This window comes from Hyaena hyaena, unplaced genomic scaffold (genome assembly GCF_003009895.1).
Source record: "Hyaena hyaena isolate Hyena2069 unplaced genomic scaffold, ASM300989v1 scaffold_55, whole genome shotgun sequence".
NCBI lineage: Eukaryota > Metazoa > Chordata > Mammalia > Carnivora > Hyaenidae > Hyaena > Hyaena hyaena.
Window position 1 is genome coordinate 192,316 of NW_024080687.1, and position 72,089 is coordinate 264,404.

General features: G+C 42.3%; 2 protein-coding genes across 2 annotated transcripts in view; both read right to left on the bottom strand.

Annotated features, from left to right (window-relative positions):
* ADGRF4 (adhesion G protein-coupled receptor F4) overlaps window positions 1-3,308 on the bottom strand; it is a 12,097-nt gene extending 8,789 nt beyond the window's left edge. Inside the window, exons 1-2 of the mRNA XM_039231103.1 lie at window positions 3,222-3,308; window positions 2,028-2,082 (exon numbers count right to left, since the gene is read on the bottom strand). Coding sequence (XP_039087034.1) covers window positions 2,028-2,082; window positions 3,222-3,308 — 142 coding nt within the window. The remainder of the gene's footprint in view (window positions 1-2,027; window positions 2,083-3,221) is intronic.
* Window positions 3,309-9,899: 6,591 nt separating this feature from the next.
* ADGRF2 (adhesion G protein-coupled receptor F2) lies at window positions 9,900-56,729 on the bottom strand. Its single transcript, XM_039231122.1, has 15 exons — window positions 56,409-56,729; window positions 53,168-53,334; window positions 51,691-51,968; window positions 51,397-51,580; window positions 44,039-44,228; window positions 38,613-38,670; window positions 35,158-35,258; window positions 33,374-33,416; window positions 32,522-32,673; window positions 29,839-30,072; window positions 27,287-28,648; window positions 22,195-22,236; window positions 18,995-19,054; window positions 11,475-11,708; window positions 9,900-10,034 (listed from the first exon to the last, which is right to left on the bottom strand). The coding sequence occupies exons 1-15, from the start codon at window positions 56,727-56,729 to the stop codon at window positions 9,900-9,902; spliced, it is 3,561 nt and encodes a 1,186-aa protein (XP_039087053.1).
* Between the last annotated feature and the right edge of the window lie 15,360 nt (window positions 56,730-72,089).

The following is a 72,089-nucleotide window of genomic DNA, read 5'->3' on the forward strand; positions in this document are numbered from 1 at the left end:
TGAAAGATAATTAACGATAGCGTAGGCAGTCAAATTCTCTGTAAAGGACCAGATAGAGTTGCCAGATAAAGTACAGGAGGCCCAGTTATATATTAATCTTATTTTTCAGATACACTCTATTCTCATTATTTGCAGTAAAGTTATGTTCTGCTGTCACAAACACTAAATGAGGGGAAATCAAGACAGGTTCTTATGAGCTTCATCAACCAGTCAATATAGGAGCTCATTTTGTGTGTTTCCATTTAAAGATATCTTATTTATGTTGTTGATTCATTAGCATTAAACTCATAGCCAATAGCACCACAACTCATAGCAGCAAGTGAGCAAAGCTTATCTAACATGTGCATTTACTCCTTAAGGTACACAATAGCCTTTTTGGGAACACCAGAACTACCCTCAGGAGTCATTTTAAACAGCACCAATCACCAACAAAATCACCAACAAAGAGCACAAAAGGCAAAACCTAGGCCACTACATACATCACAAAAAGAACACTTGTTTATGATAGGAGAGCTGGAACAAGAAGGCAGAGAGCCACCTTGTTTGTTTCAGAACTGACACCTTAGCTAACTCAAATTCATTTTTCTTCTGTCTGTGAATGATCCAGAAAGCATTGTAAGTAGAGATTGGGGGGTTACAAATAAATTTCAAGGAGCAAGAGAATTTGCAAATACAGAATCCACAAATAACAAGGATCCACTGAAAACGTTCAGTTAAACAATGAATAAGTTTTTAATGTACATAGGACCCATGTAATATCATTCATTGTTTGATATTTAAGTTTAACGAGGCATTCCATATTTTTAATTGCTAAATGACAACTGTAGCCAGAGAGTAAATATTTTCAGCTTTGGAGGCTATGTGGTCTCTGTCAAAACTACTTAGCTCTGCCCTTGTGGCATGAAGGCAATCAAAGATAATATGTAAATAAATGGGCAAAGCTGTATTCCAATAAAACTTTATTTCTAAAACCTGGAGGCAGGCCTCATTTGGCCCCTGCGTAAAGTGGATTGACTTGAGGCAGGGAGCCCAGGAATGAAGATGTTGGAGTAGTCCTGGGAAGAATTGCCTTAGGACAGTGGTAGTGGAATAAAAAAAGGTAGATCATAATGGGAGCTTGGTAAGGTGTTGAAATCAGTAAGATATGGTGACTGATAGGTTGTGAGTCAAGGGATGTGTCTATATTTGTGGCTTGGACAGCTCTGTGGTTGACTCCATTCATGGAGAAAGGAAACAAGTAAGTTTGCATTTTTCTTTACCACCTACCCAACTGTATCTGGTTTTGCAAGCTATTTAAGCTGAGCATTTCTCAATTTCTTTATCCATACAATTTAGAGGCAATGCCATAGTCTTGTTGCAAACATCGAAGGAGATAGTATCCTGTCCAGCACTTAGATTGCTGTTGTCATAAATACTCAATGAAGGTTAGATATCTTTCTTCTCTTTTCTCAATTTTACATCTATTTAGAGATGTATTTGGGCTAAAAGTATAGTTGGTCATGTCTGTGGAGAATCCAGATATCTCTACTATTTGGGTGAGAATCGCGTGCTTTCACTATCATATCATGATTATCTCCATAGTTTATTTCTGACTTCTTTAGACAAACCAGGCTCACCAACACGATACCTATCTTACATCACTTCAATAGACTTCTCAGCGCCAGAGCGTTACCTACACTTAAGCATCCTGAAAATATCTTTGTACGAAGAAGGAATGAATTCTGCCCTGTTGCCTCTGCTGCCTTGTTAGCTCATTAGTTCAGATTTTCCTTAGGGGTTTTAAAGTGAACACATGCCTTCTACTCTAGAACACATGTGAATATTTGCTGAACTGCATCAGTGACTATGTCATGGATAATGGTACAATTGTAAGAAAGTCTATCAATACTGATAAACAATGAGAGCTTGTTAGAGACTGCTATTCTAGTTGAAAGCTTGTGGTCTGGTGACAAGCTTGGCAATCTCCATGCTCTTCCCTCGCTCTGCCCAGTCTCCAGATGGAAGAAGACTATTCTGTAGACACATACCTTGTATCCTTCCAGTCTTGAGTTTCCCTTCAGGATGTTGATGTTTATCTCCATCCTGTAAAACATAAATTCCCAAAGGTCCTCTTACTGGACTCTTCTCTCTCATCTCAACATAGAGGCTCCATGCCAATGTGAAGTGAAAACATGTTCAGGACAACAGGCCAGAAAACTGGACCAGGTCCATGTGTGATATTGTGGGAACTTGAGGAGGGAAGCATAGAGGTGAGCACAGACGAAGAGCAAACTATTTTCTATGAGGGCTAAACCTTGCCAGTGGTCTCTTGGTCTCTGAAGGTCAATCTCTTAGTGGATTGAATACATAGTTTGGAAAGTTTTTTCATTTTACACAATGAACATTACTCTTTATTTTTTTTAGCTTATTTATATTGAGAGAGAGAAAAAGTGCAAATGGGGGAGTGGTAGAGAGAGAGAGAGAGAGAATCTCAAGCAGGCTCAGCACTGTCAGCACAAGCCCAGTGCAGAGCTTGATCTCACAAACCATGAGATCATGACCTGAGCTGAAAGCAAGAGTCCAATGCTCAACCGACTGAGCCACCCAGGGGCCCTGGAGAAGTTTAAGTGCCCAGGGAGAACACAGATGTAACAATTATAACACTAAACTGGTCTCCATCTATATTAACTGTAACTATGAAATGGACCTAAGATGATCCACCAGATACCATAGATCCCCAAAAGAAAGACATATGTAGATGCTAGGAATAATTGTCAGGTGACAATAACAGAATCACAAACTCTTCTGTAGCTATAAAGGGCTGCAAAAATCATCTAAAAGAGAAAAAACACCCTTTATGTTATAGATAAGACAATTAAGACTCAGAACAAAGCAACTTGTGCAGCTAATGAGAAGGACAGTTAAGGTCTGGAGCTGAATCAGTAGCTGCCAAGCTAATACTTCCTCCTCCCACCGGCTGCTGTCTACATAGAATAGAAAACAGCCATTTTCTACTCTACTGTTGCTCTGTGTCACACCCTGCAAATATCCTGTTGCAAGGCCCAGCCACCTCGCCTCTCAACATTTCTTTGTTTCCTTTAAAAACAAACAAAACTATCGACAAGACTAAACTTGTAGTCATTTAAAAATTTATTTTAAATCATATTATTTATCATAAATTTAGCCATCTGGGAGAACTGACAGATTTCTCACGGGACCACAAAAGCACGGATCAAACTTACTTGGATGTGGATCTTGGATCTATAGTGAGAACATTCTGTGGCCAGAAATAACATTAAACAGCAAATCATCGTTTCCTGGGACTTCATTTTTCACGCATTAGAATCTTCACCTGTAGTAGAATGAAAGCGGATCCAGCTAATAGGGCCAAACAACACAAAACTTAGCCAACTAACAAAACACTGGGTGACCCTACTGGGTACTCTGAGATGTGCACACCAAAACATCCTGCTCTAGGAAAGAACACCAATATCTACTTTCAAGTCAGCTCACATGGAAAAAAGAAAAAAGAAAGACTTTTTCTCAAATGTTAACTTTTCTACAAATACACGGGAATGATGGAAGGATCAGGAAAGACGCATGTTCACCAAGACATCGTTTCTGATTATTTAATTTACAATTTTCTGCAATAGTAACATTTCTCAAGAACTTTTATTTGTTAATCACTCTTCTGAGCACTGTCTTTACTATCTTCATTGTATCCGGGGAGAAGCTAAGGTACAAAGCGTTGAGCAACTATGAGCTAAGTTCACTCAGATGAACAGTGCTGAAGCCAAGAGTTCAACCCAGAGGGCTTAGCCAGAAAGCCAAGCTCTAGAGCAGGGTCTCTTGGCAAGGGCACCATTGACATTTTCGGTGGGATAGTTCTTTGTTTTGGGGGCTGTGTTGTGAATTGTAGGATGTATAGTAGCATCACTGGCCTCTATCCACCATATGCTAGGAGCCGCCTCCTGCCCAGTTGTGACAGCCAAAAATGTCGCCAGATATCTCCAAATGTGCCCTGGGAGAGAAAATCACCCTCCATGAAGAACAACTGCTCTACAGTGTACAGTCTCTCTAGGCACTATGGAGTCAAATAACTTAAAATGAAATGAATATACACTATTGTCTGCTACTAGAGCAAGCACTGAAACACTCTCATAGATAGATCAACTATTACTCATAGAAACACTAGAAGATACCTCTCTGTTCTTGCCTTCTTTTTTTAAAAAAAAAATCATTGACATGTAACAATATATTAGTGCAAGCATATAACGTCATGATTTGATATTCGTATTTTTCCTAAATGATCAGTAGGTCTTGTTAACATCCATAACCACACATAGTTACAAATCTTTTTTTTGTGGTGAAGCCTTTTTCTTGATAATTCCACCTTTCAAAGACAAATCTCCAAGAAAGCATCTTTACAACAGTTGGAATTCATCAATATCATCATGATCATCACCACCATACTTCTAGGATCGTGGAATCTAAGACCATTTATTGGTAGCAAATTTCCCTAGAATGATTTTCCTGGTAGTACAAATGCAGCAAAGTGAAAATACCGTGGGTTTTAGAAACAGCATGAATTAAGTTGTTATCATATTTATGGTATTGAAGAACTATTTGACCCTCACGAAGCCTATTTTCTTTCTTATCTATTTCATAAAATGTAGGATGATTACTTATTCTACCAATGACCCTTTACCAAGTGCCTCCTATTTTCCAGGAACTGTACCAGTGTCGGGGTATGGAAAAAAAGGTGCTGTCATTTCCATTAAGGATGTCTGGTGAAAAATACAGACAAGTGAAACCAATAGTGAGAAGAGAGATCATCCACGTACTGCACATAGGGAACAAGGCCAGGCAGAAACTGAACCTCAGCAAACATAAATCCCTTTATGCTCTAATGGAGATGAACTAACTCTAATCCATCTAGGCTCACCAAGCAACCTGTGACCAGGGAGCAAACAAAACTTAGCGATCGGGAATCAAACTCTTCGTGGGTGGAGTCAAGATTGAGATGATCTTTCATGACTCTGGTGAACCTTCACATGAGATGATGAGCCACAGGCACTTACGGGAAGGCTTCCAAATTATCTTTATGTTTACAATTCTTTGAGTTCCTAAACAATGAACATATAGGGAAAGTATTTTGACTTGTACTATCATCTTGTAGAGCGAGTCTGAGCAAGGGAAAGGAAACATGGCAGAATGACCAAGTGTGGTAATGGATTTGCATAGTTGTTGGGATATGTGTGTGGAATTCATGATGTTACAAGAGTGGTTGAAAGAAGTTCTCATGCATACAGCCAATTGATGAATGAGTACACTAAGTAATTTGCAATATTAATATTGTTTGGGATAGATTTTTAACTGTCATCACCAAAGGAAATACCAGAAGAACCAGAATAAGTTGTCTTAGACGTATCCATATGTTTCTCATATACACCTGCGGATTTCAATTTTTTTTTATCCTGATACAATAAAAAAAAAGATCTTACATCATGACTCGTTATGTAAAGACATATATATGTAGATATACATACATAAAACTTAAAAATACATAATTTTTGTATTTCAAAAACTTTTTTGTAAAATTACTTATCCTTCCCACCTATGAGCAAGACACTCTGCTGTGTCCATGATTTTTATCTTGCATTCCACTCTACCTGACGTTCTTTCAGAAATTGGTTGCCACCCACTAAATTGAATCCAAAACTCTCTAATGGGTTGTAGCCTACAGTCTGAAAAACAGAAATGCAGACTGAAAGATTCATTTTCATTTTCAAATCAAACATCGTTCACTTCTCCCACTGAAGTGGTCCTTTTGGTCTTTTCTCTTTTCTTATTTTTCACAATTCTATTGAAATCTTCTTCCCAAGGTACATTCATCAGGGAAAAAAGATACCTACATTCAGGGTCAAATAATAGGACTGATGCTGAGAGTCAATGCAATTCTCTTCCACCCGGAGAGCATGGTTGGAAACGCACAGTGAAATGGGTTAAGGCAAGTCAACAGGGGGGCACTTAGAAATAAGAATGCCTGCTATCTAAGGCATCAGGAGGAAAGCTTTTACTGTCTACAGTTTTCAATATGAGAATTTCACTTTAAAGTTAATCTTGCTGGAAGAAAATCAGCCATTTGGCACAATGATGTGCTGTGATGTGATGTGATTTAGGAAGTCCAAAACTGTTTTCCCAATGAGTGCTAGGAGCTCTAAATCCACAGCTCCTGAAATGTTCAGGAAGGAAAGGAGCCAACAGTTGCAGCATTTTCTGTGGATCATTATGCTCTATGTGGAACATTATGAAATAATGACACATTCATTTTTCCTAAGAAAAAAATTACTAGCAGACAATCTATATGCAGTGTGAAGTCATAAGCATGTCCATGAGAAACACAAACTTTGAACTGAGCACAACTGCCTGTTTGGAGAGTTTGGGTTGATTTAACTTGCTATTCCACCACCAACCATGTTCTTATAGTCTGATGTATGTAACGCATCTACCATTTTGTCTGATAATTGTATGGTAAATTTCCTTCAATTATGAAAAATACAAAGGGGGTAGGGTATGTTTGATGATGTTACCCAAGAGGAGTCACAGCATTCTTATTTTCCTCAGTTTGATTGGCAGGGAAGGGTTGGACAGATAAATGTTTTCAAGATAGTCCCAGCTGAATTGTTTCTATTATCACCAGAAAGAGTAGAATGGATCCATCTCATTGCAATTTGGATATGCCCAAATCCAGAGCATTCTGCGGGGAACACTACGAGCCAGAGCTTAAGAGCTCTGAAAATGGAGAATTGAAAAGATTTTAGAAACATTTCCAGGATAATTCATAATCCAAGACTGATATTTTATAGAACGAATGGAAGAAACATACTTTCTGAGATCCACCATTGCTAAAGACTTCATTAAAGCAAACTGAGTTTTGCATAATGCCGAACTACAATTTTTCTGCAAATAGAAAGTACTTCTCTAAAAGCACACTCCAGCACAGTGTCTGCATGTAGTAAGTGACCTCTTGAGAGAATGAGGAAAAGAACAAGGATACACAATCTAAATATTCAAAGTGACAAGAGTGGACTGTCCAAAAGAACGTCAGCAAAAACATGGACTATACCGGAGGAAGCAGCTTTCCACTGTGAATCTAATCAAGGACGACTTGCCTGGCCCAAGGCTCTGCTAGTTACTAGTGAAGAGAGGCTGGATGCCAGGGTCCATCCCACCTGGAGAATCCAGAGTTATTCTATAGCCAGTATGCTTAAGTTACCTTCATACCATTTATTGACTTCTGGTTTTCCAGTGTGTTCAGTTTAACAAAAAAAAATCATATGTTTTCATAAAATCCCTACCTCTTGAAACCCCTTGGGTATGGTGGCAGAAAAACACTTTGTTGGGAAGATCTGTCACTGGCTATTTACATCAAGATTCTAGTCCCTGGTGGGGGAACATAAAAACAGTGAGCAGTAATTCGGACAGAATAGCTCTGTAACAACACATATTTATGTCCAGGGTTGACACACATTACCCGCCACTTGCTTGCCATGTTCGTCGCAGTCACCAAAGTTGAATTTTAAAAAAATGGAAGAACAACCTGACCGTGAAGGCATTTATATACACTGATTTAAGTGTTCTGTGACTTCAGGAAATCTGCCTGTTTTATTCCTACTAACAAACAATAAAGAGTTTGGTGTCAGTTGTGTTTGGCCAGGATATTGTGTCCTGAAGCAAGTTTCTGTGGAATACTGGTCTCATAAAAGACTAAGGGGTTCCATGGTCAGATGGGTTGGAGAATGTACCAGCACCGGCGCCCCCAGCCCCTCACACATACATATATGCATAACACAGTTTCTGGAAATCCTTGTAATAAAAAGACCCGTTTCATCATAATTTTACCAAATTTATTTTATCATCAAAAGTGCCCTAGGTGGGAGTGGGGAGGGTGCCTGGGTGACTCAGTCGGTTGAGCGTCTGACTTCGGCTCAGGTCATGATTTCATGGTTAGTGAGTTCGAGCCCTGCATCAGGCTTTGTGCTGACAGCTCAGAGCCTTGAGCCTGCTTCACATTTTATGTATACTTCCATTCTCTGCCCCTCCCTTGCTTATGCTGTGTCTATCTCTCTCTCTCTCTCTCAAAAATAAATAAACATTTAAAAGTTTTTATAAAAAGTGCTCTGGGGGAACTTAAGGCAGCTGTTCAAGGACCACATGGCATCTTGGAACATGTTAATGCACCCAGACTCAGGCTCCATGAGCATTTGTTGGGCACCTACCATATGCCAGTCCTTGTGCTGATACCTTCATAGAAAGTCACTGACTGTGACCCAAAGTAGCACAGCAGAGAGGAACAGACCTAGCCTTCAGTGAATCCTGAAAGAAGGAGGCAGCAGAGAGGTCGTCGTTAACAGTGAAAAGAGTCAGAAGTGTCCCGAGACATAATGCTCTGAGCGGAGAGGTAAGGAAAGGCAGGCATGGATGGGTGGCGATAAGATGTTTGGGGTGATCGCAGGAAGGGAAAGGCAGGCTCAGAAATGGACAATTAAAAAGAAGAGGAGAAAACTAAATGCAGAACTTATGCCTGAGGCCTCTGTGGCGTTTAGGTACACAAAGGGTCATCTGACGTTTAGGAAGAAACAAGGCCCACATCTTGTTCCCAGAGTGCCTGAAAGATGACCTATTTCAGAGATGGAAGCAACAAGCAGACTGCATTGGCAGCTTCTCGGGTTCTAGAAAAGTAACATACCAAATTCCTCCTCCCTGCCTCTACCACCTGCCTCTCTCTCTCTCTCTCTCTCTCTCTGTGCATCCTTATAAAAGTGAATTACCCACTACCATCCACCTCTGTCTTTCACTTGAGAATAAACAGCAATTCTAGGCCACTGAATGGAAGCCGGACTCTCTGCTGTAACAGAGCGATTACTTCAAAAACAGAGAGAGACACAGAGAGAAAATAGCCTTTCTTGGCCCCAGAGGCTGACGACAATGTAGCTAGTTAGACCCAACAATCCCAGTGGCTCAGTCACAGCAAGAGAGGCGTCCGGTACCACTGCACGAGCTCGAAGCCCTGATGACAAAGGGCTAGCAGAGCACAACACTTGGTCCTGCCAACGCCAGAGCCTGGGGGAAATTAGCCTGCACCTGGCAGATTAGGACCAAAAACTCAGGTTGCCATTAGTCAGGAGGTGAACACAGAAGGGTAATTTCTCTGTCCCCAGCGCCCCGCAGGCTGGGAGATGCATAATGATACCCAGTAAGCAGGTGTTGGATATATGGATGGATGGGCGAATGACCCCTGCAGAGAATGATGACAACTTCTGAAGCTTTTGTTTAAAAATCATAAGGCAGCTTCTCGATCTTACAGGGCAACATGAGCATATTTGCAACTCTAGATGCTTTGGGGAACCTGGTGATTTAAGTAGAAATGCTCCCAGGGGCGCCTGGGTGGCTGAGTTGGTTAATCATCTAACTTCGGCTCAGGTCACGATCTTGTGGTTCGTGGGTTCAGGCCCCACATCCTGCTCTGTGCTGACAGCTCAGAGCCTGAGCCTGCTTCGGATTCTGTGTCTCCCTCTCTGCCCCTCCCTTGCTGGTGCTCTGTCTCTCTCTCTCAAAAATAAATAAACATTAAAAAACTTCTTAATAAAAAAAAAGAAAGAAAGAACAACACTCCCAGCCCACCTCTCTGTTAGACTACCTGGAGCCTTATGTGACAAAGGATTGCAAGGTCCCATCCAGGTGCAGCAAGGAACAATGTCCTGCCAGGTTAGTGACATCTGCCACAGGCAAGGCAGGGCAGGTGTCCTTGCTGCCTGGTGTCCACAGTCAGAGTTCACAAAACACTTCCTGGGACAGACCCAGAGGACCCCAGCTGCTCTGAAACACCATCTCCTATCTGTCCCACCTCCCTTGTGCTAAGAGCGTTCTACGCGCCAGAACGGGCTGGGCTGTAGGGAATGAGTCATGAAGCCGAGGCACCCCGCACCTGCCTGGACACGCTGTGTGAGGGCTAGCATCAGGACTCTCAGAGCAGATGGAGAAGGTACAGCCTGGGAATGGCAACCACAGTCAGCCAGGAGGGAATGCACTGAAGGCCATGATCTCTCAAATACCTCCACGCAGAACACCCTAAGGTGAGCTAGAATGTTTGTAAACGAGGTGGACACTTTCCCAAAGGGTTCCCCTCCATGAACTTCACCCCAAGGTGAGAGGGAGGGCCTATTCACTTGTTGGCTAATCTGGCCAGCAACTCACTCACACTCCTTGGCCAATCCCTTTGATGGCAAGAACCAGTCCAGAAAGGTTAACTGAGGGTGAGGACTTAGAGTCTGCTGACCCACATGTTGGGGTGTGTGTGTTTTGTTCCCCTCAGCTGAATTTCATAACCGTACACCCCATCTACTCCTCTGGTATAATTAGAGCTCTGATTATATAGTCAGACGGCTAAACAAGTTGTTTGCGCGTTCTTGATCTCAGTAATCGGATGGATTCAGTCACTCTTACCAGCTGTCCCTTGCCATGGAGGAGATGTTTCATAAGGAGCCTTGGGGGAAAAGACAGATGTAAAAGACCTATTAGAATCAGAAGCATCTTATCCCCGGCTATTTTAGATGGCTTCCAGCCAATCTCTACGTAGCTCAGTATCTTTTCTGAGAGTTGCAGTCTGGATTCAAATAATGTTAAGTTTCAAGAATCACATGATTTCAGAGTCTGGAAGGTATCTAGCATCTGGCCAACTATCTTGAGATTTATATGATTTTAAAGTAATTGATAAAGGGGAATTGCTCTGTTTCATGAAGAAAGACACACACACACACACACACACACACACACACAAATAGCACCTTACGACATACACTTGAAAGGCCGCAATTGTCCTCAGAATATAAGAAAGATAGGCCATCAAAGGTACTATAGACCACTCAGAACAAGGGTATATATATGCCTTTGTAAAGAGGTTTCAGCAGTAACTGAAGGAAATGTTTTCTTTTAAGTTGGTATAAAGACAACTGTATCAGCCCCACTAAAAGAAGAAACTACTAAAGAATGCTTGATTTTATCTATATCTATATCTATATCTATATCTATATCTATATATGTACACACACACACACACACACACAACTTTACATTGAGCCTAAAGGAAGGCGATTGAAAGCTGGTTTGCTCATCCATTTTATCAAGCAAGGGGACAATCAGAGAACAGAGAGTCTAATTTCCTGACAAGGTGCTTTGCATTTTCACTCCTGGGAGTGAGCAACTGGACCCCGACAAACGACTTTTTAAAGAAAAACAAATGTAAAAGAGATCTAGGAAATACTTTAACCTTGAGCTAGCCGGTTTGTAAATAATGTTAGGAAAGTTTCCTGCAGAATCAAGTGTTCCAGAAAATGCCACCATCCATCACATGTTTTCCCCATTCCGGATTACATGTGAAAACAGTACGGTCTTCCGCAGGAGAAAGATTTTGTTGTGATTTGTGTACTCACCGCATCCAGCTGGAAAGTTGGCACTGAGCTCCACAACGCTGCGCTCCACCATCGCGCGTGCCTGCCTTTGAATCTGCCATGGTCCTTCTTCAGCGGCTGTGATCCCTCTTCTCCATTGTTGAAAGGGAAATCCAAGAGGCCCCAGTGCAAGCCAGCCACCTGTTGTGAGAAGCCTATCTGAGAAGTAAAACCGCCCAGGGTTTCAAGGCTTGTGTAAGTGTGTGATTCACTCCACTATGGGTGCATCAAGCACGCCTAAGAGAAATTACAGGTTTCTCCCGTCTGAAGCAAATCCATTAAAATGAGTCACTTGTTTGTGCTTTAATGCCTCATCTTTATCTCGGATGATCACCTGAGGCTGTGTTGCGTCTCCTGCACTGGTGTAACTAGAACACAGGAGACAAAAATGCGAAGTTGTGCCGCTCTTGTAGATGATTCTAGAAGGCTATCACATTTTGCCTGTATTGATGTTGAACTTGGGGGAAAACTGGCTAGGAAGTGGTTTGGTAAACCATAATCTAACATCTACCTTACGCCAAAGAAATTTTTGTTTTAATTTTTTAATAACTGGGCCAATAGTTGTCATTGGCCCTGGGCCACGGCCATGGGGAATTCAGACACAGAAGGCACAGTCTTCACTTGCAGGAAACTTCACAGGGTCTGACTTCCGACAGGGTAGCCAGTTGGCTTTTCTTCCTCACCACCAACATCCGTACATCCCAATTCTAGTGCCTTCTATTTACGTACTCTTTCAACCACAAAATCTAACACAAACCTCCATTTGCATAATGTTGACAATAAGGAGAAATAAGGGAAAAGACAGTTTTGTTACATCTCTTACCGTAGTGAAATTTAAGGAGGCCATGTTTGTGAAAATAGGTCATTTCTACTGAGGTTGCTAGTTAAGTACTGAGTCATTTGGGAATCAGAAAAGCGAGTATCAGCAAACCTTCGGTTGTGTAATCAAAGGCCTTTATTGAACACGTTCTATGTGTAAGACACTTTGCTCTGCACTTCGGGCATACAAAAGGGAGTAACATAGCGAGTAAATAAAATAAGTAACGCTGTCCCCCACGGCTTACAGTATGATCTGAGAAAGAAAATATATGTACACTGAAAGACTAAAACTAAACAAACAATAAAACACTATAAATACTAAATATAAAGTGAATGGCACAGATTACAAATATTATAGGAAGTCAGCTGGGGACAATCAGCACTTCTGGTGGGACTTGTCAAGGAAGACATCACAGAGAAGGCAAAAAAAAAAAAAAATCAGAGGGGCTCCTGGGTGGCTCAGTCGGTTAAGCTTCTGACTTTGGCTCAGTTCATGATCTCACTGTTCATGGGTTTGAGCCCCGCATCGGGCTCTGTGCTGACAGCCAGCTCAGAGCCTAGAGCCTGTTTCCGATTCTGTGTCTCCCTCTCTCTCTAACCCTCCCCTGCTCATGCTGTCTCTCTCTCTCTCTCTCTCTCAGAAATAAATAAAACATTTAAAAAATTTTTTAAAAAAGAAAGGAAATCAGAGCTCAGAAACTGTGCACCCTGAATAGAACCCCATGGTTTATACCCTTTCTCAGGCAGGAGACTCTATATTACAACCATGGTAACACTGAATGAAAGAACTGTCTAATGGTATGCTCAGCAGATTTTGTGGGCTGATACCCTTGATGTTGAACAGACTGAATCAAATGCTTAATTCTTTTATGTAGAAGTCAGTCAACTAACTTCCATGAGAGAGTCTATCTCCAGACTCATGCAAAAGGCCATACTTGTGTGTTTGCTTGTGTTTGCGTGTGTCTGTGTGTGTACATGAATTCACAGGTACTCTAATAAAATTAAACAGCTAACATTTGAATGGCCAAGTGCTGTTCTAAGTGTTTTATCTACCCTTATACATTTAATCTTTACAATAGCCCTATGAGGTAGACTCTACTTTTTTCAACTTATGGATGAGAAAATCAAAATCGAAGGAATTTAAATAACTTTCCCAAGGATCTTCATCTATTAAGTGTCTAACAATGAATCTGCCTTAGACACTGTTAGCACCAATTTCTTCTTGAGCCACCTGACCAAGTCCCTTCCTCCGGGAGATGTGAGCAGGACATTGAAAATGTCTCCACTCAGGGTTTTCCAACGTCAACCCAAACATGTGGTTCACAGACACTTTTCAGGATGGGGCAGACTGGGTTTTGGCCTGAGGAGAGGAGGCACAGTTTCTTCAAGGGAGTTCCAAAAACTTCTGGAGTTTCTTTGTTAGCATCCATGGGCCCTTTCCTGGAGAATAAGAATCCCAAGCTAGGATGTCTTCATTACTGCCATCCCATCTTAGGAATAAGAAGTGAGTACATCGGAGCAGAGGGTGCTTTCATACTAGATGTGACTGCCAAATTCTTAACACTGATGAAATACTGATGAAAGACTAAATTCTCTTTCTCTTGCTAGTGCTCAGCGTTCTCATCTGTAAAATGACCCCATTGGACTCCATCTTTTCTAAAGTTTTTCCAGATTTCTAATTCTATAACTATTTAGCTTCATAAGCTTCCGTCCTCACTTCAGTCTATTGGCCCTGGGTAAGTCACGTTTCTTGGTGCTGAGATCTCTGCATTAAGAACACCAGGACTATGCCTGCCGCACTCCCCTCCCTTGCAGAAACTCTACAGAAATACCAGGAAATGTCAAATTAAAATTCCTTTCTGTATTCACTTGAGAAGAATGTGATTATTGTCACAAAATAAGCAATGCCACTAGAAAGATGACTTATTCTCCAGGTTGGTGTATTTTTCTACCTTTGGATTAACTTCTTTCTTATATTTTTTGCTTTTTTCAAACTTCCTTACTTTGAGAAAGCTTTTTTTACAGTAAAAAGTAGAAAGAGAGAGAGAGATCCCTACTCATTCACAAGGGAGTCTCATTTTCCCATTTGTAATGTAATGTCATTAATACTGGCTTTGTGGTGGGATAATTAGGGGCTACTCACTGCCCCCTTTTCCTTTATCCACTATGTTGATCTGATGCATCAGTCTGGCTGCTTGCTTCATTAAGAAGCTTTCTTTTTCCCTCTGAAGGGGATTCTATCTATTGTACTGTTCTCCTCTCAGGTGGCTCCTCATTTGAATGTCAAATTTGTTTACACACAACATTAGGAAAATGAGCAGCTTTCTACTTGAAATAGGATAGTTCCTCTTCCTCATCACTGGTTTCAAAAAAACATATCGTCAGTGAGGGTTAATCTTATACCATCAGAGTTGACAGAGTCCCTCTGCAGCTCCATGTCTTCAGGAGACCTGAGTCCAGAGCTGGGAGCCTGCAGGCTTGGGTTTCCAGCTCTGGCTTGAGCCTTGACTAGCTGTGGCCCATCACTCTAGGCTCTAATCTTAACTCACAATGAGCATCTTTCTGGTTCAAAAGCTCTCTGGTTTTCACTTGGCGCATGGCCAGGTTGCAGCTAAGCCCAAGCCAAGCTAACTGTGTAATCAATTTAAATTTGGACAGGTGGACTATGTTGCCAGTTGGGTTCCTTTTGTACAAAGAACCAGCAATGACCTACTTAGAGTCAACCCAACCGTTGGTGACTATTCATGAGGGCCCCTCCCTTGGCAACCCATAGAATCCAGCCAGGTGACATCCCAGGCCACCTTTGCCAAGATGAACCAGACTCTCTTCCTGAGGATAAACGTGACCCAACAGCATGGAGCTGGAGCCTCCACAAGTCAAAGGTTCTGCCGCAGCCCACTTTGTCTTTCCGTCCCATTGTGGATGCCCGGCGTGGCGTATGTATATGTTGACAGTTGACGGGGGGAAATGTTTAGCCAGCACAGAACAGCTTAGACAGAGGGGCCTTCCAACCTCCCCACATTTCGCATCTTCCTCCATCAGCACCGCAGCATGGGAGGCTTCCTTCATACTCCCCAGAGGCAAGGAGACAGGAAGAAGCACATTTTCCTGGGGCTCTGCCATTCCTGGATTGTATGACCTTGTCGAGAACAGAACATCACTACGTTAATGAACAGTGGCAAGACCCAAGAGCCTCACAACAACTACATTACAGGCTCACTCTTTCTGGAACAATAAGCCCCTTTGGGTAGACCCTCCTTGGCAAATGGAGAGTCTCTTTTTTTTAAGTCACTCTGGACTCCAGGGAACAGGCTGGTTTTCTACTGCCTGCAAATGCTTCAGTTATAAGTCTTGTCTTTCTGTAAGCAAGACTGCTTCTTCTCCTCTTGGAAAAGACCGTTTTCTTTGTACAAGGCCCTGGGCTGCCACCGAAGGTCTCAGCCACAGAGGCTAATGGGAGCCAAGAAATATTGGGATGGGGATGGGGATGGGGTCTCTGTCTATGTATCTGAATGCCTCTCTCTGCATCTGTCTTCAGCTCTGTCTCTTTCACTCTATGCGTGTCTCTGAGTGAGCCTCAGTCTCTGTGTATGTTTCCTTTTCTGTATATTCTGGGTCTCTCTGTAACCCTTGGCCTCTCTCTGCATCTCTCTGACTCACTGCAAATGTGGGTGTCCTGTTGTGGGTGTCTCCACCTCCCTGTCTGATCCTCTCTCTCTAGATCTATAGAGACATGGACACAGAGGATTGGAAGACGTGTCTGCACATGTCCACACGTCTGGGTGCCTCTCTTGCAACCCAGAGTCACCACGCTCCCTCATGTGTCTCTGTACTTCTGGTTCCCCCCGCCATGACTCCCTTCTCTCTGTTTCTACATCTCTGTCTCTCAGACATTACCTCAAAAGCGAATTAACTTCCACATTATCCCTGAAGCCTCTCACAGGTAGTGTTTATGATAATTCCTTGATCTTTTGACACTAGGGAAAGAGGGGGGCCACTGTAGGATGTGTAGGGACACTATTGATATCATGTCCCAGGGACAGGGAATTGGAGAAAGGAGAGAGGCAGCGGTCATGTAGAGCTGCTTAAATACCCCCCCTTAAATACACTCAGGCTAACTTAACAACCATTCTCAGACATGCCTCACTGTTTTACAGCGACAACAAAAATTTCAGGAGTACAAGAATTAGAAGTATGAATGTAGCTCTAACCATACCTAGAAGAGAATAGATTGTATAAGAAGAATCCTTTCAATCATGAAAAATCTTATGTGGGCGCCTGGGTGGCTCAGTCAGTTAAGTGTTCGACTTCAGCTCAGGTCATGCTCTCGAGGTTCATGAGCTCAAGCCCAGCATGGGGCTCTGTTCTGACAGCTCAGAGCCTGGAGCCTGCTTCAGATTCTGTGTCTCCCTCTCTCTCTGCCCCTTCCCCTACTCTCTCTCTCTCTCTCTCTCTCTCTCTCTCAAAAATAAACTTTAAGAAAAGAAAATTTTAAAAAAGAAAAAGAAAAAAACATTCTTGGTTACAATGTCATGAATTTGGGAACCCCCTTCCTTTGCACTCACCTCCCAAGTTAGGGGTATAGCCGGGTGTGTTAGCTTGGTGCTTTGGTGGGGTGACAAGAGAAATCAGTAGAAAGGTTCTGTTGATAACAGAGCATAGTTGCATTTATCATTATCAGTCTGTTTTCAATGATCACAACTAGTCAAAGCACATAGAGAATCGTGACCTACAGCAATTTATTTTGTCCCTTCAACCCAACCCCCTCCTTCTTTATTTTACCACTCCCGAGAACACAAGGACAGGCTGGTGTGAGAGATCCATCACCGCCCACCTGACCGGGCTCCCTCTCCTGGGGGGTCTCTAGTTTGGGAGGGAGATGGAGAGCTGATAAAACCGACTTGGAACAGCCTAAAGCTAGTGGACAGAGGGAGGATTGCAAGACGTTAGAGTAAATTTACCAGGTTCCTAGACCAGGGTTCATAGCTTTGGCACCTCATCAGAATCACTGAGAAACTTTAAAACAAGCCAACAAAAGTGACAGGTCCTACTCCCTGCTTTAAATTTTCTTGGGTGTATGTGGTTTTTTAAAAAGTTTTCTAGATGTTTCTAAGGTGCGGCCAGCATTGAAAACCACTGACTCAAACAACCAACAAACTGGTTACAAGTTCTGGGTATAGTCCTGCCTTATATTTTATGTACAGATGCCAGGAGAAGTGGGCCAGATGACCACAGAGCAGATTACCCCGTTGGTGGCCAAGTGGATCAGCCACTGCAAACGCATAAGGAAAGGAGCAGTGACTGATGGGGTGGGACTGGAAGAACCAAGCCTCTCCTGACAGCAGGGGGCAGACCCAGTGAGGTGGTAGGGGAAACTTATGCCAGGCAGGCTGGTCAGAGGCAAATATGCTCAAAGCTAGGTACTTGAGGAAGGCGTGGATGAGAGAGTCCCAGCATCGGCTATGTTAGAACCTCCTGGGGAGCTTTGTAAAACTCTCAGACACGGTGTAGACCAATCCAATTAGAATCTCCAGGTGTGAGATGCAGGCAACATTTTTTAAGCTTCCTAATGGATTCTGATCTTCGGGTAATGTTGAGAACCAATGCTTTAGGTAATCATTGACGTTTATTCTCAATACAACTTAGCTTTTTAAGATTTCAGGTGGAAAGGATATAGAGGGGTCAAGGATCTCCCAGGTTTGGAGATGAAGGACCAAGTTTAGGTAGGAGTAACACAAAAGAAGATAGGAACATAGAGGGAAGAGAAAGGAGGGAAGATAAAAGGGGACCTAAAGGAACGAGAATGGAAAGGCAAGGGATGTATGGGGAGGGGAATGCTGCTACTCAGGGCCACAGGGTACCAGCTCCCCAGTGGTGGGGCACCCCTCCCCATGCACATCTCCTGCAACCCAGACCACATGGGATGGTATAGATCCCATCAGATGCTGGAGTGGAAAACTCCAGACTGCCTCTTCTCTTGTGACTGGGTATGTTCCCCGGGCCAACCCTGATTCCCCTTTTGCTGCCATTTAAACATTTTCTAGTTTTTCCCTCACTCAGAATAGGTGAGGGGGTGAACCTTTGCATAACAATACACGATTTATACACTGTAGGAAGTGATCATTCACGAGAGGGCATGTGGGCTATCGAACTGTAGAGCCTTCTCTATAGCACCACTGAGAAGGCCCCAAACCTTCTCTTACAATTCCAGTAACCATGGCAGTCACCCCTCTTGAAAATCAAGCTATGAGGGAGTTCTTTGTGTAGGGTCAGATTTTGTTTCCCTGGACTTTCACACTGTGGATGTGGTTTATTTGATTGGAGTCATGGAGAATGAGCAGTCAATCATGGGAAGCTGAGATTTTCTCTTCTCTCATTTCCCTTCCTCATCATAGGCTTACTCTCCTGCCGCACGGGTTGAGGTTTGTCCCTCCAGACCCCTTCCCATCCCCCACCTGACCACTCTCCTCTAAATGCATTTTAGTCTGCTTTCTTTAGATGTGGTCCCACTAGTCCAGAAAGAGTCTGAACAGCTCAAAGAGGTGCTCACTTGGCAGTTGAAAAACCCATACCACAGAGTGTTAAGGTGATCAGGGTTTAGGAATAGTTCATTTGCCGGAAAGGCCAATACTGTTGTTATCTTGTCAAATGTCTAAATGCGTTAATAAACATGAAGGCTTTACCTCTGAGATTCTGGAGATCCATTTTGCAGAAGTCACTCGACCCTTTAAAGCTTCTCTTATCTGGAGAGAGGACAAAAGTGGTTAAGAAGTTTAAAGATTATGAGAAGTCATCACACGTGCTCGGGCCAGGCAAATACTCTGGTGAGGGAGTGTTACCAGCTGGGGCCTGTCGGTGGGAAATGCAGGGATCAGGAACTTGGAGGAGTGGTTCCGGAAAAGGTGGGGACAGGGGGAGGCCCAAGGAAGATTAGGCCGGCACAGGAAATTCACACTCAGGGGCCTTAAACCTGAACCCAGTGACTAAGAAATACATTTTGCCACGGGTTGGAGCAATCTCTGACTTAGCATTGGGAGTGGTTTTTTGGAGCCCTTGAATGGTGAACATTTCCCATAGCTGTCAGTTATTTAAACCCTCCTTTCTAGAGGCCAAGCCATAGCTAAAAAAAAAAAAAAAAAAAAAAAGAATCCTATGCAACATAGCAAATCTCATGGAATGGAGAAAAAGAATAATAAATAACATAAATAACAATTCTATTTTGTTTTTTAAATATATTAAATAGATCTAACATACATATAAATATGAAATGTAAATCTATTTAATATATATTAAGTAATATATAATATATGATATGTTTATTAATACTAATATATACAATATAAATTAATATATTAACATAGCATATTTCTATATAAATAACATATCAATATGTTAAATTATATGTTATTGTATATTTATATTTTGTTTTTAGAAAGCACTTTAAAGTCCTTTTCATGTCTGCTATCTCATTTTATCCAAAAAACAGTCCTGTAAAATAGATAGTATTATTTCCATTTTTACAACCAAGGACATTAAGTTTGGAAGATGAAGGAACACCAAAGTCAGTTGACCTGCTGAGAAGAGTCAAGACTTGAGTTCTTATCTCCTGACTCCAGACCCACCTGTCATTTTCCCTAAATCTCTCTTGCTGAATGCAGGCACTGTATCCTTATTTCTACTCCATCTTTTCTTCTACTTTATCAAATCTTCCAAGACCTTATAGTTCTGACTTGACAGTTAATGGATGCCAAAGTCCTCCAGCTCAGAGTGGCTTCACCCTTCTCAGAAAATGTGGTTGTCTTTGTCACACACAGGCTCCAAAGAGGAAGGAGCACCCCCTGAGGCTTGGGGGCTGTGCACTCAAGGGTCCTTGGGGATATGAGAAGGCATACTGGAGCTTCTCTTTACATTTCTTTCTTTTTATGTTTCATAGTGTGCAAAATACATACTTTGTAAATTAATAATAAGCACATCTGGGGACATGTGCCCACTACTTTTTACTGATGTAAAAATTTGACTACTGGCATATACAACTTTATATCAATTAATCAGGTGTGGTCCTGTGACATCGTTGAGTCTTTACCATTATAATTTTTTTGGTTTTTTTTAATTTTTTATTTATTTATTTTTTTACAAATAGTTTATTGTCAAATTAGTTTCCACATAACACTCAGTGCTCATCCCCACAAGTGCCCTCCTCCATGCCCATCCCTTCTCCCCCCCAAATCCATCAGTCTTCAGTTTTTGTCAGCATTCAAGAGTCTCTCGTGGTTTGCCTCTCTCCCTTTCCCCCACCATTTCCCCCCTCCTTCTCCCCCTTGTTCCTCCGTCAAGTTCCTTCTAATCCTCCTATACGTGCAAACATGTGATATTTGTCCTTCTCTGCCTGACTTATTTCGCTCAGCATAACACCCTCAAGGTCCATCCATGTTGCTACACGTGGCCAGATTTCATTGTTTCTCATTGCCATGTAGTATTCCATTACCATTATAATTTTAAATATAAGAGATTTTGATCTTGATAGAAAGTTCTAGGTCTCAGAGTTCTTTGCACATCTCATAACACCTGGTAATCAGTAAGGAAAAATGTTGCTGCTGCTGTTTTGACAATAAATACTAGTTGTGGTAATTATAGTTAATAAAAAAAAAAAAAAGCACAATCTTGGGGCACCTAGAAACTCGGTTAACCCACTGAGCCGTGAGATCAGGTCATGATCTCGCAGTCCGTGAATGAGAGCCCCACATCAGACTCTGTGCTGACAGTTCAGAGCCTGGAGCCTGCTTCAGATTCTGTGTCTCCCTCTCTTTCTGCCCCTCCCCCACTCATGCTCTGTCTCTCTCAAAAATAAATATTAAACAAGTTTTTAAAAAACACAATCATATGGTATGCAACTGTATACCACCTTAAATGCTTTCTGTGTTTTTTCACTTGCAAAATCACATTTGTACCTCATCTAGCAGAAGAGGCAGGAAAAGCATCATTATCTCTGCATTCCATTTAGGGGATCTGGGTTCCGGAGAGTGCAGGCCTCCCCAATGGCTCAAAGATAGTACATAGAGATAGAAAGACAGAAACACTAATGCCCTGCCCCCTCTAAATAATTTTTGTTGGGTTGATGTGGTATCCTCATCACAAAATGAAAGGACCAGTGTGAAATGCCTCTTTCACAAACCCCAGAAGTAGCAGCAATTCTAGCTTACCAGCTGCTACCCGACCTTGGCCTGGTTAGCTGTGCTATTTGTGTCCAGGAAAATGAGGAGGAACATTGGTGTCTAGTTCTGAGCTATGGATGGGAACTGTGCCTCGCATGTAGCCTCCAAGCCTGTAAGCCAGAGAGACTTTCCCAAAGATGATAGTGTAAGACTTCATAAGTCTTCTTTCTGCTTCAGCTTGTTTGAGTGGGTTTCTGTAGAGATCATGGGCAAGTTTAATCACTCTGAGTCTCAGTTTCCTCATCCATAAAATGGAATATAAAAATACCCAAGATTGTTTTAAGGTATGTAAAATGCTTAGCTCTGTAAGAGTTTGCAAGATAGGTATTACTTCCATCATGAAGAAGAATGATGCCCTGTTCAAGCGTCTGCACAAGTGATTGAAGCCAAAGATGCTCTGTAAGGGGTCTTTCCAAATGAGGATTTCAGGGCCAAGTACTGTTAATACATGAAGAAGAGGAGGAAGAGAAAGAGGAAGAAAAAGAGAAAGAGGAGAAGAAGAAGAGGAAGAAGGGGGAAGGAAGAGGGGGAAGGAGGAGGGGGAAGGGGGAGGGGGGAGGAGGAGGGGGGAGGAGGAGGGGGGAGGGAGAGGGGGAGGGGGAGGGGGAGGGGGGAGGAGGAGAAGGGGGAAGAAGAAGAGAAAGGAAGAGGAGGAGAAGAATTTACAATACCTTTGGATCCAGGATTGTTCCAAACACCAAGATGAAGAAGCCCTGAGAAAGAAGAGGAATGAAAAGCTATTTACAAAATGATGATGATGATGATGATAATAATAAATACTAGTGTTCATCAGTCCTTTTCTAGTTTAAAAAACTAAAATAAAAACAATTTATTAAATCTTTGACTCTGTTAGGGTCATAACAGCTAGGTTCATACATATTCATTGAGCATCTTCCATGTGCCAGCCACTGTTCTAGACACTTGAGATACATCACCAACTCCAACAGGCCAAGGTCCTTGATTCATACAAGAAGATTACAGAAATTTCTTTTTAAGTAGGGTAAACTAAAAGCATTTTGAATTTATCAGGAGCTCACCAGAATGTATATCTCACCAGAACACAATAGTCTGACCAAGATTCAGAGGAGATGTTAGGCCATGGACAAACTATAATGAAGGAAACTTCCACAGAAGAAAAGCAAGAGCAGCTGGGCTCAGTTTCTGTTAACACTCTCAACTTCCTTCCCCCACCCACAACCAAAGACAATTACAAAACATGCAAAGAAAAATCAAGTACACGGGTGCCTGGTTGGCTCAGTCAGTTAAGTATCCCATTCTTGACTTTGGCTCAGGTCATGACCTCCCAGCTTGTGAGTTCAAACCCTGCATCAGGCTCTGTGCTGACAATGCAAAGCCTGCATGGATTCTTTCTCTCCCACTCTCTCTACCCCTCCCCTGCTCACTCTCTCTCTCTCAAATAAATTAACTAAAGAAGATGTTTAAGGAAAAGTCAAGTACATGGTCACTCAGAAAACTAAGACACAGAACAGCCACAAAATACATAACATGTGTTCAGAAACAAATGCTCCAAATATGACGACATAGAGGGACTTACAGCCCTCATATCGCCTGCCATCCATTCAAAAAGAGACCCCATTAAAGTCAAAAAGAGTCTGTTTCTCTATAGTTACAGTCCATTTTAATTGGCTGAAAACCACCCTAGAATAAGGAAGGGAAGGTATTCATCCCATTTTCCAGACAAGTAGAAGGAAACTTAGAGATTCAACCTTCAACATGTCATAGATAGCAACATTCATTAGACAGTTTCTCCTGAAGGCGTGGTTACTCAGGTCCTGGCCCACCTGAGAGGAGAAGTGAGATAATGACCTCTGATGAGCAAGTCATCCCTCTGTTAAGCTGCCTCGATCTCATAATCGAAAGCATCATTTGTATCAAGGTGCTTGGAAAAAAATATAGCCAGGTCTGGTTTTGGTACTAGGAATACATTTTAGATCAGAATCTCTGAGAATTTTGCCCGGGAATTAAAATTTTTAAATATCTAGGAACTGTCAGTTTAGCCCATTTCTTACAAAAAAATGCACTCCTTTGGCTAAAGAACTAAGAGGATTTCTCTCCTTGTGAGATTTTCAATTTCTTGAGGCTAAACTAATTATATCCATATCTGCAACATTTAGCATAATGCTTGACACACAATAAGTACTCAATAAATGTGTCTCTATTTGTGTGTGTGTGCCTGTATCTACATCTGTGTGTGTGTTTAACTGCTTTATTATGCAACCTGCATTTGTACACTTATAAATATGTAACAGGGACATATTTTGGTAGGATCACCTTTCATTGGTCCGAACTTGGGAAGAGTTACACAAAATATCATTCAGAAAATTTGGATAGATTATTAGTAAAGGTTTAGTATCTGATTAATAAAAATTCACTGGCAGTAGCTTCTTTGCATTTCTCTTAGTAGATAAAGCTTAATTGGAGCAGATAAATGTTAAGGTGTTCTCCCAGCTTTTAAAATACATGCTTTAGTGCTATGGAAGGAATGTTCATATCCTCTCCGTTTATATGTTAAATCCTATCATATAAATTTATATGTTAAATTCTAGGTGAAGGTATTTGGAGGCATGCATTTGGAAGGTAATTAGGTCACAAGGGTGGGCCCTCAGGAAATGGATTAGTGTGCTTACAAAAGAGACCCCAGAAAGCTCCCTTGCCCCTGTCTCTATGTGATGTTCTAGCAAGAAGATGGCTATCCATCTGTGAGGCAAGAAAGCAAGCTCTCTCCATGTGTATGTGTATGTGCCTTGGACTTCCCAGCCTCCGGAACCGTGAGAAATAAATTTCTGCTCTTTATAAGCCACCCAATATATGGTATTTTTGTTACAGCAGCCCAAGTCGACTGAGACATTTATTTTCTCCCACCAAAACAGCTATGAGGGGTCCCCACACCTTACCCATCCTACAGTTACGGCTATGGAAGGAATATGGAAGGAACTGTATTTACAGTTGTATTCAGTAAATATAAGAGAGGATACCAACCAGAAGTTGTAGATTACAAGTGAGTAGTCAAGTCAGCAATTGGCTACATAATAATTATCCCCTGGTAAAGGGGGAGATTGAGCTTTAAAACCAATTGAGGTGCTCACATGGGGCTAAGACCAGTAAAGCCTCAAAAGGGTCTTTCTCTTACATCTTCTGGACCTCCCAGTGTGGTTAGGGGTCTCTCTCCTCTCACTTCTCCAACAGCCCCAGCTGCCTCTCATCTCGGTTCATCCTAAGATTCTGTTTGTCCTGCTTCCTTCTGCTCACTGGATTGTGTCTCCCTCCACAACAGAACTGTGCCTCTCCTTTCTCTCCTCCAACATTGGGCATCCTAAGGATGCCCCGGTCCACACGTCTGGTAAATAGCAATAACCAGCTCTCCTAATTTGAAGTACTTACCAGTCTCCATTGAAATACTCCCATCCTGGCTGATTTAAATCTAGCAAGGTGACATCACTGAACTGAACGTAGAGTTAGAAAGAGATGGGCACATCATTATCCAGTGTTTCCACCGTACAGATACAATAGATGCAAATAGCCTCACAAGCATACTAAAGTGTAGACAAAGATTTAGGAAGTAACGCGTTTGGAGGATCTACGGCCTTAAACAAAAACTGTTGTTTTGTTTAATTACAAGTTTATATATTTAATTTTTAATGATGTCCCCTTGAAAAATTCCTAAAAATAGAAGTCTTCTCTCTGGGCCAGTACAAACCAGCTCCAGCACACCAGTTCCTCATGCCTACCAGTGCCCAGTGTCTACCCTTCACCCACACCCTGCTCTCAGCTTCTCACCTCCATCAGTACCGGCATTTAGATGAGCTCCATCCCCCTTGCCAGGAATCAAGGCAGAAACTGAGTTGAAATTACAAGTTGATCCTATCATGACAGGCAAAGGAACTCATGGCACCAAAATACAAGTGCTCAGAGACTAGTCCAAACAAAAACCACAGTAAAGGTCCCCCCACCCTCACCCCGACCGGGTGACAAGGAAAGGGAAATGTTGAGAAGTAGATACATCAGCTCCTTAAGGGTTCCTGACAAATAGCCATGGGATATGCTGAACAGAAATTTAAGAACACTACGTTGTTCTCCCAGCCCTACCCATGACTAGCCACATGCACGTGGGTAAGAGCTATACAAAAAATGTGATACTATTCATATTTTCTATAGAAATGCATAAAAACAGAAATCCCAAAGACAAGGCACCATTACTATTATTAGCCTTGTTCTCCAAGGCATCAAAATATTTATTATAAAATGAAATCGTTGGGGTGCCTGGGTGGCTCAGTTGGTTAAGCATCCAACAGTGGCTTAGCTCATCATCTTACAGGTCGTGGGTTTGGGCCCTGCTTTGGGTTCTGTGCTGACAGCTCAGAGCCTAGAGCCTGCTTCAGATTCTGTGTCTCACTCTCTCTCTGCCCTCCCCTGCTCACACACTCTCTTTCTCTTTCTCTCTTTCTCTCTCTTTCTTTCTCTTAAAAGTAAGTAACATTAAAATTTTTTTAATGAAATCATTTATACATAAGTCTTAAAAGAGAAAAAGGAGAAAATATTTGATGAAAATCTCTATTATCCATTAGGTAAAACACCTATTTCCAAATAAGCATGCACTCAGAAGAAAGGGTTATTTTAAAAGTCTTTAGAAAGACAAAAGCTTTCTTATCAATTAGGTCCTATCTACACTTGTAACATTCAGTATAATAAATTTGGCTCATTAGTACACTGTGACAGAAAAAAATGAAAAATAAAACAAATTACAGTCAAGTGGGGAATTATTGAATATGGGATACTATACTGTCATATTTCTATATGGCAACCTGACAAGATGCCACGATGTATTTTTAAGTGAAAAAGTAAGGTGCATAATAATGTATATTTTAACCTCTCTATTAGGTGAAAATACATTTGTATACAAACATAAAAAGTTTGGCAAGGATACCCATGAAACTGTGAACACTGATTAATTCATAGAGACAAGAGAGGAGAAGAGAAACTATTTTTAATATCACTGTGTAGGAGTTGTCTCATTAAAAAAAGATGCCTTCCAATGGGAACCACAAATTCTAAATGGAAAGAAATGCACTCAATATGCACACTTTAATACCTCCCATTAGGTGCCTAGATTTGGGGGAAGTTGTGGTATTTAGTTTGTAAACAGTAGGGAGTTCAGCCAGCTGTTGCACTATTCATGATCTTTAGGTCATTTTAGTACCTGATGCTTTCCCATCCACTGCTTTATTTCAGTATTTCAGATGGGCAGTATTATACCCATTTTATAAGTGAGAAAAATATGGCTCAGAAAAGTTAATCAAATATCTCAGAAGAATGGTATACATTAGTAAATGAGAGAGTCAAGATTTGAATCCAGGCCTTTCTGGGGGAAAAAAGAGTTTATTTCCTCACTTAATATCCTACTCCAAATCTATTGTCTTTTATAAAGAAATATGACTCTAAGGGTGTCTGAGTGGCTCAGTCAGTTGAGTATCTGACTCTTGGTTTTGCTCAGATCATGATCTCACGGTTCATGAGTTTGAGTCCCACATCAAGTGTTGCACTGAGTGCAGAGCCTTTTGGGATTTTCTCTTTCTTTCTCTCCCTCTCTCTGCCTCTCCCCTGCTCATGCTCTCTCTCTCTCTCTCAAAATAAATAAATAATTTTTTAAAACGAAAGAAAGAAATATGACTTCAAAAGCTCCTGATCACAAAACTTCTTCTGAATTGTCTTCCTTAGTACTTGGTCAGTAGTATCTAGACTTACCTGGAATGCATTGAGCACGGAGAAGATAGTGTGCAAGGCCAGGTTGCTGTCATCAATGACTGTGGCTAGTCCGATCCCCCAGGTCAGTCCCAGCAATGGCGTGAGGATGGCAATATTCTTACTGATTCTCACAATGGCTCTCACCTCCTGGAACATGGAACTGCCAATGGCGGGTCGCTGGGTCTTGACAATCACCAGTGTGACTGTGACCAGGTTGACCACCACAATGGCCAGAGCTGGGACCACAAAGGCCAGGAGGGCCTTGGTCATGTCCCAGTTGAGCCAGCAGGCCTCGGGCCTCAGGTAGCCCTTGCCGGGCTCAGTGGCAGCAACTGTGATAGCAGCAATGACCAAGGGGCACCCATAGCCGACTGAAAAAAGAGCTGCCACCAAGACTGACTTGGGCAGTGTATGGAAGACAATCAGGATTCCGTAGAGGATAAGAAGTGCCTTGGCAAGCATCCAGAAAAATACAGAAAGGTAAAAGAAATGAACAAAAAATGTTGCTGCCACACATCCCTTGTGGTGTGTCACTGGACCGCTAAGAAAGGAAGCCACAATGAACCACACATCCGCCATCAGCAAGGTGGCTGCAACATTAGCAATGCATATATGGCGTAAGTACGAGATCTCTGTCTTTGTCACGTGGCTCCAGACCAAGGCCTCAATGGACAAGCAAAGGAGCAAGCTGCAAATGGAAATGCCCAGGCCTATGTATGTGATATAAGTCAGGATCGGGCTCTCCAAGATGTGGGGTGACATAAGGATGGAAAAAGAGGTAAACAACTTGCTTGGCCTACATTTGCAAACAGCTTGCTGGGAGTTTTCTTGAATTATTTGACAGGCATGCTGGTCCCATCTGCTCTCCAAGGAGTGCCAGCCAACACACTGTGTCCTCTTCTCCTCTGACTTGTTGATCTTCTCAAAAATCAGTGAGATTCTTTTAAGTTCCTTGGGCAAAATGACAGACAAAACAAGTCCATTCACAGTGACATTTTCCAAAAGACTGGCTTCTAAGATGGCCCCGAGGGTTGGAAATGCAATGCTGATGGCCTGAGAAGGAGTAGGCACCTTCCGAAGTTCATCTCTACCAATCAACACCTGTCCAGTGATCTCACTGCTGGTGTCATTAACTCTCATAGAAAAAGTGAAATTCTTCCCATCGTTGTCTGGGGAGATGGCAGTGCCCATTGTATGAATGAAGACATCAGATATGTCAATCGGATACTTCTTTATAAATAGCTTTCTTGCAAAAGAATTGACCGAGTGTAGTAGGACACAGCTGGTATTTCTGTCAGGGATGAAGGTCCAGTTTGAGATGCTTTTGCTGTTAAGAATGTGGTTGGCCATGATGCTATAACTCTGCCAAGGAAGAACCAGCGTTAGTACTAAGCTTCTCTGTGAATCTGCCGGACAGTCACGATCCACTTCTATCAAGTGTTGTCCTCCACCCAGCAGCATAGACATCCCCTAGGAATTTCTTAGAAATATGGGATCTCAGGGCCCAGTCTAGACCTAATCAGTCAGAATCAGCATTGTAATGAGATTCCTGGGGTACACCACCCGAATTTGAGTTGAGGGATAGAGCAAGGAGGGAATTGCCCTCATGTCACACATGCAATGTCTCCCTGTGAGGCAGCCAGGCAGGTAGGCTTCTCCAGGCTCATGGACATCATCGGTCCCACTTCACACCGTGGTGAAGCCAGCAATGTGCTTACCCTGCTCAGAGAACCCATAATGCAATTAACATCTATTAAATCCAAGCTGTGTGCAGGACGCTGTGCAGGAACACAGCGAATTGACAAGTAACTCCAGAAGCTGAACCTACTTTTTGTCCTCAGCCTCAAAGATCAAAACTAAGGGGTGCTTGGGTGGCTGAGTCAGTTAAGCATCTGACTCTGGATTTTGATTCAGGTCATGATCTCATAGTTCATGAGATTCAGCCCCATGTCAGGCTCTATGCTGACAGCACGGAGCCTGCTTGGAATTCTAACTCTCCTTCTCCCTGCCCTTTCCCCACTCACACACACTCTCAATAAATGATAGATGATAGATAGATAGATAATAGATAGATAAAACTTTTTTTAAAAAACCCATTATTTAAAAGAAAAGAAATGAAATGAGTCCAATCCCATTCACACTTCCGCAACACATATGCATGGCTCTTTTCTTTGCATTCAGTCATTTTCCATTTTAGTGATTTGATGTTCTGACTCACAAATAAAAGTAAAAGTCTCTCTGCAGGAACCAGAATGGTTCTTAGAAGTTTCCAATAGCCAAAATACACACTGGAAAAGCTTACTCTGACCCAGTACCCAGTAAGTGCTGCCTCTAAATGCCTACTGACGGAAAATGTTCACTTTTCCATTTCCTTTGTTCATTGTTCAGTGAATATTTATTGAGCATTTATTGAACGCTTATTGTTATGCTAGGCATTACAGATACTGACGTGAAAGAGATGGTCCTTGGATCCCAAAAAGCCCACTGAATACACCAATTAACCTGCATTCCTTTCCACCGAGGTATCATTCTACCAAATCAAAGCCACTCACCTGCATCTTTGCCACGTCGACACCTGTCAATGGCACCATGGATATGTTGTGTAAGAGCTGCACGATGACAGCAATGTTTCCCGGGATCCGGGGGGACTGCCGAATGTTCCTGATTACACAGGACAAATCCTTTGGACACTTTTCCATCAGCATGTCTGTGATGGTCTCAGACTTTCTGGCAAACTCATTTACTTCTGCATTTCCTCCTAACGTTTGGATCGAATATAAATTTGTCTAAGAAATGGCAAAAAGAAAGTTTTGACTATGTTACTTTTGTTTTGAATATAAAAGTACCTTTATGAAAATTGAGGACAGCCTTATCACACAATTGTATATTACACGGTGCTTTTCAATTTTACATCTTCAAAGTCACATTTGCTATGGAATAATTTGCCCAATACCAAGGAACATGAACAGAAAAGCGAAGTCCCAGCTTCCCAGCTGTCTGCTCCTTAATCCCCTCCTTCCAGAAAGTAAATGTTATCTTTCGCATGCCTTCAGACCCTTCTGTGTTTATACATTGTATATATGGCCTATGCACATAGATACATTTCTAGTGCCATTTAAGCTTATTTTTAATATTCCTGAGGGGCAAAGCATGAGACACGAACATATTTTAAAAATAAAAATTCTGAACTAGATTTGGATGATTCAACTGACACCGAGACCAAAGAATGGCTAAAAACAATGACAAACAGTACCTCCTACAGACTCGGGCTCTGGGGCCCACACTTCAGTGCAGGAGTGACAAACATGGCCCCCGACTGGCTGCCTTTTTTTTTTTTTTTTTTGTAAAAAAAGTTTTATTGGGACCCAACCTGCTCATTCGTTTAAGTATTGTCTATGGCTGCTTTCATGCTACAATGTCAGGGTTGAGTACTCGCAACAGAGGCCCCTTGACCCACAAGGACTAAAATATTAACTATCTGGCCCTTGACAGAAAAAAAAAAATTGCCAGTCCTCAGTCTGGAGGACCCCTTTCTGGCCTCTCTAGTCCGCCCTTCACAGGACAAAAAGTCTGCATGGGCCTAGAGGATATGCCTACTCAGAACTCATATGCCTGTACCTAGACACTCAAATCCCCTCCTCACCAGCCTCAAGTCCACTTCCAGGGCCTTGATGGGCCTTTTCCCCTAAGTCTATGCTACCAAGGATGGACCATGCCACCGTGGTGCCCACCACTAGGCCCTGTTTTCAGGGCTATGAACATGTGGCCTTGGCTTTCCACCACACTACAGGTGCAGGATGGAATCTGCGATGGGAGGCCAGCAGAATATCTTTTACTTAGCTGTCTGTAAGTTTGGTTATAGTGTCTAGATATTAAAACGTATGGTTTGCGGCTCTCTGTGTGTATCTTTGCATAGGTCCCTCAAATTAATGGTGGGCCTGATGATAGACACCCTGGAGAGGGCGGCCTTTTGAAGTCTGATCAGGGACTTCAGATGAAGCACCCAATGGCACTACCCCCGGCCACATTCAAAACCACTGAATGGGGATGCTTCTAGGACTGAAGAGATGCTAAAACATTGACTCCTCGGAAGGATTCAGGAGCTGAACTTCAGAAAAAGTAAAGCCTCTACTAGAAGAAGAGTAAAAAGGGGGTCACTGGGTGGCTCAGTTGGTTAAGCATCCAACTTCTGCTCAAGTCTGATCTCACCATTCATGAGTTTGAGCCCCACATTGGGCTATGTGCTTACAGCTCAGAGCCTGGAGCCTGCTTCAGATTCTGTGTCTCCCTCTCTATCTGCCCCTCCTCCACTCGCACTCTGTCTCTCTCTCTCTCAAAAATAAATAAACATTTAAACCAAATTAAAAAAAAAAGTAGAGGAGCAAATGAAACAAAAAGAGAAAAAAAGTATTTGTCCTGGTTTTATCAAAATTTGATTTTTAAAAATGTATAATTACTTAAGTGTATATGGAAATGTGATCATTTGTTTGATGATGAAGTCCTTCCTTTAGGTCAGCTTGCTTCTCATGCTTTACTGAGCACAGAAATCACCTGAGGATCTTGATAACATGAAAATTCAGATTCAACAGGTCTGAGATGGGGTCTGAATTCTGCATATCTAAACGGTCTCAAGGTTGCCCGTCTAGCTGCTGGTCAGCGAAGGCTACATTGAGTGTCACAGCTCCACATTAGAAAGCTAAAAGCTGGGGCGCCTGGGTGGCTCAGTCAGTTAAGCGTCCAACTTTGCCTCAGGTCATGACCTCACAGTTTGTGAATTCAAGTCCCGCATCGGGCTCTGCACTATCAGTGCAGAGCCTGCTTGGGATTCTCTCTCCCTCTCTCTCTGCCCCTTCCCCATGTGCACTCTCTCTATCTCAAAATAAATAAATAAATACATATATACATAAATAAATAAATAAAAATATTTTAAAAAGCTAAGAACAAAGATGGAGAAGTAAGCCATGATCCTTCTAGAAAGCTCTTCTGGCTCTGATCTGAGGATCAGTTTTCTTTGTGTCATGAAGCATGTGGGAGATCAGAGCACAAACATTTAGATGTCCACAGTGAGAATATCCCTTTTTGTGCAGAGAGAGAGAAGATGAGCATGTGTTTATGGATTCGCGTACAAACGCACTTGCCTACCAACCCTGCCTTGTGCTCACCCTCTCTCTTACTGACCGTGCAATGCATTGCTAATTTGGATCTCCACTCTGTGTTTGAGAGAAAGGATATTACCTCAAAGATGTTGAAGGCATTAAGAGTCTGACAGGTTTCAGTGATCTTGCGCCATTTCTTTTGCCTGCAGGAAAACCCCACGTTTCCCTGAGTGTCTGGAGGGCAAGGTTGACTGCAGTGGGTGTTGTCCACACACGCGCCATCACATACACCTGGGGAAACAAAAGGTATGAGTATCAGATGGAGAGGTTGGGGCTCTGGGCTGCATGGGTCAATCACCAAGATGTGAACACAGTGAGGACACATAAACCCTGCGGACATCAGGTGTGCTTTCTTTGCAAAGTGGAGGAAGATTGAAATAGATCAGTGATTGTCATATCATTTCAGTGATGAACACCTATTGCTTCCAACAAAACCTTATCCAGAACTCAAACATATAAAACAGATCAACGTGGAACTATCCCAGTTGAAGCGAGAAACTGGAGCCTGTGTTCAGTCTGCTAGGTCTGTCATGCCCCACAGAAACCCCCTGGACACCTTCTAGAACCCCTCCAGCTTCCCAGAACATAGTATAGAAGATGGGAGAAGGCTCCCAACTCCAGAACTTCATAATGAGTTTTGTTATCAATGAGTTCTCACAGACCTGTTAATAGCCGTTGTTCTGGTCTGAGTTGGCTCAATTGGAAGAGTTTATGGCAAAGAACTCTCAGGCCAGGAGGGAGAGAGGGTGCTTGAAGGAGAAGGGAGCAGGGGTCAAAGGTACAATATAATAGGGGAAAAATAAACAGTCCAAATGCAAGCCAACAAGGTCTCGCGTCTGCCATGCCATGAAGAGAGGGCTGAGCATGGCTCTCTAGTACAATAATAAAAACATAAAAACTTCCATTTGATGACTAAGCGCTGTCAACATACCGTACGGCCTGGCAGACATCTTCTCCTTGCTTTTGTCAGCAACCTAGAAAGGGAAAATCAAAATTCACATGAAAATTAAGTGTTGATATGCCACCCCAAGGATTCATGTTAGTCACAGCTAACAGCCACATCGGGCTCAGCTCTGATGCCAAGATGTCTCCAAACGTTGACATCACAACTCATGGCCCAATTTTCTCATCAGCCTGGATGGCTTTCTGTCCCACTGTTACTCAGCAGGAGCTCCCTGGCAAGAAGGATCAACATTCTATCCAGGAAATACACCAGGAGCAAAGGTGAACTCAGTGGAGACTAATGAAGGTTAGGCTGTGGAATCCCTTGTGTGTAAGGGCCCCCTCCATGCACTGAGAGAGGGTCTAGCAATGTGGTCACATGGTCATATATTTTCTTAAACTTTCAAAAGCAAAATAGCTTCACCACCATCTGTTCAGACCACTATTTTTTGCCACCCCACCTTTCCTCCCTTCACACTCTCCCTCATTTTGGATAGCCCTAGAGAGGCTGTAGCTATTTACAGAACCTGGAGAAGTAGAAGTTGAATTGGGGATACATCTAGTTTGAATTTAATAGCATGTATTTATGTAATCTGCAGTAATTAGCACATTACAAGGAGAACATCAAACCATAAGTGGTATTTACTCTAAGAGTATTTACAACTAGTTATAGAACAAGAAAATTCTAAGTATTCTGGACACTTTTCAGGTCATATGTGAAAGAAACTCATTAGATATTTTCCTAGGCTTGACAAAAGTCTTACATTTTTACATGGCGTTACTAATAATGAAATGAGAAGCTAAAAGATATTCTTATAAGCAAGCAGTAATAAAAACAAATTGAATCAGCAATGCTAGAGTGAAAACTGCATATTTTTTCTATTTTCTCTATAAAAAATATTATAAAATTATTGGCATGCAAGTATGCAGCCAAAAATGTAGAGACAAAAATGCAGGCAGTTCATTAATTAAAACTTTGTTATTTTATTCTTTCTCATTGCCAAGTAGTATTCCGTTTATATATAAACTGCATCTTTTTTTTTATGTTTTATTTATTTCTGAGATTGAGAGAGAGAGAGAGAAAGAGAGCATGAGCAGGGGAGGGTCAGAGAGAGAGGGAGACTCCAGGCTCTGAGCCGGCTGTCAGCACAGAGCCAGACGCGGGGCTCAAACCCACGAACCATGAGATCATGACTTGAGCCAAAATCAAAAGTCAGATGTTTAACCGACTGAGTCACCCAAGCACCCCTCTATTCTTTTTCTTTAACAAAACTCTCTTCAAATATTGTTTCTCCTTATCACGAGCATTTCCCAGCTCTCCTGATTAAAAACCCCTCTCTATCCCACCCATTCATATGTGATATGTGATTATGTGCCTCCCACTAAATGCCATTAAGTATCTCCCAGTCATTGTGACATCCCTCACCACCCCCACATTTTCAAGTGGGCCTCTACGGAAGTAGCGCTGCCCAGTTATGAGCAATGAAAGTCTTCACCATCAAATGATATGAAAAAAATAAGAGTTTATCACCCTTAAATCATTTGAGCCTCATTGTATCTCGAGGGGAAAGTAGTTTGCACATCAAAAGGAAAAAAGTTCGAGACTATTAGCTGAAACAGGTTTTGGTTACCTATAGCTATAATTTCTTCCGGCTGGACCACTAGCTCCTCCCTACACTTGAGTCCAGATAACTACAAGCCACCTGAAAGATGGGTCTTCATTTCCGTTTGCTCTCTCACCACCAGTTCCATCTCCCTCCGCCCTTTGCTTACCTGGGATAACGTCCTGCAAGACTCTGTGCGCCAAAGCAACACTAAGCAGTATAGCAAAAGCATGGGAGTCGTCATCTTGCACACCGCTGCCTTTATTGTTTCTATAAAAATAAATGAAAAAGCACAGTGTCTCCAATCTGAAGCTTTCGAAGTCTCTCGCTGCCATCAGCCTAAAAGTCTGGGTTCTGTCCTTGGTGCTGTCAGCTCGGACTCCTCTGTCCCCAAGGTGGTGCCCCTGTGGCCTCCCATGGACCTCACGAGAAGGCTGCAGGTGTGAACGGCTGGAGCCAGGAAGCACATGACACCCAATGTAGGAATCCTTCCAAGGGAAGCTGCCTGTTGGGGTGTAATGAATAATAGCCCGCGTTCAGGGATCCAGAAGGATGGTTCACTCCCTGGGTTAGGCAGGCCTGAGAAACATGTGGGTGGCTGTGGTGAAAGCCAGGTTGGGGTGCCTCTGTGCAGACTCAGCCCAGAAATACCTTTTGAAGGAGAGTAAGCACCAGGCTTGGCCTATTATCTCACTCCCACCTGACTCTGGAGCCGGATTTTTGTCAGTAGGGAGCAAACTTCCAAACTGATCTTAGACAAGTCCTACTATTGTTATTTCTGCCAAAACCGATCTCAAAACTAAAATGATTCCTTGGCACCTAGCATAGCTCTAAAAACATGGTGATGCCCACAATAGACCCATTAAGGAGAGAGGAAAGAAGAGAGGGAGGTGAGGTAGGCAGGAAACGCTGTTGATTTACCTCAGATCTGTGCTCTATGGACGACTCGGATGAGTTGAACTTTTTAATAGTAAATTGTCATAATTTTAATATTATTTTCATGTTGGGTGAAATCCTCTTTGAAATGTATTTGATCTTTCTTTCATTTCAGACGGCAGGGTTCAGAAGACTTGGATGTCATCAAGAAAGGCCAGGAGCTTTTGCAAAGGTTGATATTTGCTGTTTGACCATTTCTGGCCAGAAAGGAATAACTTTTATCCTATTCGTGCGTAATTCCGCAGCAAACAGTGCCATTACCTTAAAGACTAGGCAAAATGTCTTTTTAACTTTATTTCCTGTGTTGAAATACTTACCTAACTGAAATTCCACTGAAATCCAAAGGTTATTTAAAATATTGTAAAATATTTACAGGAGCGCCTGGGTGGCTCAGTCAGTTAAGCGTCTGACTTTGGCTCAGGTCATGATCTCACGGTTCGTGGGTTTGAGCCCCATGTCTGGCTCTGTGCTGACAGCCAGCTCAGAGCCTGGAGGCTGCTTCAGATTCTGCATCTCCCTTTCTCTTTGACCCTCCCCAATCACGCTGTCTCTCTCTCTCTCTCATTCTCTCTCTCTCAGAAATAAATAAAACATTTAAAAAAATTTTTTTAATAAAAAATAAATAAAATATTTTACATTGCCTGTTTCAGCCTCTTTCAGTGGTTTTCTAATTGTGAAGCTAACGACCAACCTCTTTCTACTTATGTGCAGTCTCTTTATTTTACTAGAAATGGAATCATGGCCTCTTGAAAAGAAGAAAAGTCACCATTCTGCTTTTAGCTGTATTGATATATTGCATTTCTATATATATTTTTATTGTATTATAAAAAATTTTACATAATGGAGCAACTGGGTGGCTCAGTTGGCTAAGCGTCCAACTCTTGATTTTGGCTCAGGTCATGATCTCATGGTTCGTGAGGTTGAGCCCCAAGTCGGGCTCTGAGCTGACAGTGTGGACCCCACTTGGGATTCTCTGTCTCCCTCTCTCTCTACCTCTCTCCTGCTCGCTCTCTATTTCTCTCTCTCTCTCTCAAAAATAAATAAATAGTTTAAAAAATTCACATAATAAACAATGCTGTGATGTAAAAAAAGAAAAAAAGAAAAATAGGCTTTCAGCTGAAGGTCCCTAGTTCTTTAAGCACAAGAATTAAGCTGTTACTCATCACTTTTAAGTATATTTAGTTGCAACCCAGATGGACATACAATTTCAAGTAAATTTCAGTCATGTTGGCATCTTTTTTTCCAAGTCTTCCAAATGGATAAAAATTCAGTATGAAAATCATGAAAATGTCTTACCACAATTATCACCAATGCAGTGACTGCTTTGGGTAAAATCATAAAAATTTTTAAAAAATTAAAGCCACTGATGAATTTGTTAACATAATTTTCATAAAATCTGAACATGAGTCCATGTTTTTCTGATTTACATTAATTTAATTTAATTTAATTTGTTTAATGTTCATTTTAGTTTTGAGAGAGACAGAACACAAACGGAAGAGAGGCAGAGAGAGAGGGAGACACAGAAGCCAAAGCAGGTTCCAGGTTCCAAGATGTCAGCACAGAGCTGGGGCTCAGACTCATGAACGTGGGGCTCAAACTCACAACCCCACGTTGTGAGATCATGAGATCATGCTGGACGCTTAACTGACTGAGCCATCCACGTGCCCCTATTTTATTTTATTTTAAGTAGGCTCCACGCCTACTGTGTGGGTTGAACTCACAGCCCTAAGATCAAGAATCACATGCTTTACTGACTGAGCCAGTCAGGTGTCCCTCCATTAATTTTATGTTAAAATTCTCATCATACAGAATGTTTTCTCTTTAACTAAAACTACTTCTAAAAAATATTTCAAGAATGATACAAGACAACAAACTTGCGCTGTTTTGCCCAGACACTCAAATAGATTTTTTTAAAGGGATGGGAAGAAGTTGAATAACTAGATAAGGTCAACAAATCGATATGAAAACTACTCTTTGCTTAAAATTGTTAAGGTATTAGATTGAAAAAAAATCCTTATTTTATTGTCCTTTTGTTTTTAATTTTAAACATAGCTGTTTTAATGTTACCAATATGCATTTTGATTATTATTAACATTATCTTTATGTATGGCAAAATGAGCACTTTGTGTAATATGTGGTTAATGACCTTCATAGACTTTATAGTATGGACTTAAAAAAAAGTCAGGGGGGATGTTTATTTATTTTTGAGAGACAGAGAGAAAGACAGAGCACTAGTAGGAGATGGGCAAAGAGAGAGGGGGAGACACAGAATGGGAAGCAGGCGCCCGGCTCCAAACTGTCAGCACAGAGCCCGACATAGGGCTCGAACCCACGAACTGTGAGATCACAACCTGAGCCAGAGTCAGACATTTAACCAACTGAGCCACACAGGTGCCCCTGGACCTTTGTGACAGTTATGCTGCTATTAAATTTTGGAGCCCAGAATTTTCTAACAATTTCTTTGCTATCCGGGACTGGCTTGTCCTGGGGTGCCTGGGGACCACAAGACTGGAATGCTATCTGCACCCAAGTTTCAACAACAGTGGAACCTCTAAGTGAATTCTGAACTTTTCTTTAATTCTTTTACTTAAAAGAAACAGTTTCTAACGTTGGCTATTTTTGACATTTTGCTTATAAAACTGCTCTTTAAGTAAAGCGTACTGAAGTAAAATCAATTTTCTCCCAGACTTGCTGATGTCAAACCATAGTCATTAGCTCTTTTTCGAATCCTGTGAAAGCAAAAAGTCTGGAAGCAGACAAAAGCATAGGGGCAAAACAGCAGCAAGGAGCCAGTCTTTGGACCCCCCACCGCCTCCCACCTTCCTACAATTTCTTTCTGTAAAGCTTCTGGTCTCCTTCCCCCAGGGCAGCACCACACCTTTCTGAAATGCAAGGGTAGCAGGAATGTAACTCTTTCGCTCTCAGACAAATGTTTATAAATGTTGGTTTTGTGTAGCCCCAAGCCCAAAAATTTGCTACAGTCATTTCAGAAAAGGCTTATCTCTCGAGAACATAGAACCTGAAAAAGTCATCTCGTGCAATTCACACACACACACACACACACACACACACACACACACACACACAAGAAGCGGCAATTACATCAGTACTGACATTTCACAAGATAAAACATGCCAAATACAAAATGTTATTTTTTTATTGTTTAGTTAAGAAACCACTTCCCTTCTCCTTTATAAAGAGGGAGGAGAAGGAGGAGAACAGTAAAGGGCACTGGTGACTCGGCTAGATCTGCAAAGAGATAATACTTCCAAAATGTCCCAGCTAGAACGTGTTTTCCCATTCTCTGCTGTCTGCTGTCCAAATCTGAACAAGGTGCTTAAGATGTTTAGTGTCTGTGTTTATTCAACAAACAGAAAATGCACTCCTCGTTTCCAAGCAATGTCCTAACAGCTCAGAATTAAACAACCACAAAGATAACTTCTTTCCCTGTCACCTCACCACCTTGGGGAAGCCACAGGCTAATGAGGCTTCTGAAGCATCTCGAAGGGTTTGGGAACTTGAATGGGCTTTGCTCCCTAGAAGACTTGCAGACTTTAGGAGCCAAAGCTAGTCAAATAGTCATGACCGCAAGGATTCCCAAGGCCCAAATTTCACAGAATGATTCTCATCTTTGTTAACAATTTAATTTCGAAATATCTCTTCCTATCTCTGTGTCACATTCCTCCAGCCCAAAGCCATATGGTGACTGATAACAGGCACGGCTCACTAATGAAAGACAAAGCAGGCAGGAACTACACGCTGGGACACGTTCTGTGTGCGGCTCCATCCGAAATAAACATTCGCCTAATTTAAACACACTCAGACACATCAGCGAGGGAGACCAGAGCTATTTTGTAATAGCTTGCTTAGGAAACAATAAATCTCGATTAGGAAAAAAAACAAAGGTATACTGGAGTACGAATCGTGACAATCACCAACAAAAGTAACCAAAAGTCCAGACAGAACTTTTATCAGGAGTATCTCAATCACCAGCAGTCAGCCAACCATCGGCGGCTATTACTTGCATAATTAGGTTTTATAGTGAATTGCTGAGGCTTCCGGAGAGATCCGCAAAGTGCTGTCAAAGTCCCCAAACAAACTGTGGGAATACTCTTGGGATGATCTCAGGGGTGGATGATCCCATTGCACCTGTCTGTCATTTAGCCACCCCACTGGTTTACCTCTAGTCACTCACCAATCCCATCCATCCCACCTGAATGCAGACATCGTGGAAGGGAAGAGGAAACTAAAACAAAGAGTCAGTCTGTTTACTCTGCGTCTGGCGATATGCCTGCATTAACTCTTTTACTATTACTATTATTATTGTATTTATTTTTGAGAGAGAGAGTTCACGCACAGCAGAGAGAAAGGGAGACTGAGAATCCCAAGCAGCCTCCAAGCCGTCAGCCCAGAGCCCCACACAGGGCTCAAACCCAGGAACTGAGAGATCATGACCTGAGCCGAAATCAAGAGCCTAACACCCAACCGACTGAGCCACCAAGGTAACCCTGCATTAACAGCTGGTGATCACCTTTAATGTCACCAAGTAGTTCTGTGCGATTGAAGTGATTTCACATTTTTATAAAAGTAAGGGGCTAAAAGTTGACCCTGCCCAACCTCACAGGTACTAAGTGCCATATTTGGGATTTGAACTCAGGTGTGTGATTTTTTTTAGGGGGTGGGGGAGGTATGTCATATGGCTTTTCTTTTCTTTTTTTCTAAATTTTTTAAATGTTTATTTATTTTTTGAGAAACAGAGAGAGACAGAGCACAAGCAAGGGAGGGGCAGAGAGAGAGGCAGACAGAATCAGACGCAGGCTCCAGGCTCTGAGCTGTCAGCACAGAGCCTGACACGGGGCTCAAACCCATGAACTGTGAGATCATGACCTGAGCCAAAGTCGGACGCTTAACGGACTGAGCCACCGAGGTGCCCCTCATATGGCTTTTCTAATAGAAGAAAGAGCTGATCTTTGTATGGGGTTAATTCTCTCAGGACATTTTCACATGTAACTTTCATCTTGCCATCATAAAATTTTATGAGTTAGGCAGAGAAGTCATCACTTTACTTCTTATCAAAGAAGAAACTGTGCAGAGACCAAGTTGCTTCCCCACAGTCGCACCCCAAGTTATTGGAAGACCCTGACTCTTTTCACCCCAATCCAGACTCTTTTAACTACATCTTTCTGTCCTTTCCTCCTTCTTGTCCTGAAGATATAAAAAGGCTGATCACCATCTCTAGCAACAACAACAACAACAACAAAAATATATATATGATAAATTGATTGATAGATGGTAGGTAGATCATAGACATCTATCCGATCGATCGATTGATCTATCAATAGATAGATAGATGATAGATAAATGAGAGATATCTAGGTTTAAATGACCTTACAGAAATTTATAAATTAAATAGAATTGCTTTCGGAACTACTTCTGTCCTTTTCCTGGGTCATGTCCCACACTGTGCCCAATTGCGCAGGCTCTTGCTATTGGCTGCAGTCTAAAATCTCCCTCCTTGGACAAAACTCCTCACTCTGAAGCAACCTTTCTCACATCAAGGGCCCCCTTTCCTAGGTCTTCGTCCTTCAGAACTCATTTGACTGACAAGAAGGAACGGTTAACCAACCAGATAAGCTGACTCCCAGTGATGTGAAAGTGAATACCAATGGTGATGGGATTTAGTCACCCCAGGGAAGTGTACATTTTAACAGGGATCTTCTAGAGGTAACCTCTCCCACAGTAGGAAATAAAGGCATGGACCCAGGTCAATAGGCTGGATTCTTAGGAGCAAGGATGGCTCTCCATGCCCCAAACCACGCCCACAGAGCTACCTACTCACATGTTTAGATGAGCCCTCAGTTTTCTCCTGAAACCCAATTTTTTTAAAATTTAAATCATTTTCATTGGTTTTCCCAAGCCTCACCCAGGTTCTCTAAACATTTTTGAACTGGCTGCTTTCATCCTTAGGCATGTAGGTTTCAAGCAGTGCTAAGTAATGGAGGGTTACTCATACCCAAAAGGTAAATGGTACACAGGGATGAAGGTGTGCAGAGGGTATCTACATCAAGCACTTGGGATAGGTGTGCCCTGAGAATCAGCTCCCTCGTGAGTCACCACAAAACCAAGGAGAGGATTTTTCTGACAGTCAGAGGCTGCCAGCATGAGTCAAAGAGATTATAAAAGTGTACAAAATTTGGAAAGGAATGCTGAAAAACCTGGTAAACCCAAATCATCGTAGCTCTGCAACACTTCTGGGACTCTATCGTATAGAAATAGCTGGTACAGAAAGAAGCAAGGATGCAAATTTGCTGATAGCACTTGTATATTAAGTAGCAGAGAAAGACAATATCAATGTCAAACAATAATGGAGGGGATAGGAAATTATGATAAATCTGTATAAAGGCATGTATAATATTTTGTAAAAACACAAGAAGGATACCGAAGTGTTAGCGACTACCAAAGAATGATAGAATAATTCTCCACATACTCCCGTGTCTCTATTCTTTATTTTCTACAATAATTAGATTTATAATTGGAGGAAAACAAACTTTTTAACATTGTGGCAGTTGGGGCGCCTGGGTGGCTCAGTCGGTTAAGCATCCGACTTCAGCTCAGGTCATGATCTCATGATTGGTGGGTTCGAGCTCCGCATCAGGCTCTGTGCTGACAGCTAGCTCAGAGCCTGGGCCTGCTTCCGATTCTGTGTCTCCCTCTCTCTCTGCCCCTCCCCTGCTCATGCTGTCTCTCTCTTTCTCTCTCTCTCTCAGAAATAAATAAAACATTTAAAAAAGTGTTAAACATTGTGGCAGAAAGAGCATGAAGTAGGTTGAAAGCCGAAAGATCTGTGTTCTTCCTCCAATTCTGTCATGATTCATTTTCTGAAATTTGGCAAGATCTATAACTTCGTTGAGCCTCGTTTCTTCATTCATTCAGAAAACATTTATCTTGGGTCTGTTTCATGCAAGTAAACTTTAGGGTCCAGAGACAGTTATGAAGATAAAGAAGACAAGGTCTTTGGGAATCTAAAGTCTAACTAAGGAAGATGGAAAATATAAACAGTATAAGTTAATGCTATAAGCATTCCCCTTGAGGTCTACAAAATATACTTTACAAACCTGTGGCAAAAAGTCATAAACTCTCCCTACGGGGACTTTGGGGAGCATCACAAACAAGGTGGCATTGGGTGTGGATCTTGCCAGAGGGTAGGGAAGAAAAGCATTCCAGACAGAGATATAGTAGGTCCAAAGCAGGAAGTATGAAACAGCCAGGTGTGTTCGGGGATGATTGGGAAGGTCACAAAGTTGAAACATCAGGCGTGTGATGGGAAAGCTTATATGTAGCTCATCAGCTCTGCTGCTCTGATGCCAAAATGAGGTGGGTTATGTGCCACAGTAAAGCAATGGGATTCTTCCACGGACAATGAGAAGCTATCAAATCCTTTAATGACAGCATCAGATGTCACTTAAGAAAATTATTCTGGGGGCGTCTGTGTGGCTCAGTCAGTTTAGTGTCCAACTTCGGCTCAGGCCATGATCTCACCGTTCGTGAGTTCGGGCCCTGCATCGGGCTCCGTGCGGACAGCTCAGAGACTGGAGCCTGCTTCGGATTCTGTGTCTCCCTCTCTCTCTGCCCCTGCCCTGCTCGCACTCTGTCTCCCTCTGTCTCTCAAAAATAAATAAACATTAAAAAATATTTTTTAAAAAACAGAAGAAAATTATTCTGCTAACAGTGAAGAGGGTAGGAAAGAAGGCAGCGATGAGGGCCAGGAAACCAGAGGAGAAGCCGTTCCTTAATCCAGGTGAACGATCATAAAGTCATGGCAATGGCATTCAGATGGATTCAAAAGAACTCATTGACCAAAAGTGCAAGAAAAAGGAGCAAAGAAGTGAATACTATTAAAACTTAGGTTTAGAAGAGTGGGCAAAAGTTTAGGAAAGAAAGCATAGCAGACAAAAATGGTAGCACAGAAAAACATCATGTGGATGTTTCTAGGCTAAGCATCTGGGTGAGTTTGGAGGACCTTAATCAAGAGAGGAAGTACAGAAGGAGAAGCAAGTCTGAAAGAGACGAGAAATAAATGAGATAGCTGAGCTAATATTTAGGTAGTTACATACCTGGAAAAATTTGTCTCGAGATTTATGTATTTCCAATTTCCATGAATGTGAATTTTCTCCCAAAGCACTTCTATCATCTTTCAGCTTCCAATAGTCCCCAGCATTTTTCTCTATAAAAGCCATGCTACTGTCACGGCTGTGAATCACCTGGGGGCCTAATGCTTTATCCCTCTGCAAAAGTGTCCCAGAGCTGTGTCATCATGGGATGGAAGACACAGAAGTGAAGAAGCCCAGCATAAAAATGCATACTAGAGGCACCTGGTTGGCTCAGACGGTTAAGCGTCCAACTTCAGCTCAGGTCATGATCTCACAGTTTGTGAGTTCGAGCCCAGCATCAGGCTCTGTGCGGACAGCTCAGAGCCTGGAGCCTGCTTCAGATTCTGTGTCTTTCTCTCTCTACCTCTCCCCTGCTCGCACTCTGTCTCTCTTTAAAAAAATGTTTTTAAACTGCATAATATCTAATTGTTATAAACAACTCTTAGAAGATTAACAAGCATAAGTCTCACTACCTAAGAATGATTTCTGAACTTTGGATGTCTATAAAAGCATTAAATTTGAATTTTGTATAATATAAACCCTCATAATTATGCTCCCCGATGAGTAATAATTCCATTCTTTTCACAAAATGAGAATATTAAAGTGAGAAATTTTAAAGAGCATTCTTACTCTGATCAGCATGGTAGCAGAGGGATTAAAAATGTGGATTTCTTGACTCAGTGCCTTAATCATTACATTAAAATATGCATACTCATGCAACCAGAGATATTTTTAATTAGATCACAAGTTAGAGTTTCAGATTATTTTCTTTCTTTCTTTTATTTATTTTTCAATGTTTTTATTTATTTTTGAGAGACACAGAACATGAGCAGGGGAGCGGCAGAGAGAGAGGGAGACAGAATCCGCAGCAGGTTCCAGGCTCTGAGCTGCCAGCACAGAGCTTGAGCTAATGAACTACAGGAAACTGAGCCCAACTTGGCTCCTAACTGACTGAGCTACCAAGGAGCCCCTCTAATTGCTATTTCAAACCAAAAATAGTTATTTCAGATGAAAAAACATCCATGGGTTTTTTTGGTGCTCTTTTCCTTCCTCACATTCTCTGGTAGTGTCTCATCTATATTACATATATTTGAAAGTAATTATTCATAACTCATATGTATGGACGAGTCATGAATTACTATTTTCTAACATAAAACATAAGAAAGTGAAAAATGCCCTTAAGTAGATCTTCAGAAATTGAAAAACAGTAAGAAAACAGCAAAAAAAAAAAAAAAAAATTAAGAAAACAGTAAAAAATCTGAAAGGATATTTCCATCCTGTTCAGTCTAAATATTAGACAAAAAATCCTTCTGGGGTGCCTGGGTGGCTGAGTCAGCTAAGCATCCGACTTCCACTCAGGTCATGATCTCATGGTTTGTGAGTTCAAGCCCTGCATGGGACTCTGTGCTGACAGCTTAGAGCCTGCTTCAGATTCTGTGTCTCCCTCTCTCTATGCTCCTCCCTCTCTCTCTCTCTCTCTCAAAAATAAATAAACATTAGCAAAATTTTTAAAATCCTTCTTTTGGTTCCTTACATTTTACCTTCTTTCTTGTTTTACATGCCTTTTCTCTATATTCACTTCACTTCTTGCTGGAATGTATCTTTTTAAACTTCATTTTTTTAAGTTTATTTATTTATGTTGAGAGAGAGAGAGAGACATCAGGGGAAGGGCAGAGAGAGAAAGGGAGGGACAGAACCCACAAAACCTGAGATCATGACCTGAGCCAAAATCAAGAGTCTGACCTTCAACTGACTGAGCCACCCGGGCACCCCTTTTTAAACTTCCTTTGATGAAGATCTCATTGCAAACTCTCTTAAATTTTGAATGTCTAAAATTGAATTCTCATTTTGGATGACTAAATGAATGAGTAATGGTCAAGGCATTCAGGCTTCCTTTTTTTTTTTTTAATGTTTACTCATTTTTGAAGTTGGGAGACAGTGGGACAGAGAGAGAGGAAGACAGAGGATCCAAACCGGGCTCTGTGCTGACAAAGATCCCGAGGTGGGGCTCCAACTCACAAACCGTGAGATCATGACCTTAACGGAAGTCAGATACTTAAACAACTAAGCCATCCAGGCGCCCCAAGGCATCGGTGTTTCTATTCCAAGGGTGATTTGTTTATAATGTGGTTCTTGGACAGAAAGAGACTTTTGCACCAAATAAGTTTTGAAATGAGATCCCAAGGGGCGCCTGGGTGGCTCAGTGGGTTAAGCATCCGACTTCAGCTCAGGTCATGATCTCACGGTTCGTGGGTTCGAGCCCCACATCGGGCTCTGTGCTGACAGCCAGCTCAGAGCCTGGAGCCTGTTTCAGATTCTGTGTCTCCTTCTCTCTCTGACCCTCCCCTGTTCATGCTGTCTCTCTCTCTCAGAAATAAGTAAAACATTAAAAAAAAAAATTGAAATGAGATCACAGAAGAACAGCAGGTAAAAAGAACCAAGACATGGCAGACTCAGGTGAATGAGACAGAACATCTCAGGCACAGCCAGCATTTTGGAGGGAAGCAAGACCTTCTGGATAAATCCACTGAGGAAGAGTCGGTACTAAAGTCTATATTTAGGACAGGTTGACCAGGACCGTGAAGACTATGTGCAGCAGTGCACAGTTAGCCGTCATGAAACTGGATTGGCATGGGTGTAACCGTGTTTTGCACTACCATTGAATTTAATTGGCACTGGAGCCCTATTTGAACGAATGGTGGAAAATTTGCCCATATGAGATAAGCTCACTGATCTCTTTTGATCAATTCAACATTTGCTCCTTCTTTTCCTCTTCCTTTCTCTCCAGGGATGACATCCTAGCATCGGAGAAGAGGCGAGAGAGGCCAAGCCCCCAGCCATGCTCCCTTCTGCTGAGCTGGACACTCCCTGCTGGTCTTTGGGGCTCAGTGTTCAGCCCTGCTTTGCCCTCACTGAAACATCTGTGCCCCACTCACTTCTCTGGAAGCCCAGCCCACAGAGATCACACTGATTATTTTCTCAATGCTCAAAAACAACCCAGATGAGGCCCAGTCTCTGCAACTTCCTAGGGACATGGGGAACTGCTCCTCTATCTTCAGGCATTCTTCCTCCTCTCTCTTCCCGCTCTAATTCAGAATCACAGGCTTTCTCTCCTCTAAAGTCCAGTGCTTGCTAGAGGAAGCCCAGTCTTCTTTTTCTAACGAGCTGGAAACATGGCACCATTCAGCCATTTTGCATTGACTGTGTGCATCTCCTGTTTCCTTCACCAATTATTCCCCCTCCCCAACTGCCACCCCCCCGAGCACAGACACTCCCTGGACGCCGGCAGCCCAATGCCCTTGGAGGTGACGGGACCTTCCATGGCTACTCAGGGCCATGGAGCACTAAATTCTGAGATCCACAGAATTAGACACCATCACAAAATGTCTGGATGACAAAGCTTGGCACAGAAGTGATAGCTATGAGACAATCCGAGACTGCTTAAGACTTTCAGAATTCTTGCCAGGCTCTTCAAGAGGCACCCCCTTGAAAGACAAGATTGATAGAATTTCCTGCAAGACGATTGCAGGAGGGGTGGGGGAAGTTGTGACTCAGAGCCTGCTAACCGATTTAGAGAATTTCTTATGGAAACATGAAATCTTTTTTTAAATTATTTTTTACTGTGTTATTTATTTCTGAGAGAGAGAGAGAGACAGCATGAGCAGGGGAGGGTCAGAGAGAGAGGGAGACACAGAAACGGAAGCAGGCTCCAGGCTCTGAGCTAGCTGTCAGCACATAGCCTGATGTGGGGCTTGAACCCACCAACCATGAGATCATGACCTGAGCCGAAGTCAGACACTTAACCGAGTCACACAGGAGCCCCTGGAAACATGAAATCTTAAAGACCAGATGTGTTATGGGGCAAAATGTATACTTGCCACATTATGCCCAGCAGGGACCTTTAATGGTATTTATTCATAGGCATTGCTTAACGCATAGCAACTTATAAGGCCTGCTTTGATATGGACAGAGTTTTCGTTTCGTTGTTAAATAAATTTAATTTGTACTTTCTTATACAAAACGTTCAAAAGAACGGAACCATTCTCCATCCTTCCATTCTTTGGAAACAATGACATATAATTTGAAAAATAGCAATAATAGGAAACAATGGTTTTGACTTCTCAACGGTCAGATGTTCCTGAATTTAGCCTTTCAGAACTCAATGTGCATTTCTTTTGGAGGAATACACTGGACCCTTGTGATGATTATTGTTATTAATAATTTTGCCTAGCTGGCCCCGCAGCACTCACGTATGTCTGGAAACTGCTTATATCATTCATGTTTACTGTGCATGCAGCCATTTTGTTTTGTTTTGTTTTTTTAAATATTTTTATTTATTTCTAGGAGAGGGAGAGAGAGACAGCGTGAGCAGGGGAGGGTCAGAGAGAGAGGGAGATACAGACTCTGAAATGGGGTCCAGGCTCTGAGCTGGCAGTCAGCACAAAGCCCGACGCGGGGCTCGAACCCACCAACCGCGAGATCATGACCTAAGCGAAAGTCGGACGCTTAACGGACTAAGCCACCCAGGCGCCCCAGCATGCAGCCGTTTTGAAGATGGGCCAGGCCAGAGCTGACCCCGTGTGAGCCAACCAGCCTTCACTCCAGGGTTTTTCAAACTTCCACAGGAGGAAGGAAATAGAACTCACTCATTTCTAGAGAAACTGAAAAAAGAAGTCATCCATAGCAGTCATTTCTGACTTTAGTTGCACATTCCCAAAGGAGTTTTTTAAAAAATTTACCAATGTCTGGGCCCCAGTCTAGATCCATTGAATCAGATTTTCTGGCAGTAAGGCTCAACACTAATATTTCTCCCCAAATGATTTTATTTTGAATAATTTCATTACTACTAGAAAGTTGAGATAATTGTACAGTGAACACTGACATACCCCTTCACTTAGATTGCAGTAATTGTTAACATTTAGAATGAATGAGTTTTCAAATACTTCCCAGCTGAAACTAATCTATGGTAATGAGAACCCCCCCCACACACACACACACACCCTCACCCCCAGCGATCTGTAATTGAGAAGAACTTAACTACATAAAAGGAGGATGGTACAGAATGAAACAGACACACGAAGAAAGAAAAAGATTTTAAAACAGAGAGTCCTGGTAATGCTCAGAATTTTGTATTTCATGCCCTGGGTTCTACGAGGTAGCCTCTCATCTTTATAGTAAAAACACCTTAGGGACTAAAAGTAGTATGCTTTAGAAGCTTGTTCATTGCAATCAAAAGATTCGAGAATAATGTGCCAAGGTAGTATGATTCTACAGACTCACCCCTAACTAAAAATAAAACCAGAGTTTATGGGCTTGAGAGATCAAATACATTAAAACACACGCGCGCGCACGCGCACACACACACACACACACACACACACACAAGCCATGAATTCCCAAGATAATGGGATTAAAGAAAATGCCTCATGTTAACCTATGGTTCTGTGGATGTAGCCACTATTTTTCCACTGGTGAATTAAGTCTCTTCTTGCACAATTGCAGGCACAGTACCAAGGGGGGAGGGGTAGTGGCTGTGTGAGGACCTTGCCCCAGTGGTGGGAACTAAGGATTCTGTCGGTGAGGTGGTTCAGAATCACCAGAACATGTCGATAATAAAAGAGAGGCTGAATTTCAGTTGGTCCTATTATTTTTTAAGAAATCGTTAGAAATATTATTCTCCATAGACACTGCAATCCATTTTCTCCTGGACCCAGGGCATACCACTTCCACCCCCGGCCCTGTGCCCCTACTCCCTGGTCCAGTTTTAAATGTTTATTTATTTTTGAGAGAGAGAGAGAGAAAGAGAGAGAGCAAGCATGTGCAAGTGAGGGAGGTGCAGAGAGAGAATGGGAGACAGAGGATCCAAAGTGGGCTCTGCACTGACAGCAGCCCCCTGATGTGGGACTGGAACCCACAAATCGGGAGATTCATGACCTGAGCTGAAGTCAGATGTTCAACGGACTGAGCTACCCAGGTGCCCCATTCGCAATCCCATTTTAGAAAGACCAAGCTGTTACCAGGCTTGGAGCCGTCCCCCATCTCCATATCTATGAATAAGAGTTGTGGTTTCTATTTACAAATGTTCATTCATTTTGCAAAAAGACAAAGATGCTGTAACTCTATATCATGCAAATACAGGATTTGGGCGAGTACCATTTTAGGAAACGAGCCTTAGAGGCATAACGTACAAGTTTTGCAGTCATTAATGGCTAATTATTTGCCTTGCAATGTACTTGAAATCATTTCTCTGAGCTACAAATAAGCTGATGTTTCCAAACTATTAAGAATAAAAATGAACTCTGAAAGAGGAAATTGAACACAGTAAACCAGAGATAGTGTGAGATAAATTCAAGCCTCACTCTCTCATTCGTGAGTTACTGTAGAAAAGGAAAGACACACTTTATCAAAATTCAATGGATAAAAGTTTTTAATTAAAACTAAACTATCAAAATTCACACTCAAGAAATGGCGATAAAGAATCCTTCTGAAAAAGCCAGAAGAGCTAAGCATCAGCCACCAAAATAATTTACAGAAAGATGGGAAAGACCATGGAAACAAAGGGGTGTGGGCATCTCCCCCCCACTGTGGAGATTGATGCAATGCAGATGAGTTTTATGAGCTGAGAGAAATGTCCCCAAAGTTTACAGTTCTCCTGAGAAAGCCTGATCTTAGAAAAGTAAGGTTCAGGACCAAATTCTTAATGCCATAGGTTAGGCATTAAAAGTGCAGGATTCTTTTCATGAAAATATAAAAATATTCCTGTTTTCAGAGAGAATTTTAAAGCTGGTGATATCTAATAATAAGTAAAATATAGATAAAACATTGCAAAGGTTGATGGGGGAAATAATGATTTTATAAACAGTGAATTCGCCTCTCTATCTGCACTTGACATTTTGAGGCCATCAGAAAACAAAATGATCTCTTCAAAGAATCCAATATCCTAGACTCTGATATTTGGATGGAATCAGAGGAGCAGAGGGTCATAAAAACAAAATATTTTCTTACCAGACTAGAGCTCTTATTGAATTATGTAAAGTGCCTTCAAATGATCAAATTCCTTTTTGATACTTATCCACCGAGTATGTTATTAATTAAGCCCCAAATTACAAAGCCTCGAAAGTGTGGAATCATAATACATTGCTCATCCCTGAAACCCTCTCCGAAGGAAGTCACTGGAAGGAGAAGGAGGTCGTGGGAGTACTCACTGTGGCTAGCCAAGAGCAAATCACCCACACATTTGCCCCACTCCCTGGCAGCTGAAGACACAGGTGTCAATGGCTTTCTTTCGTTGTATCTTGCAACAAGTCAGCAGCCTTCTGTACCTCTGAGCAGTCAATTTAGCCCCGAATGGCGGATACTCAAGCTGAGGCATTGAGGCTGGGCCCTGCCCTAGTGCCAGCAGGCAGCCCCATACACAGGGGCCCCACAGCCAGACAGACAAGTCCTGCTTGGGAGTAGCTCCTGCAGTGGGAGGGGCACAGTGCTGGCGAACGGATGAGTCATACACTAGATGATACACTCATGGACTCACAATAAGCAAAGGCTTCCCTTTTTGGCAGTGGATCCGGGACTACAGTGATGGCACAGGATCCTTGGTACTCAACCATAGCTATTACCATCCTTATGAATCTGCCTGAAAAGTGGGGTATGGAAAACACAAGTATCTATGCCTGGAGCTCTGTCTCTGACTGTCTTTCTGGTCACTAGGGTTATGGTACTATGGGTCTCTGGTTGCTTCCAGTTGTCCCTAGATCCAGGCACAAGGTAGCACTGCAATTGCTGGCCTCTCCATGGGTCGATGGGGTCATGCACCTTGTTCGCCCATGGTGACCAGCGATTCAAAATGGTAGCCTGGGTCACTGAGTGACTGTGAAAAGCAGAGGGCTTCGCTGATCTGTGATGGGCATGAGCAAAAGATTACTCCTTATTGTTCTTAGTCACTGAAATATGGGAGCTATTTGTTACCTCAGCATAACCTAGCCTCTCCGCACTGACACAAGGATCAAGGTATCTGGAAGGCAACCTGGGCAGTGATGTATCTAACTTTGAAACACTCAAAACTCCTTTCTAACTTTTTCTCTTTTTTAGCAGTCATGGGCTTTCTAGCTTGTGTTTCAAAAACACACTTCTGTTTATTTATGGAGTGGCATTTTTCAAAACACTCACTAAGAAGTTCTTAGAGTGTTGTGGAAACATTCTTTATTTCTAATCCCAGCACTCTGTCCTCCTCTTTTGCTCCCGGGCTAGTTCTTGGTCTTCTAGGGAGTGGCAGGAGATTCAAGAAGCCCCTTTGAGGCTGAAATCCACTCAAGTCCATCCATCAAATGGAAAAATTCAGTATTTTTGTTGTGTATATACAATGTGCCCAATGTGCTGTACAGTGGTAGGTATATTGATTTCCATGAATATGACCCCTGATGTTTCAGGGCTCAGAGTCTAGTTTGGAAGTGAAGAAACATACATGTGAAAATGGACAAGGCCTTCCCTGCTAAGAGCTGAAGCGGTTTGTCCAGTGCAGGGGAAAGTTGAGGGAGGCTGGTGGTGAGGGCCACTTCCTGGAGCACGCAGGGCTGGGCCAGGGCACGTCCATTTATAGGGATGAGCAAAGTTTGGGCAGCAGGAATGAATGAGGCTTGTTCATAGTTCATTTGTTCAGTACACTTTTATTGAGCACCTACTAGAATGTAAAAACTGGAAGTATTCTCAGAGATCATCCAAGCTGGACCTCATGCTGCACACTGAGAAACCAATTCGGCTGTTCTTACCTGGAACTCTCACCTTTTTACAAGGTAAGTCCTGGCTTAAACTAAATAAAGCAGAGCCTCCAGCCTCATTGCCAGTCATGCCCTGCCCCACATGTTGCACGCTGGGAATGCCTCACTGAGTGTTTTCATCATGTTTCAAGTGTCCAGGCCTCTGTGCATACCATGCTCTATGCCTAGGACAACTTACCCCCTCTGGTTGCTGACTAACTCCTTGTCTGTCCCGAGTCAGGATCCAATCTCACTATCTCTCTCTCTCTCTCTCTCTCTCTCTCTTGAGCAAGTCTCCTCCAAAGCCTGAAGTGAAATGAGAACGTTTCCTTCTGCATACGTCTTTATGGCTAATTTTGTAATGTTGGAATCTGAACCTTCCCCTCTGAAGTCATCTTCATCAGAGTTGCCGCCTAGCCTGTCTTGTTCATCTTGCTCTAGCTGCCAAATTGGTTCACATCCCTTTTCCATTCCATTAGCCTCTTCTGCAGCCTGAAAGGCATCCACCTATCTCCACCCACAGCTTCACCTGGATGACTCATTCCTCACTCTCATCCTCAGTCTCCTCCACTGCTGGACCTTCCATGACCAACTAGCCTGGCCCGGTTCCCTGCTTCCCACCACCATCATCCGTGGTACACAAGACTGGCACCACCTCGTCATTTAGGTTTCAGTTCAAATGTCATCTCCTCAGAGAAGTACTCTGTGACTTGGCAGTCATTGTTTACCAGTCCAGGGTCGTTCTATCTTCTTCCTTGCCAAAAGTCTACATTTGATGACTCATAATTATTTGGAACCAATTGTGCCAGCATGGGTCCTCTTTGCTAGTCACTGAATCAAATGTGGGCATGTGATTGTGTCCATTGAGTTTTAAGGGAAAGTCCACTGGGAGACTACAGAGTTCTAGGAAGAATTTTCTCCTGATAAAATGAGGGGGCTGCTGTAGGGAGAAATAAAGTTATCTTTTCTCCTTTCCCCCCACCTCTTTCTCTCTCTGATTTTGGGATCCATAAGAAGATGTAACGTCTGCGGCTACGGTAGCCATCTTGAAACCATGAGGCTGAGGAAAATGAGGAAAATGCCAACCTGCTAAGAAGGGGAAATGGATGGAAAAAGCCTTGATCCTTAAGGACTCCACTAAATTACTGAAATCATAACATCTGCCTTTTTTAAATAATTGAGGCTCCTAAGTCTTATGCCACTGTTAAGTTTTCTACTACTCATAGCCAAAGGAGTTTAACTGATCCTCCTAACCCCTCCTAACCCCTAACTCCTATCTTATGTAGCACCCCAGTCATTCTCTATCATATTCCACTTATTTTCCTAGTATACATCACTAGTCAAAATTATCGTGCCTATTGGAAGGCTATTGGCTAATTTTCTTCCCCCACTAGAAGGTAAGGACCCTGGGGGCAGGAATCTTGTCAGTTTTATCACTGCTATATTTCTAGCACCTAGGATGGTGCCTGGCACTTTGTAGGAGCTCAAAAAATATGTATTACCCAAGTGATTGGATGAATGAATACATCCAGGGACAGCTCTTGTTTCTTTCCTGTCTCTTATAGCAGACCAGGAGCTCCTTTAGATCAGAAATCTAGAAATCCAGATTTTTATTTATTTATGATTTTTTAAAATGTCTATGTTTTGAGAGAGAGAGCATGAGTAGGGGAGAGGGACAGAGGGAGACAGAGAGAGAGAGAGAGAGAGAGAAATCAAGCAGGCTCCATGCTCAGCATGGAAGCCAACGTGGGACTTGATCCCACAACCCTGGGATTGTGATCTGAGCCGAAATCAAGAGTCAGCCGCTAAATCGACTGAGCCACCCAGGCGCCCCAGATTTTATTTATTTTTATTTGTCTTCAAAAGGATTGCTTGGGGGCGCCTGGGTGGCTTAGTCAGTTAAGTGTCCGACTTTCGCTTAGGTCATGATCTCGTGCTTCGTGGGTTTGAGCCCCGTGTTGGGCTCTGTGCTGACTGCCAGCTCAGAGCCTGGAGCCTATTTCAGAGTCTGTATCTCCCTCTATCTCTGACCCTCCCCTGCTCACGCTGTCTCTCTCTCTCTCTCTCCTAGAAATAAATAAATAAAAATATTTAAAAAAAAAAGGATTGCTTGAAATACAGCACGTAATTAATAAATACTTAATGAATAGTGACATATGCTTTCTAGAGCCTTCTTAATAACCACCCTCCAGTTAGGATATAACTGGTGAGTTTCCAATATTGGACACCTTGGTAAAGGAATTCTGGACTATTGTTTCATGATAGTTAATCTTACAAGAAAATTTCATGATAAAGTCTTAACCTGGCAAAAGATCTTGAGATATCTGCAGTATAGACCAAACTTCCAGATGAAATATTTCCAATAATGAAGAGCAGATCACCTCAGGAACCAGGGCAATTACATTACTCCCCAAGTGGGCTCAGATGGGCTTCTTTGCAACTGACAGCTATTGACAACTGTCGAGCTGTTGTCTATTCATGTTGTCTATTCATGTTGTCTTTGAAACCCAGCGCCAAAAGAAATGCCTTTTCCATGCCTGCACACAAGCCGGTGAACCTAGCAGGGATAAAACTGTCATATGTCACTGATTCTAAGATCCCCGTTGTTCTATGGCCCACTAAGAGAAAGCAACGCTGATGATGAAACGCTAAGCAATGCTATAAAGCTATGCAACTGTCTGCTGAGAAAAGGAGGCAAAACTGAAAAAAACAAAGACCTTTATTTGTGGCCTCAGAACTGCACTTGGGGGAGCACAGATTTCAGAGTAACCAGGAAAGTCCCCCACTCATATGGGGAAAGGAAGGAGATTTTATAAGGAGAAGGAGAGGGTAATTACACAAGTTAGATACAGAAGAGGGAAAAAACTAATCTGGTGCTAACTAGTTGATCCACTTCTGATTATTATCTTATTATTTTACTGATGCCATCAAACAAAACTGTCCTGGCGTGTATTAATTAAATGTACAGTCCACATGTGATCACAGTGCCAGTTAATGTAAGGACACAAGTCTAAACCAGACTGACTCCATAATAGGCTTTAAATTTCCCCTCTAAACTAGAAGGCCTAAGTTTCAGTTTCCCTGAAACTATCAGGCAGCTACACACTGCCCAAGGCCGAAGAAACTGCCCACCACTTCGCTCTACCACACTACCTTGGCAACGCCCAATCAAGAAAGGCCAGCAACTATAGATAAATCTCAGCTGCCTAATGTTAAAGTTAACCCATTAGTCGCCGAACAAGACTCTAGGCTCGCTCTGTAATTGGTTGAATTTAAAAGTACTCTAAATGTTGTAATTGGGTCTCGCCAAAAGTAACAAATACTCTAGACAATGTATATGGTTAAACCCGCTGTCAATGATATTGTATAATTATGATTGGATCACTATTTCCATGCCACAACTTCTGTAACTCCCCCGTCACAAACCCCATAAAAACCTTACTCTGCCTTTGTTCAGGGCTCTCAGAACGGATCCACTGCGTTGGTGAGGTCTGGGAGCCCGAGCTCGAGCCCGTAATAAAGCCGTTTGCCTTTGTATGCATGACTCAGTCTCCCCGGTGGTCTCTGGTCGTTGAGGATACTGCGATCTGGGTATAACATTTGGTGCGTTGGCCGGGAATTCCCCTCCTCAGAGGGGAAATCCTCCCCCAGTACCCCTGGGACCCCGACACGCTGGGCCTAATCGCCGGCTGGTGAGTGCACTCATTTCCTTGTTCTTCTATGTCTAAGTCTTTTTGTCTTTTTGTATGACTGCTGTTTGTCTGGTCTGTTCGGTGCTCGGTCTCTAAGGGCCTCAAAGGAGCCAGGTGGACTCGCCGCAAAAGCTCGAGGCTGTGGGATCCAAGAGATGTCTTGAACCCACAGGAAGGGGAGACTGAGGACAGGGGTTTCCGCGGCACCATAACTGGAATTCGGGCAGGGGTCCCCCGTGGACAGGGGTTTCCACGGCAATGAAGCTGGAATTCAAGAGATCCTGTTGGTGGCAGCAATAGGATCTCATTTGTCTTCTTGGTCGTACTTTCATTTTCTTCTCAATCACTTGTGTCTGGTCTGTTTGTTTATGTGCAGGTCCCGTTGGGACCTTGACTGACAAGGACGCTTAGGGAGAGTTTTTTTCTCCCATCTTTTCCCTTCATCTTTCCATGGGACTTTGGGGTCACCACCCCACATAGTTTTCTTTCTCTTTGGAAAGTGCGCAAAGACCATCATCTCACTTTCGTTGTCTCCTCCGCTGGCCAGGAGGACTAATTCCTATATCTGTGTCTTAATTTTGTTCTCTGTGATACTTTATCTTGTTTGGACTAATGTCATGGGACAGTCCGTTTCAAAACCTCTAGACCTGGTCCTGCTTCACTTCAAGGAAGTTAGGATTCGAGCTTACAATCTGTCAATGATTATCAGGAAGGGTCCATTCTAAACTTACTGCACAGAATGGCCCACTTTCAATGTGAGATGGCCACCGGACATCATGGTTTGGGCCAATCTGGTTGATAACCCACCCCCTTGGATTAAAAATTTCTTGCCTCCACAGAAACCTGACTTCCTGGCAGTAGCTGAAAAGCACCTGCCCTCCCCGGCTTCGGAACTGCCAAAAGAAAAAGAAAACTAAACCCTCTGCACCGCTCTACCCTTTCTTACAGGGCAGAACGGAGGAAAAATTAACTTCTCCCCCTCCGTAGGCAACATCCTCCACAGGACCCAGCAGGAAGAACAAAGGCGCCACCCAAACCACCCGCGCCCCCTGCCCCACCGGACCCAGCGGCCCTGGGGTCGGCAGAAATGGGCCCCACCCAAGGGACCCGAAGCCGCCGTGGAATGACTCCTGAGGGACCGGACTCTACTGTCCTGCCCCTGAGGGCCACGGGACCCCCTAATGATCGGGGCAACCACCCCCACCATTACTGGCCCTTTGCCACAAATAATCTGTACAATTAGAGGTCTCAAAACTCTCCATTCTCGGAGAACCCCGCGCCCTTATTAACCCATTAGAAACTGTTCTGTTCACTCATCAGCCCACCTGGGATGATTGCCAATAATTGTTTCAGGTTCTGTTCACTATTGAGGAATGGAAAAGAATCCAGTCGAAAGCCAGGAAATTGGTTCCTGAGCCCACTGGAGTTCCCACTACTGACCAGGCTGAAAATGACGCTGGGTTTCCCCTGGCATGGGCGGGCTGGAACTACAACTCGGCTAAAGGTAAGGAGAGTCTCAGTCTACTGCCAGACTCTGTTGGCAGGTCTCAAGGCTGCGGCTAGCAAGCCTACAATGTCAGTCAGGGACCAGAGGAAAGCCCTGCAGCATTCCCTGAAAGAATAATAAAGGCATTCTGCCAGCACACCCCTATAGATCCAGAGGCCCCAGCAAACTTAGCTGCTGTGGCCATGACTTTTATTAATCAGTCCATTCCCAACATTTGAAGAAAACTTCAGAAACTAAAATGCCTAGGAAAAAAAGAGCCTCCAAGATCTAGTGGTCGTGGCAGAGAGAGTACACAGCAACAGGGACAGCGCAGAGGACAAGCAGGTAAGAGCTGAAAAGAGACAAAACCAGGGTCTAGCCAAGATCCTACTCGCGGCAACTGCGGAACCGGAGGACCGGAAAAGACGCCTCAGACAGTTGGCTTCAGGAAAAGAAGGTAAGGAGAACTCCCAGCGGCTCCAGGGGCGCCCCCACTTAAGCAAAAATCAATGCTCCTACTACAAAGAAAAAAAGAACATTGGGCCAAAGATTGCCCCAAGAATAAATCTAAAACTCCCATTCTAGTAATGGGAGATGACAGCGACTAGGGGAAACGGGGTTCGGCACCCCTCCCCAAACCCAGGGTAACCCTAAAAGTAAAAGGAAAATCTACTGAGTTCCTAATGGACACTTGGCTCAACATTCTAAGGAGCGCGCAGTAGGGACATCAGGGTCGGCCCCAAGCCAGCCGCCCACACCCCTACGGGAGCCATAGGCCCAGCCCGGGCAAGGTCTCTGGGGCCGTCCCCTCCCAACCCGCAGCCTCCGCGCGGCACACTCACCCGTCGCCAAACACCACGCACTTGATGGCTTGCCTGAAAAGCCGCTGACACCAGATGTGGGATTTAACCTTGACTCTAGCAGCTTGTTAAGCTCCTCGTCATTGCGGATCTCCACGGTACAATAGTGGCCCTTGATAAAAAAAAAAAAAAAAAAGAACGCCTACCAAAGGGCTAAGGAACTACCGCCCGCCGAGCACTCCCAACCAAACATGAGACTGCTCAGATCATAGCCACAAAATTCCTAAAAGACATCTTCATAAGGTATGGCTTTCCTCAGATGATAGGGTCAGACAACGGACCTGCATTTGTGTCCATAGTAAGCCAGAATTTAGCCACGGCCCTGGGAATTAATTTAAAATTACATTGTGCATACAGACCCCAGAGTTCAGACAGATAAAAAAAAAAAATAGAACTGTAAATTAAATTGACCTTGGAGAGTGGCGGAGACTGAGTAGCTCTCCACTCTATAGAGTGTGCAACTCCCACTACCAGATGGAGTTAACTCCTTTTGAAAACATGTCTGGCCTAAATTGCATGCCTTCTATCAAAATAAAATACATAGTTACTAAACATACGTTTGAGTTTTCAGCTTCCTATTGCAGAAGAAGTAAGACTATTTAGGCTTTTTTAAAAAAGATAATTTAAAAATTCTAATGTAAATACCTCTCAGTTGGTTACTAAGTCCTCAACTGGAGACTAACGTTTCCTAAGTTAAAATTCTGCTAGATGTACTTAAAACTGATGGAAAATAAGGAAAGCAATCTTGTATATAGGAAACTGAAAGATACATAAAAAAGATATAAGAAATGAAAATACAGTTTTGTTGAGAGTAAAAAAAAAAGTAATTTTGTCCTAAATAAGACTAGTTGTTTAAAAAAATGGTTTTGAGACAAAGTTTAAAGAAAAAAAAAATGTAAAAGTTCCGTAAAGGAAAATCTTTGAAAAGATATTCTATGTGTGCTCAGGATAAACTAAGGTTGAGATAAATGGAATTTAAAAAGTACACTGGTATAAAGTTAAAACTCTGCTTTTCTCTCTGGTCAAAACACAAAGTTTTCTTAGATTGTAAATCTACTCTTGATAAGACAATGTAAACAAAGGTTTTCTCCTTTTGCTGCCAAGAAAACCAAAGCTTTAGGTTTCATCTTTATCAGGTCTTTAATTACATAGTTAAAACTTCTCAGTGTTAAAGGGGCTAGGTTTTTCTACATTTGCCTTTAAGATCTTTTATTGCCACTTTGATTAAAAAAGGTTTTCAAATTTTTAATAATCTGTAATCCTATTTAAGATACTTTGTAACTTCCTAAGGTTTTAACAAACTTCTCAGAAAAAAAAAAAAAAGTCTTTTGGCCAATTAGGCCCTTTTATTTGAGACGCTAAGTTATTTGGAAAAACACTATGTACAACAGTAAACCTTAGGTTGTATTGCATGAGTAAATGCTATAACTGCCCAAATATATATGTAAATCGTAAAGTTTTAATGTTTTGTTATAGAGTTATTATATGTCACAAAAATAACTGAATTTCTATGTCAACTGCATCATACTGAACTCTCATCAAATCTTTAACAATGTCCATCTGAGATTTTATTATTTAAATAAATTACTTGCCTTCATGCAAGAATGTCTGGGGGCATAATACTTAGGTTGCGGTATCGCCACCCTAATGGTTGGGACCCAACTGAAGACCCATAATTGGGCCTTCAAATACACAAGAGAAGGAAAAAATGAAGAGCCAAAAATTAAGTCCTCCATTAAGAGCAACCTCGGGCTGCACGTAGCCCCAATCCCAATTCCAGGAAAAGCCTCAGACTGTTCAAGGCTAAAGCCATCCTTGGACCGCCCTCAGTTAAGCTAATCAAAAATAATAAAGATACAACTGACCCAAGATCGGGTCAGCTACAAGACAGAGGGGGAAATGTAAGGACACAAGTCTAAACCAGACTGACTCCATAATAGGCTTTAAGTTTCCCCTCTAAACTAGAAGGCCTAAGTTTCAGTTTCCCTGAAACTATCAGGCAGCTACACACTGCCCAAGGCCGAAGAAACTGCCCACCACTTCACTCCACTCCACCACACTACCTTGGCAATGCCCAATCAAGAAAGGCCAGCAACTATAGATAAATCTCAGCTGCCTAATGTTAAGGTGAACCCATTAGTCGCCGAACAAGACTCTAGGCTTGCTCTGTAATTGGTTGAATTTAAAAGTACTCTAAATGTTGTAATTGGGTCTCGCCAAAAGTAACAAATACTCTGGACAATGTGTACAGTTAAACCTGCTGCCAATGATATTGTATAATTATGATTGGATCACTATTTCCATGCCACAACTTCTGTAACTCCCCCGTCACAAACCCCATAAAAACCCTGCTCTGCCTTTGTTCGGGGCTCTCAGCATGGATCCACTGCGTTGGTGAGGTCTGGGAGCCCGAGCTTGAGCCCGTAATAAAGCCCTTTGCCTTTGCATGCGTGACTCGGTCTCCCCGGTGGTCTCTGGTCGTTGAGGATACTGCGATCTGGGTATAACATTACTTTGTTGAAACTTTATGAGCAACTGTTTGTGGAACAGGTGGCTCCTCTGGCCCAGTTCAAGAACCCATTGGTCTGAAAGGAAAATGGGGTTTCAAAATGGAGTCCCTCACGTCCCGAAACTCTATACAGTCCCATTATCTCCCCTTTCAATGAAGAATTTTTTCTTCGAAAACCACCACAGATCCACGTGGTTCCCTTCTAGCCAGACTTTGTTCTGTTCTGGACCTCAGGTAAGAAGTCTGTTCCAAAAGAAAAACCAAGTTTAATGGTTGGAGCAAATGAAAAGACCTGGTGTCTGAGTCCTGAGCGCTGCCAGTAGACGATTTCTAGTGTCGGGCTTGAAGCATCTTCGGATGCAGTGAGGGCTGCCACTGTAGTCTGACAGGCTTTCCGGGGCTTCCGTTTGAATGTCTCTGGTGATCTTTTGTATAAACAAGGGCCATTTTGGCAATTTTTCTGAAATTTACCTCAAGTCATCTAGCTGCTGTCTACAGAACTTCTGGAAAAAGGGAAGTTTCTATTCTCAATGATCCCAACTCAAAAGAATGGGAGAAAATTGGAAACCTTAGCTTGCAGAGTCATGGCCAGATATTTGAAGAAACCAGAAGAACTCAGGATACAGCCCAGTTTTATAGGCAAACAACAGAACCCTCCAAGACAATCAAAGCTAGAATAGTGGGTGCCTGGGTGGCTCAGTCGGTTAAGCATCCGACTTCAGCTCAGGTCATGATCTTGTGGTTCGTGGGTTGGAGCCCCGCATCAGGTTCTGTACTGGCAGCTCAGAGCCTGGAGCCTGTATCAGATTCTGTGTCTCCCTCTATCTCTGCCCCTCCCCCACTCATGCTCTGTCTCTCTCTGTCTCAAAAATAAACTATAAAAAATTTTTTAAAAAACCAAAAATCTAGAATCGAACATCCCTAAAAATGTATTACTAAAACATGATTTTTCTCTCTAAAATCCCCTCATTCCTACTAAAGATAGCCAAAATAAGACTAATTCATTTCTAAGTCCGGTTTCCACAAACTTGGCTTGATTATTTACTTAAGCACAGCAAGAATAATGATTGACCATATAGGTTCTTCTAAATTGGCTTTGCTAGAACTGTTCATAAAGAATTTCAGATTGAACTTTTAACAGCCTCTCAAGGCTATTAATAAATCAAGCCAAATATTTGCCATCAGACTCACCTGTAATACCTATAGATTTGGGTGACTGTTCTTGAGGTCCCCCCAAATATCCTGAGGTTCTTGAACCTGCCAAGAAGTGACCATCTTTACATACCTGGTGAGACTCCCAGAATCCCATAAGCAAAGTATCAGGCAGACTTTTTGAAGGGGTTCTATTGGCTTCATGCTTCATAAAGTCAACCTTAGTTCCTTAAAGCTGTATGGCCATATCTGAGTCTATGCATGCCTCTCTCAAATATGACATTCCAGGGGCACCTGGGTGGCTCAGTTGAGCATCCAACTTTGGTTCAGATCATGGTCTCACAGTTGGTGAATTCAAGCCCCATGGTGGGCTCTGTGCAGACAGCTGAGGGTCTGGAGCCTGCTTCAGATCCTGTCTTCCTCCCTTTCTGCCCCTCCCCAACTCACACTTTGCCTTTCTCTCTCTCAAAAATAAACATTAAAAAAAATTTTTTTAATGACATTCCAGTCAAAGCCTTGGTAATATGACCAATGTTTCTAATGGTGTCATGTTCAAGAACCAATTCTTTATTTTTCTTCCAAGATTTTATTTAAATGCAAGTTAATTAACATATAGTGTAGCATTTGTTTTAGGAGTAGAATTTAGTGATTTGTCACTTACATCTAATACCCAGTTCTCACTTTTCCAACAAGTGCCCTCCTTAATGCCCATGACCCATTTAGCCCATCCCTCCACCCATCTCTCCTCCAGCAACCTTCAGTTTGTTCTCTGTATTTAAGAGGCTCTCATGGTTTGCTTCCCTCTCTGTTTTTGTCTTATGTTTTCCTTTCCTTCAACTATGGTCATCTGTTTTGTTTCTTAAAATCCATATGTGAGTGAAATCATATATTTGTCTTTCTCTGACCGACTTATTTCACTTAGCATAATACGTTCTAGTTCCACCCATGTCATTGCAAATGGCAAGATTTCATTTTTTTGATGACTAATACCACATGTTATTTATCCATTCATCAGTCAATGGACATTTGGGCTCTTTCCATAGTTTGGCTATCACTGATAATGCTGCCCCTTTGAATCAGTATTCTTTTATCTTTGGATAAATACCTGGTGGTGCAATTGCTATCTTAACAGAGTTAGATAAAGAAGAGAAGAGGGAAAAAAACTAATTTGTTGCCGACCAGTTGATCCAATTCTAATTACTATCTCATTATTATATAGGGTAGCTCTCCCTTTAGCTTTCCAAGGAAATTCCACACTGTTTTCCAGAGTGGCTGCGCCAGTTTGCATTCCCACCAACAGTGAAGAGAATAGATTCTTACTGAACTTATGCGAATAACTATACCTGCCCTGAAAGTAAGAATACTCACCGAGTTTTCAAATCCTGGAGGGATCAGGTAGGGAGAAAAAGAGAAAGGCTTCATATGTGTTTACAAAGAAATATTTTACCAAATTTCTGCAAGTCGTCTATAGCTTAAGAGAAAACATTTCTTAAAATCTAGAAGAGCAAATATTAGAGAACCAGCAATGTTTCAAACCCAAGTCATGGAAATTATAACTACCCTCCTCAGTCTATTTGGCCTCTGTTAGAATATTCTGTTGGAATCTAGTTTTCCCACTAGTTCCAGAAATTCTCAGTTTAGTTTTCTGATCTTAAGGGTATTAGGAGCCTGTATTTGTCCAAAGATTTTTCTAAGAATCTCCTTGAAGATAGAACACATTTGCAAGAGCATCAGGGTAAAATAATAACTGCAAATGACAAAAGACTCAAAAATGGTCATGGCTAAAGATCCAATGAGAGTTCACTGTAATACAAATGAAAAGGAAATCTAGTAATTTCTGTGACACACAACACTTCAACAATTAGAATTAACAAGCAGCAACATTACCAAGACATATCAAAAATTTAGGAATTTCATATAATTTCTAGAACAGTCGTATTAGTAGCATTCACCTATAGAGTATAATCTAAAAAGGTTTCTCTTCATTTATCTGACAATGCTTTCCATGTAATTTAGCATACCAAATATATAAGCCTAATTACTTTTTTTAAAATGTTTTATTTATTTTTGAGAGAGAGAGGCAGCGTGAGCAGGCGAAGGTCAGAGAGAGAGGGAGACACAGAATCTGAAGCAGACTCCAGGCTCTGAGCTGGCTGTCAGCACAGAGCCCGATGCAGGGCTTGAACCCACGAACCGTGAGATCATGACCTGAGCCGAATTCGGACGCTTAACCGACTGAGCCACCCAGGCGCCCCATAAGCCTAATTACTTTAAAAGACTTCTTCATTTAGCACTTGAATTTGGGGAATTTTGTTAAAAATATCAGAAGATTTTTAAAAATTTTTAAACGTTTTATTTTATTTTTTGAAAGACAGAGAGAGAGAGACAGAGTACGAGCAGGTGAGGGGCAGAGAGCGAGAAGGAGACACAGAATCCATAGCAGGCCCCAGGCCCTGAGCCGTCAGCACAGAGCCCAATGCGGGCTCAAACCCACATGTGCGAGATCATGATCTGAGCTGAAGTCAGATGCTCAACCGACTGAGCCACCCAGGTGCCCCCAAATATATCAGAAGATCTTAAAGCACATGCTTAAATAGAATCAGAGATCATTGCAAAACTGAATACTTAATTATCTATCTAGCTGAGGTGACAATAGAAAATTCTAAAGGCAAATACTGAAGGTAACATAGTTGTTAGCAAAACTTCACTCTTTTTATTTTATTTTATTTTTATTTTGAAAGACAGATAGACATCTAGTTGGGGAGGAGCAGAGGGAGACATAAGCCCAAGCTGACTCAGCACCATCAGCACAGAGTTTGATGTGGGTCTTGAACTCCCAAACACGAGATCATGACCTGATTCGAAGTCAATAGTTAGATACAACCGACTGAGCCACCCAGGCACCTCAAAACTTCTTTTAATATAAGATTCAGTTTTCATTCCTAATCAAAGACTTCATCAAGACAAAACACAATAACTTTGTTTTCTAGGCAGATTACATTAAAAATAAAGAAAAATCTGTATTAGCAATTTCTTATTAAGGGCAGACCAATAATCTAGGAAAACGTTGGCATTTTAACAGAGAAAAATGAAATTTTCATCTTGTACCCCTGTACTTTTGATATGAAGAAAACGAAAACAACTCATTCCTTCTGATCTTTGCCAGTGCTAACCATGCATAAAATTCTTTCCCAAGATTCCTTGTCCGTAAACTTCCCACAACTTTCTTTTTTTCATTTAAATTTTGTCTCTGTGCTTCCTCTTGAAATAAGCAGCTTCACTTTAGGATAAAACTACTTTCTTTTTCCTTCAACAAAAATCACATCTCCATTTCTCATACTTTTCTTACCAAAAAATACACATGTTATTCTCTCTGCATACAAAGATGTTTCCCTCATCATTTCTAGTAGTTTCATTATATTTACTAGAATTTTTAAAAATTTTTTAATGTTTTATTTATTTCTGAGAGAGAGACAGCATGAGCAGAGGAGGGTCAGAGAGAGAGAGGGAGACACAGGATCTGAAACAGGCTCCAGGCTCTGAGCTGGCTGTCAGGACAGAGCCTGACGCAGGGCTCGAACCCATGAACTGTGAGATCACGACCTGAGCCAAAGTCAGACGCTTAACCAACTGAGCCACCTACGCACCCCTATTTACTAGAATTTTTAACTCTTAGAAATCTTAATTGCTAGCAAAAGCTAAGAAGTAAGCCAATTGTGAACTGTTATACCAGCCTTCTTTAGACTGGCAAATTTATGAATACATTTCACAATTTTTAGAAACAAAGACTTCCTTAGAGTACATTTCTCAAAATGGCACAAAACATGCTTATTAATTGAGTTCCTCTGTATTAGGAAGTGAAAAGGAGATAAACCCATGGTTAGGAGTGTTGCAGTATTTCATCATCTTTGGAAATAACCTAGATATTTAAGGATTATCCATCATGTAATTTAGCCTGGCAAAACTACGGTTTTAAGTTACCAAAAAAAGATTTGGAGAAACTATTTAAGCAGATACAAAAGTTGCTGAAAAGTGTCATAAACTTTTATCTTACTTATAGCTATCTAATTCATTTGTTCTCAATAATTATGTTTAGATTAGTCAGGAAAATTTCATGAGGCATTAAACAGTTAACTAGTTAACTAACCTGTAAGTTATCTTTCTTGCTAACAAATTCTGTAACAGAGATAACGTGAGCTTGTTTGAGTCTGGGTAAACCTAAGTAGAATAAAAAGTAATGTGGGAAACAAAGGCAAGAGAAAAAAGTTAAATTTCCTTAAAATTTACAGCCCATTGGCAAGTCCTTGAGGCAGACAGAGAGACCTTCCTCTTGGAGCTCAGCTGCTCCCATGAGGAACTTTGCTAAGGGCAAAAGGCAATCTTAGCCTGATCCCCTCCAGATTCTGTGAGTCTACTTTATTATTTTTTTTAAGTTTATATTGAGAGCGAGAAGGAGAAAGCGAGTGAGCAAGGGAGGGGCAGAGAGAAGGGGAGAGACAATCCCACGCAGGCTCTGTGCTGTCAGCTCAGGAATCCTGAGATCATGACCTGAGCCAAAATCAAGAGTCAGACTCTTAGCCAACGGAGACACCAGGCACCCCATAGTCTACTTTAAACATATAGAAATTCCTTTGGAAACTTCCTTTATCTCAAACCCCCAATCTGTATATTGGCAAATATAGTCCAAGCATATGGGCCCCTGCTATGCATCTGAAGGGTCTCATGACTGAGGTTTTGCTACACAGTAATAAACGACCTTTTCCTAATAATAACTAGCCGGTTGTGAGGGCGATCTGGCTGCGACATCTGTCACCCCATTGATCGCCAGGGTTGATTCGGCTGATCTGGCTGGCTAGGCGGGTGTCCCCTTCCTCCCTCACCGCTCCATGTGCGTCCCTCCCGAAGCTGCGCGCTCGACGACCTTCCCTGCTAGAGGAGGACCCTTCCTCGGTCAAGGGTATACAAGTAGCTGCGCTCCCCTGCTAGAACCTCCAAACAAGCTCTCAAGGTCCTAATAACAACTAGCCTCCTCAGACCCCTGGAAACATTGTTTCTAAAATATCTTGGAAGTTTGTGCCATCCATAACCCTCTCCCAACCTGAAGGTATATAATCAGTCCCCTGTAACAACCCCAGTGCTGCGTTCTCTGCCCAAGGGTCCTGTCTGTATACTTTAATTAAACCATCTTTTTATACCTAAGATGTCTCAAGAATTCTTTCTTGGCCATCAGCTCTGAACCCCAACATTTCCATATCAAAAAGTAGTATAATGCTGACAACTCTAAAAACACACCAGTGTCAATTCAACCAACAAACTTCAGTTAGCTTTTACTTATTAAAGATTAATTCTAGATCATGTGAATTTGAAACTTGCTTGTGTTGGCTTGGATTCTCTCTTTGGGAATTTCATTTCTACAGGTACTTTATTTTCTTTAAGCTGATGAAACAGAGTTCTTTTACAAGCTAATTTTGGCAATACCATCCAGAGGTAGAAAATAGCAAACATCCTCAACACACATGAACATACAGACAGACTCAAGCAAAAAACTTACAGCTATTGTTTTAACATTTTTAGCCATGAGACTGGCAGGATTATGCAGAACTCTCTGGCTTATAAAAGAACAGTTGGATCCAAACCATTTTTCTAGCAGATGGAATAAGTTAACGTTACCTGTTCAGATGGTTAAAGCTTTTTTTTTTTTCCTGCTAATATCTGTAGATCTGACACTTAAGTAATGTTACAGAAGCTATGGGCTAACTTGGGCAGGGATGCTATGATAGCTGTTTGTATCTTTAAAGGGTCTCTTCCCCCCTTATTCTGTTTCTTCAGTCTTAGGGCCAGGGCATGATCCAGGGGGTCCAAGACTTCTGAGACAAATGGGGGAGGTTTGGGACTGGTGAGAAGGACACGTGGAAGGCCTTTGAATTGTTTCTGAGATTGTCTAGTTTTGCTAACGTTTGTAAGATAAGGACACTTATAATTCCTTGAGGAATTGAGTTGTAATATGTATTCATCTGACTGCATTATAATCAATTTTCTTCTTTACCTCTAGGCACATAGTTATTATTTTAATTTAGGGGAGAAGGCTTTTAAAAATTCCCATTGGGGCACCTGGGTAGCTAAGTTGGTTAAACGTTGGACTTCAGCTGAGGTCATGATTGGCTCAGGTTGCTGGGTTTGAGCTCCGTGTTGGGACAGCTCAGAAGCTGGAGCCTGCTTTAGGTTCTGTGTCTCCCTTTCTCTCTGCCACTTCCTCGCTGTCTGTCTGTCTGTCTCTGTCTCTCAAAAATAGATAAACATTAAAAAAAATTTCCTAATGAAGAACCAAACCAGCGCCATGACAGGCTTCAGAAGGCCCCAGAAATTAAAAGGCCCAAGTTTCTGAGGCAAGACTCAGCAGACTTAAGCAACTGTCCTTCCCCCTGCCCAAACCAATCATGGGAGGTTGGGAAAGTACCAGACGCTCCCGCCACTTTTCTGGCCCTCTTAGTTTTAAACCCACCAATCCCTCTCTGCCGCATCAACCTCTGCCGTCACCCTGTCCTATCACATTGTAGTCTCTGGCCATCACCCCTTTCCCGCCCTAACTGTGATTAAAAACCCCACCCCTCCATTGTTTGGGGCTCTCAGCACGGATCCACTGCTGTTGGTGAGGTCTGGGAGCCCAAGCTTAAGCCCGAATAAACGCCCTTTGCTTTTGCATAGTGACTCGGACTCCTTGGTGGTCTTGGGATTTTGGGGAGATCGCGATCTGGGCATAACACTATCAGGCTCTGAATATCAGCTTTCATTCTGGCTAGCTTCTGAGTTTTCTAATTTTCTATCTTTCTTCCCTTCTTCTTTTTTTTTTTAATCCTTGATGATTTTCAGTCAAGACAAACAGTAAATATTTCAGTATTTGAATGATGGTGTTCAATAAATAAATACCATCATTTATGGTATGAAATACCATAATGTATTCCATTGGTTGGAATGACGGGTCCAACCCATCATTGGCTGGAAGACGGGTCCCCAAAGGGGTATTCATCTTCCCAAGGTCCAGAATCACCCCACAAAGATAACCAGAAGAAAGAACTGAGAATGTGCATGTTCATGCAGGCACACGTGTTTCTCTTGAGCCCACAGGGTCTCAATGGCCTTTGACGTGGTTTGAAGATTGGGTTCCTGAGCCAATGGCCAAGAAAGAATACTTGAGACCTTTTTTCAGTGCAAAAAGGTGGTTTTATTAAAGCCCAGGGACAGGACCCCTGGGCAGAAAGAGCTGCCCTGGGATTGTGAGGAGTGACTGGTTATATACTTGGGAGATGGGAGAGGTAAAGACAAAGGAAGTTCCTTGCAGGATTTTTAGATGCTAAAAAAGAATCTCTGGATCCTGAAGGTCTAGCCATTGTCAAGGTAAGGTTGTTTTTCCCTCTAGCAAGGGACTAACATTAAGTACGGAGTTCCGGGAAGAATGTTATTCTCTGCCTGCCTCAAGTACATGTCAATGGGCTGCAGGTTTTAAGGAAATTTAATTTTATCTACATTTCCTTTTGCCTTTGTTCTCTACATCAACTTCAGCTCAAAATAGCCCACATATCAAGGCAGCACATTTGGAAGAGACTTATGAACTCCTTCCACCCTGCCTTAGAAACTTTAAAGTTCACAGTCTAGAAGGTAAGTTGAATTTTCCATCAGCTTATCTGTTATTTCCAAAGCCATTTCCTCCTTTTTTTAATTTAAATTTTAGTTAACATACTCATTTTGAGAAAAAGAAATATATGGCTGATAAATTTCCAAACAATAAGAATTTAAGGTTTCTAAGAGTTAAGCATTCTAATAAATATAATTAAACTACTAGAAATAATAAGGGAAACATCCCTGAATGCAAAGAGAATAAGATATACATTTTGAGGAAGGGGAAACTGAAAAAGAATAAAAGCCTTTACCTGGGGTCTCGGAATTGCACTGGGGGGGGGGGGAGGCAGAGACTGCCGAGTATCCAGAAAAGCGCCCCGTGTGGGGAACAGAAGGGGTTTTTATGAAAGAGGATAGACAATGAAGAGAAGAGGGGAAAAAATGACTAATCTGATGCCAGCCAGTTGATCGACTTCTGATTACTATATTATTGATTATTTTATTGGTGTCATAAAAACTGTCCCTGTATTAACTGTGATGCCAATTGCTTTGTTGAAACTTTATGAGCAGCTGCGTGTGGAACAGGTCCTGCTTCTGGCCCAGTTCAAGAGTCCGTTGTTCGGAAAAGAAAATGGCGTTTCAAAATGGAGTCTCTCATGTGCCAAGCTCCTTTTCTCCTGGATCCTGTGTGACTGGTGATAATACATCTGCTCTCTTCAAACCACGGACATAACTTCTCCCCACCCTTCATGTTACCAACCGTACCTCACACTTTACAGGGAAAGTAGAAACCATCAGATGGCAACTCTATCTACTTCTCACCTCCAACCCGAGAAGGCCCCCTGCATGTACCCCCACCTTCTCCTCCTTCCCTCCTATCATGTTAGAGGAAGTGTCTGACTCCCTGTCAACATTTGTCCTTCCCAGGAGCTCTATCCCTTCTCAGAGCTTTGTCAAGGATGGCATTCCTTTAGATTTCCCATTTCCTGCCTCATCAATCTCCCCTTCTACAGTGGACCATCCCAATAACACTCAATATGCTCACATACCTTCTTTCCTGAAGCAAAACAACAGCCCCTCTTTGTGGCTTCTGCCCCAGGTCTTCCTTTCTAGCTAACCTTCTCCTGAGAACTGTCTGCATGGCTGTCTCCACTTCCCAGCCTTCCATTCTCTCTCAATCCACTTTTCTCCTCCATGCCACCACAGCCAACGTAGAAAGGTCAACAATGTTCTCCGTCTTAACAAATCAACATTATCAACTGTTCTCTTCTTGCTTGATCTGGCAGCCCTCAACTCAGTTGGCCACTTCTCCCTTTTTTGAAACACCTTTTAAAAATTTTTTATTTTGGTAAGCGTGGTAAAAAAATATATTTAAAACTTACCATCTTGCCCATTTTTGCCATTCAACAGTGTTAAGTACACTCGCATTTTTATGCAAAAGATCTCTAAGACTTCTTCATCTTGTAGAATTAATACTCTACCCACTGAACGGTAACCCCCCATTTCCTCCTCCGCCAGCCCCTGATAACCATCATTCTACTCTCTGTTTCTAGGAGTTTGACTTTGCAGGATATCTCATACACGGTGAAATCATACATTGTTTGTCTTTTTGTGACCGGCTTACTTCATTCAGCATAATGTCCTCATGGTTTATTCATATTGTAGCATTTGTCAGTATCTCATTCCTTTTTAGGGCTGAGTAATACTCCATGGTATATACACACCATATATTTATCCGTTTGTCTACCAGTGGACATTTGGGTTGCTGAAGCACCTCCCACATAAATCTATATGCTTCTCACCATCCTATTTCCTCTCTGGTGTCTTCTCTACTGACTACTAAGTGTGGGGTTTCCCAAGCCCCCTCTCCTCATCCCTTGCCTCACTCCACTCTCCTTTCTCTCCTCCTCTGTCCTTCCCTGGAGCAGCTCATTCACTTCTACAGC

Bases quoted from the DNA above. Each gene is read 5' to 3' on its own strand.
- ADGRF2 (XM_039231122.1), bottom strand. From the start codon at position 56,729: ATGGTGCCGCGGAAACCCCTGTCCTCAGTCTCCCCTTCCTGTGGGTTC. The intron at 35,259-38,612 runs GTCTGGGAGAAA...TTATTTTTATAG, and splicing joins CTATGGTTTGACATCAGCAA to AAACAATAAAGGCAGCGGTG. The intron at 28,649-29,838 runs GTGAGTGGCTTT...CTTCCTTGGCAG, and splicing joins TCGACGTGGCAAAGATGCAG to AGTTATAGCATCATGGCCAA.